The sequence below is a fragment of the Lepidochelys olivacea genome, assembly GCF_965140295.1.
Source record: "Lepidochelys olivacea isolate rLepOli2 genome assembly, chromosome: 1".
In the NCBI taxonomy this organism is placed as follows: domain Eukaryota; kingdom Metazoa; phylum Chordata; order Testudines; family Cheloniidae; genus Lepidochelys; species Lepidochelys olivacea.
In genome coordinates, this window is record NC_140411.1 from 308,554,231 (window position 1) to 308,626,319 (window position 72,089).

Below are 72,089 nucleotides of genomic sequence, written 5' to 3' on the forward strand. Positions count from 1 at the left end.
TGCAACCTTGTTAATGTTTGTTTGGGAAATTGACACTTGAAAACAAATTCTTTGTGGGAGTGGAGGACACTATTCCTTCAACATATGGGAGTTTTGGGGTTTCCTTGGTGTCTTTAGCTTCCACCTGACACATGTCATATACAGACCTGATTGCATTGGAGGACCCAAATAGGCACAATGTTTGTTCATCCATGTGGTTTTAATGAAAAATCGGTGGAAATAATTATGACATTGGACATCCTATGCACAATGGGAAATCTCCTATTGACTTCAATGGACTTTGGATCAAGCACATTCTTCCTCCCATTTTGTGAACTCAAATTGACATCAACAGGAGTGACAACTTTATATTTTGCCAAATGTATCTTTTTGCTGAGGTCAATGCTGATTAGAAAGGGAGGAACAAACACTGAAGGGAAACATAATCTCCGAACAATCATATATTTTGCTAAAATTATAACTGTCAATAGATGGGTAGAGATTATTGCAAAACATCGTAATTATGAGATCCTTAATGAGATACCTGTTAAGGGACAATTACTGCATTGAATACCTTGGAGAGGCTGCAATCAATAATCAATACTCTTGGAGAGGCTGCAATCAATAATCAATAACCAAACAATCAAAAATCCAAAACAGTGGCCATCTCTAAGGAAGTTAGACAAAGCAGGGAAGTCTACAGTACTGTTCTATGCAATGTACTGTATATCTAATCAGTATTCTAGATGGGGTCTGCAAACAGGCTTTGTAAAATGGGAGCACTACATATTTAACATACCATTATACCACACTGAAAATTACAAATTACAGAAAGAGGGGCACCACATCAATCTCTTGTGGATTTTTAATGTACTAATCAGGATGCTCTAAGTTTAAATAAAGAAATATACTGTAGTTTGCATAGATGTATGCCAATATTTCTGTATGTGGACATGTGAGCCAGGGAAAATATCTTTCTTCACAATATATGCACAAAGTCAGATATCTGATTTTATATATAAATTTGATTCACTTTGACTTATAGAAATTCTTTGTCTAGCCTACCATTCAGATTCTTATTACTTATAGGGTAAAATGTGAATGGCTAGTAGTCATTCCAGTAACATATAGCAGTATAACTCAAAAATTAGCATTTATCCTATTGCAAGGCATTTGCATCATGAAACCATACTGCAGGAGCATCAAACATCAATAAAGTACTTACTGCAATAAGATGAATGCCAAGGGTCCAGTTTTGCCCTCCTTTGCATGGGTGAAGCTCCTGTTTATTCATTATAATTTTATTTCTATTTATATTACAGCAGCAACTAATAGTTACAAATAGATCTATCCCTGCCCCAATGAGTTTACAATATAAGATTAAGAGCAGACACAGCAAATGGGTTTAACAAAGAAATGGAGATGGGTAAGGGAGGGAGGATGAGGTGACAGTAATACAAAGATTTAACATAGATGAGCTTTGCACATGATTTGTAGGCAGTGATGGTTTTTAGGTTATGTGATATATCAATGTACATTGGGGAAGAATGGAACCTAACTCTTTAGTTTAATCCCATGGTAGAGCATTTTGATTATATATCACCCTTTTGTCTGACAAAAAACATGACATCAGAACTATGACTCCTCATTTTCATGGAAACAGTTATAAGAATAGGGAAAAGCACAATATGATCTATTCTCTAGAGGATGAGAGAAAGTTTTCACTGTTACATTCCTATGATCAATGGCTTATGTATATTTTTGCACTTGGTGTTCATTGCTGTTTTCTCTTTTGGAATCACATTCTGCTCTCAGTGAATTCAAAGTCAGACTCCCCATTTACTTTTTTAGGATGGGATCAACTTCCTAATGACAAGCTGCCTCTTACTTCTGCCATGCTCTCCCTGAGATACTCAAAGCTACAGGGCTTTCTTCAAGCCTCCTCTTCATTATAGGAGTTAGTAATCTGATGTGGGAACTGAAAAAAATGTGACTTAAGTGACCATCCTGGCTAACTGACACACCTCTAATTTTGAATATTAAGCACTGAATCATAATGAACTGTTCATGAGAAATCCATAAAATAGTCTCAGAGTTCCATAAGTAAATTTGAATAACAAATTATTCAAGCAAATTGCGATCTGGTAGTGAGCATTTCGCCAGCAGATAAAGAGGCTAAATTATCAAGTAAATTATTCACTGAATTATTTGCTCCACTCTAATAGGAAAATACAAATGTGTGGAGCTGCATGAGGGTGAGCAGAAGCCAAAAATGTGATAGCCCAATTAATATTGCCTGATATATTTAATAACTATCTACAATGTACACACACACACACACACACTTCAGTCTGTCTCCTCTTTAGAATTTTCACAGACTAGAGAGAACCTAATGTCTAATGAAAATTTAGTAAAATCTCCATGAAGATCTTAACAAGTGAGAAGCTCATTTTGTTGTGTACTCTTGTTGCTTTAGTTATGTTAAAAAATAAAAAAAGAGGGAAGTTAATCACCAGACAGTCCTGGGGTTATACAGCATGTGTGAATGAAATAGGGGCATATTTAAAAGCAAGAGAAACATCTGAAAGCTAACATCACAGATGAAAACCAGAAAATGTTGTCTTACTGGCCATTTGCAGGTTTACTGTAGAAAGAAAAATGTTTGAAGCAGTGGAGGAGAACATAAAATCATAGAAGTTATGATGGGAATCACCAGATGGCAGTCTTACATATTATCTTTTCTTTGTTTTCTTCATGTTCTTCCTTTGGAGGAATGCTGTCTTGTTAGTTTTGTGATGCAAAATCTTTAGGGAAAGCAGTTGCAAACAGCAGCGGGAGAGTTCACTCTGTGCCTTCATCTCTCTAATAAGAGTCAATTCTTGGGGCAGGGTTGTTTCCTGGGAATGGATATTGGTATTTGGGCTGACGTTCCTGAAAGGTTTTGTGTGTGTGCGTGTGCACACTGGTTTTGACGACCTCTAGTCACAGATTGATCAATATAGTGGCAATACTTTACGTTAAGAAAATATCCAGTCTCCATATCACTGTTTTCTCTTTTAGGGGAAAGCCCCAAAATCTGCTATCACTCAGGAGACGGTGACAATATTATGGACTAATAGCACCCTGCTAATGATGCAGACATTGCTTGTTGAAGGTATTTCTTCTAGGTCTCCCTGTTATAATAAACGGACCCATGCTCCCTCCTTCTGTCTTCTAAAGTCAAAGCTAATTGTCACTACTGCTGCTCATGTAGGCATCGTACTCAAAATGACAGAGGTGTAATATGAAGTGAACTCCTGGGAGCGGTGTCATAGTTCAGGCAACTCTTGGTATTCCCCTTTCATGATCCCTTGAGGACACCCACTCTAGGCTCTTGGATCCTTAGCCATCACCTCTCTTTCGCATATCACTCTCTCCCTCCTGAACACCAGGATGCACCATTCCCTGCCTACACTGTGATATCCCCAGCAAGTCAGACTGACTAAATAGGCCAGCTCCTGCATTTTGTTCTCTCTTCAAAGGCTATAAATTCAACTGCTGGCAGTTATGCTAAGTACCACATAGCCCTTTCTAGGCAAGCAGATTTATTCTTGAGGTGAAAGCATTACAGAGAAAACACATAAATGAACCTGCATACATGCATGCTAATAAGGTAACCAGACATTGACCCCCAACTCCAGCAAGAGCTCTGGAAGGACTCATTCCTTCAAATCCCACAGATCTGTTTTTTGTACATCTTTGGCCTTTCCTAGTCTCTAGGCATGGGTAATCAGCAGACAATGGTCTTCACAGGGCATAGGTTAAAAGGCAAGATTTTTTGTGCATAACCAGAAGTGGGGAATTTGCATTAATCTCTCTGTAGGTATTTCCCAGGAAATTCACTTCACATGCATTGTCCAAAAAGTCCATTCTTATCTGTCACACTTTTCAATATAGTCCTTTGATCATCCCAGCCCACAATACATAAGCTTTGCATTTAATACAATGGACTCCAAAGAACCTTAAATTTAATTTAGTAAGGTTTTTCAAGGATATTTCAGGAAACAGCCATATCTCTCACAAGTAGTTCTATGCAGGAAGCAAGTGTAACAATATAGGGAACACTAAGTGATAGGATTGTTCCCCTTATGATGCTTCCCCTGAGAACTCTCAATATGAGAGCACTCGGGGTGTGGCAGGCAGAGATGCATGGGTACTATCTTGTACTTAGAGTAAGATAACTGTGGGTTTCATATAGTCAATTACAATTTGTATCATTTAAAACATTTACCAGTGGAAGGTGTTCTGAACTTGAGTCATTATGGCACTCACTGGTTCAGTTTTAAAAAATGCGCAGGAAGTATGTGGGAGCCAATGAAAGTACTTGCTGTATGCAGGTTTTTTTGTTTTTTGGGTTTTTTTTTTTTGGTAGGCGTTTTGGTCCCAAGATATTAGAGACAAAGTGGGTGAGGTAATATCTTTTATTGGACCAACTTCTGTTAGTTAGAGACAAGCTTTTGAGTTTGCACAGAGCTCTTCAGGACCTCCTTTTGATTGCCATTCAAAGGGTTGATTATTCACAAGATTGATTATAGCCATTTGCCCCAGGGATAAAAGCATAGGTACCCTTACTAAGAGTATATGGACCTGAAGAAGAGCTCTATGTAAAGCTCAAAAGCTTGTCATTTTCACCAACAGAAGTTGGTCCAATAAAATATCACTTCACCCATCTTCTCTCTCAAAAGTACTTGCTGTAATAAAAGATAGTGGACATAGCAGCAGGGCATAGGTTAATCCTTAATTATTAAGGAGCTAGAATAGACAATGTGGCCAGGGCCATCCAAAACATTGCCTTCCCTAGTTCTGCATTAGAGAACGTGATGAGGTAATGTAATGTGTATTCAGCTGTATTAACATAAATGGTTCCTCCTCTCTACATCCAGGCTAAAATCCTGGTCAGACTGAAGTCAAAGGGAAACTACATTACACCCACAGTTTTCACACTTGGTTGCCTCTCAGTGGAAGCTGTACATGCTCAGTATCTCCTGAGAATTAGCCCACTTATTTAGATGGATTTACTTTTTCAACCTTAGATACACACGTTGGACAGCTTCTAAATAAAATTTAGCATCAAAAGCTGATGGCTTTGGTAGACTGGATGGAAACACTAGGTTCTGCTTTTCAACATTTTCACTTTTATACACAGAGTTGCATTTTAGCTGAAATAGTAGACAAAGGGAAAGTCTTAACTGAGACACCAATTTCTTATAAATGGTCAAGTTATTGATAGTATCCCCTGGTGCTCTTTTGTTTCTGCTGGCTGTTGACTAAGACTGTGTGAAGGTGAATGATTAAAATGAAAAGCTTTGCTACTGTTTCTCCTCTTAAAAAGAGTTCTAGTGGGGAAACACCCATTTGCTTCAGTTAAGTATTTACTGAAGATAAATGCACACTCCACTGTACACAGATGATTCTTTAATGGCCCTTTGCTTAACTGATCTATAGAGAAAATTAGATACTTGAAAACCTATTGCATGGTGCTCTTTGTATTTCTAATAAATAAATAAATAAACAAATGGCCAGCTACCATGGTCAATGTTAACCATCTGGTAAGGCCTGAATCTCTGCAAAAAGGAAGCAAGACAAGAAAACGACTAGTTTCTCTTCAATCATTTATTTGTACAGCTAATCTTCTTTGTTTCTCATCTACATGGAAATAAGCCTGAACACCCCCCACCCCATCCTCCTCAGCCTTCTACACAGCTAACAACCATTCCGTAGATTTTATGCTCCCAGGGTACTGGCAGGCCCTAGTGCAACCCACTGGAGGAGCAGTTACTGTGTACGTGCCTTCAGGGTCAAGCAGAAGAACTGTCTCAAACTCACTTTCACTTGTTGTTCATCTTGGTCTTGACAACACAGGCAGCACTAGTTTCCTGTGGCCACTAACCAGCAGGCCCTCCTCCAACTCGAGAAAGAACACAGAGTGGGGGAGATGAGAGCGGTGGTGGTGAAGAGACGAGAATACTCAGTAAAGTGTGTGTGTGTGGGAGGGGGGAGAGGGGAAGCTAAGCAAAAAAGGGTGCAGAGAAAGGCGACAAAAGGGCTCACAGGGAGCAAATGGACAGCAAAAAGGATACTCACTGCAAATGAATACAAGTATAATGACAACATGGCTTCTGTGGGATTTGACATGGACAGAAAAGGGCAGGACCATTCGCTCGTACAACGGGGGAGCGTGTCTCCTCCGATCTTCTGGATAATAAGGTGAGAAGTAGTCTCTCAGCTTGAAGGACTCAAGGCCATTTAGGGCTGTAAATATAATCCCCAACCATTGAGTTGCATGCTGAAGTGAATAAGAAGCCAGCACAAAGACTTCAGAGCAGATGGGGTCCTTGCAGTAGGTTGTCCGAACTAGAAATTAGGCAGCTATATCCTGTGCTAGTTGGAGCTTCCAGATGGACTTCAACTGTAGCCTCAAGTAGAACATACTACAGTAGTGTATTCTGGGAGTAATAAAAGAAATGGATAACTGTTGGGAAACCTGCATTAGAGAAAATAGTCCATCCCCAGACACGTTAACAGACTTTTCCAGTAGCTGTACTGGCCGCAAATGCATCCCAAGTCTTCAGGGCAAATCAAACATTAAACACTATTGCTTTTAAACCCTGTGCTGTAGTTACAAATGTGCACTCACCAGAGCTGCCTTCTCCGTCTTCAGGGTCAGGGATCCCACCTTGGGAGGGTATTGGCTCCAGGGTGATGAAAAGGTCCTGGCTGCCGGGGAGAATGGATTCACTGCTTGACTGCTGTGCATTCTCCTCCGCCTCCTCCTCTTCCTTATCCGCAAAATCCTCCTCCCTGTTGCATGAGACTCCCCCCTTGCAGGTGTCCACGGGCAGTGGTGGGGTAGTGGTAGGGTCCACTCTCCCCTAAAATGCCATGCAGCTGATCATAGAAGCGGCATGTATGGGGCTCTGACCCAGAGAGACCATTTGCCTCCTTTGTCTTTTGGTAGGCTTGCCTGAGCTCCTTAACTTTCACATGGCGCTGCTGTGTGTCCCTGTTGTAGCCTCTCTCCACCATGCCCTGTGAGATTTTAGCATATGTATTAGCATTTCTTCTTTTTGATCAGAGTTTGGCCTGCACAGATTCTTCTCCCCATACAGCAATCAGATCCAGTGTCTCCCTTTCGGTCCATGCTGGAGCTTGTTTGCAATTCTGGGGAGACTGCATGGTCACCTGTGTTGCTGAGTGTGCCACGCTGACCAAACAGGGAATGAAATTCAAAATTTTCTGGGTCTTTTCCTGTGTACCTGGCTAGTGCATCGGAGTTCAAAGTGCTGTCCAGAGCAGTCACATTGGAGCACTCTGGGATAGCTCCCAGAAGCCAATACCATTGAATTGCGTCTGCACTACCCCAAATTCGACCCAGCAAGGTCGATTTTAGCGCTACTCCCGTCGCTGGGGAGTACAGAAGTCAATTTTAAGAGCCCTTTAGGTCAATGGAACGGGATTGGTTGTGTAGACGCATTCATTTTAAAATCAACCTAACGCAGCTAAATTCGATCTAACCCATTAGTGTAGACCAGGGCTAAGAAAGTAAAACTCTTATGAAAACAAGCAGTGTAGTTTTTGTAGCATTTCTAGAGCTGCCCTTCAGAACACACTGAATACTTACCAGCAATTAGCTTTGTATTGATTGCAGTAACATTTTCTACATATCTGGATTATACTGATTATAGAGTACTCTCTCCTGTAATCTTTGCTGTGAGAAAGGGCTATTGTGTCAGTGACGCTCCTCATTAGCTGTCCATCCCCACCACTGCACCTGCACGAGGACTCTCTCTTTTTTTTTATGTTATGTCTTCATTTCCTTTTGTGTAAAATGGTAACATCAACAAGTTGGATGCCTGGCTTGGTGTTTCACTTGATGTTACATGGCTCATTCTTTTTAGCATTAGATGCTACAGATCCTATCTTTAAATAAACCAGCTCCTTTCATTTCTCTGTCCTGGTGCACTTCTTGAACACTAATACATTGATTCAGTAGGGGCTCAGCTATCTCTTACCCTTTTGAAGCACTTCCATATGTGCAAAATGCTAATGTAATATGATTAAAAGGGTGGACACAGTTGTTTCCCCCTCTGCATTGTCTCATTATTGTCTCAACATGACACTCCTCTCCTGGACATATTTCATCTGTAAATGTCAACTCTCATCAACCCTCTTTCTTCTTGATTACTTAAGACAATTAGCATCTTCATTATTTATTCAGTTGCCCTCATTTCCCCTCACTTTAAATTCATCACTGCTTTGAACTTGGTTTGGCTAGCCTGGAGATTTTGGAGAATTTAAAGCTTATTTCTTCTTTTTAAATGGCAAGTTTGCTCAATAGGTGGATTTGTCTGAGTCCTCCCAGGTCCTAAATATGCTGGAATGTATAGTTTCCAGCCAATGGTAGCTTTAGCAAGGTCACATACTATGAAAGGTCATGTACTATTCTTCTACACACATCACCCCCCCCCCATTTAAATGAATGTTAAAGATGGGGATGTACATCTTTTAACAGACAGCTTGTGTTTGAGTGCCAAAAGTAAGGCCTCATAACTGAAAATAATAGAATCATAGAAATGTAGGGCTGGCAGGGACCTCAGGAGGGCACTGAGGCAGGACCAAGTAACCTAGGCTATCCCTGACAGGTGTTTGTCCAACCTGTTCTTAAAAAAACCTTCAATGATGGGGATTCCACAACCTCTCTTGGAAGCCAGTTCTAGTGTTTAACTATCCTTACAATGAGAGTTTTTTTCCTAATATATAACCAAAATCTCCCTAGCTGTAGATTAAGCCAATTACTAGTCCTGCCTTCAGTGGACCATAGAGAACAAGTGTCTTCTGGACTCTCACCAATTTATCCACATTTTTCCTCAAGTGCTACACTCAGAATTGGCACAGTAGTCCTGCTGAGGCCTCACCAGTGCTCAGTAGTGGGACAGTTACTATACCCCAGAATGCTCTTAGCCTTTTTCAGAGCTGCATCACACTGACTCATTCAATTTGTGATCCACTATAACCACCAGATTCTCTTTAGCTGTATTACCATGTAGCCAATTAGTCACCATTTGGTAGTGGTGCCTTTGATGTTTCCTTCCTAAGTGTAGTCTTTATTGACTTTCCTTTTGTTGATTTCAGAACAATGCTCTAACTTGTCAAGGTGGTTTTGTATTCTAATCCTGTCCTCCAAAATGCTTCTAACCCCTCCCAGTTTGGTGTCACTTGCAAATTTTATAAACATATTTTCCACATCATTAACCAAGTCATAAACAAAACTATTGAATAGTACCAAATCCAGGACTGACCTGCAGATACATTCCCCAGTGAACAATTGATAACTACACTTCGAGTAGGATCTTTCAATCAGTTATTCACCCACCCATTTTACTGTAATTTCATCTAGGCCACATTTTCCTAGTTTGCTTATGAGAATTTCATGTGGGACTGTCAAATTCCTTACTAAATATCAAGTTGTCACATCTACAGCTCCCTCCCGACCTCCATCCACTAGGCCAGTAAACCTGTCAAAGAAGGAAATTATGGTGGTCTGGCATGATTTATTCTTGACAAATCCTTGCTGGCTATTCCTTTAACAAATTATTTTCTGGGTGCTTACATACTGATTGATAATTTGTTCTACTCAATATCTTTCCAGGTATCAAAGTTAGGCTGACTGGTCTAAATCCCTGAGTCCTTTGTTCTCCTTTGTAAAGATAAGTACTATGTTTGCCTTTTTCCAGTCCTTCTGGTACCTCACCCATTCATGAATTCTCAATGATAATTGCTAATAGTTTCAACATACTGTAGGATGAATTTCATGAGTCTCTGCTGACCTGAATGTATCTAATATCTTTAACTTGTTCTTTGGCTTTGCATTCCTTCCCCTTGTTAATATTAATTGCATTTTAGAGACTAACCAATTTATTTGAGCATAAGCTTTCGTGAGCTACAGCTCACTTCATCGGATAAATTGGTTAGTCTCTAAGGTGCCACAAGTACTCCTTTTCTTTTTGCGAATACAGACTAACATGGCTGTTACTCTGAAACCTGTCATTAATTGTATTGAGTATCTGGTAACTATTTACCTTTTTATTGAAGACTGAAGCAAAATAGGCATTAAATACCTCAGCTTTCTTGATATCAATTATTAGTTCTCCTTCTCTGCTAAGTAGAGAATCAACACTTTCCTTTGTCTTTCTCATACTCCTAATGTATTTAAAGAACCTTTTTTTATTGCCTCTATATCGCTTTCTAGGTAACTCATTTTGACCCTATATGCTGGTGCTATTCTCTTGTACTCCTCTTTAGCAATTCATCCATGGTTTCCACTTTTTGTACGATTCCCTTTTGATTTTCAGGTCATTAAAGAACATCATTCAGCATCTGACCTATTTACTTTCAGTTTGACTGACACATGAACCAGTGTTAAATACTTATGCAATGTAGTTTTGTAGTGAAGGCATAATATTCAATTTAATAGGAAATCTTCTGTTCTCTTGCAGGAGTTGCGTTTGCTAAGTAACATGAATAAACTCCTATTTGACTTCAGTGGGGTGAGGATTACACCTATGAGACTTAATCCTGAGGTCCTTACTCAGAAAAACTCATGTTGAAATAAAGTGGACTTCTGACTGCATAAGGACTGATTGAAGGCTGATGTGTGACTCTAAGATTTGGCTCATGCTTACTGGATATGTGGGTATGAGAAATGTTTAAAATTTAGAACTAAATCCTGCTCCCATTGTAGTCAAGTTGAAAACTCCTATTGACCACAGTGGCGCAGAATGGGCCCTTATTCCAATTGTCCAAAGCCAGACAAGAACAATTTAAATACCACAAATTGAAGAAATTAACATTCATTCAGAATGTTAAAGGTCATTTAGTTTTAATTTCTGAGATCAAATTAACTTTTTTTTCATTTTGGTTTTGTTTATTCTGGTTTCTGAGACCTAAATCTCTTCACTAGAGACCTGAAATGTTATCATCCGAGAGGTCCTTATAGTCTTACGAAGTATCACCATGTTGCAGCAATACAAATTGTAGTAATTAAGATTGGAAAGGAATGTCTTAGAAAAGAATGACTCCCAGGATAAATGCTGCTCCAACCATAGGTGCTGACTCTATGGGTGCTCCGGGGCTGGAGCGCCCATGGGGAAAAATTGGCGGATGCTCTGCACCCACCGGCAGCTCTCTGCCTCACCCCTCTCCCCAGCTCACCTCCACCTCCTCCCCTGAGCGTGCTGCGTCCCCGCTTCTCCCCCTAGCTCCCAGTGCTTCCCACTGCGAAACAGCTGTTTTGTGACGGCAAGTGCTGGGAGGGAGGGGGGAAGAGGGGGAACGTGGCACACTCGGGGAAGAGGCGGGGTCGGGGTGGGGATTTGGAGAAGAAGTCCAATAAGGGCAGGGAGGGGGCGGAGTTGGGGCAGGAGGGGGCGGGGCAAGGGTGGAGTTGGGGTGGGGCCAGGGGGGTTAAGCACCCACCGGCCCTGGGAAAAGTTGGCTCCTATGGCTCCAACACACGTAGGACATGTCTACGTGTACTCATACTTCATGGCAAGTTGCAGTGTAAATCCGCTGTGCTCCACTGTGCTGTGCACTAAGTGTCTGTGAGGACCCTGCTGATGCACACTAGAGGTTCCTAGTTCACTTTGACATACAGCAGTTTGAATCAGCAGTACATCAGCACTGTAGATTTTGCCATGCAGTAAGTGTACATGTAGACATGCCCTTATTTGAATTCATGAACATGCAATGACAAAGATAGGGGTCATATGTACTATTGCTTCTGCTGCTGTAAAAATTAAAACACTGAATATTCAAGTTCAGTCTGACGCAATACTCCTAGTGGTTTCTTTTTATTTTATTTTTATGAAGTATTAGATAAATAAGGTGAATAATAACAAAAATCAGCTATTCCATTTCAGTAGGATAGCTTCACTAGGGCCCATCACAGTATGATTCACACAATTTTAATCCAGGGGATTCTTTTAAATGTGATGTGTATAGTACAGCAAACTGTGCTATTGTTTGTGAGATATATGTATAAATCTGGAATCTTGATTTTTTTTTAAAGCTGGGAATTTACTTATTTAAAAGGAAGCCTATTTTAAAAGGTTTAATTTTTTTGTTATGCTGACATTCTATAACAAGCAAACTACATTTTGCAGTCACAAATTATACTTACAATGAATCAGTGTACTAGAAATAACTGATTTTTATAAAAAGGAAAACTGTCCGGGGACCCATTCAGTGCTCAGAGGTCTTATTCCAGCTGACACTGCCAAGTGTTTTGTTAGACACAAACAGCCTGTCCTTCTGTATCAATGATTGCCAGAGGCACTGTTTGTACTTGAGTGTCTTGATTCCAAAGTAAGCTGTAAAACAAGTTGAGAAGTTCACTCCCATAAATTATCAGCAAGACTTTACCACCTGGTGGGTCTTATTTGGGTTGCCCCTGATGAATTCAAGAAACCTGCCTCAGATAGGTGGTGAGGGGAAGGCAGCATTTCTAAAATAATGTAATTCAAACTCAGGTCCACAGGTTATCCAACACTCTGAACACCTTTTCCTAATAGGATATAGGTTATCTTATACAGCAAACCCTGGCCTACTGTTGTCAGTTACTATTTTAATTTCACGGTGTGACACTTTGTATCTCAGGGGGATACCCTGCATCCCCTGTTCATCGTTATAATATGATTTTGTGATATCCAATGCAAAGTTTGTCATGTCGGGTGGGATCAAGATTCACTGAGCATTGTTGTTATAGTAATGTTATAGTAATGTTATAGGTTATAATTTCATGTATATAGTTATGAGGCTGAAAATGTGTCCTCCTGGGCTAAAACAAGCCCAGGCACTCTCCAGGAACAGAGAGGCAGTTCACACCTCATCAGGGTGTGTATGGGACAAACCCAACCCAGCCTCACAGGAACAAAGGACACTGGCTAGGCAGCAACAAAGGATCTGTTGGACTCTCGAGTGAGTCACCTGCCTTCCCTTGGTCAGTTTGCGACTATGATGAGGTAATGCTCACCTGACCTGAAGGTGCGGGGCGGGGAGGGCAAAGCCAAGAGGGAAGAAAGAACGTGATAAAAGGGAGAGACGTTCGCCATGTTCTCTCTCTCTTCTACCTCCATCTACAGACACCACCACCAAGTGACTGAAGGCTGATCAAAGTGGAGAGCCTGGCTGAAGGGCAACCAGCCAGCCTGTGGTGAGACGCATCTAAGTTTGTAAGGGCATTGAAAGTGTTAAGAGCAGCTCAGAATGTGTTTTGCTTTTATTTCATTAGACCAAATCCGACTTGCTGTGCTTTAAGTTATAATCACTTAAATTCTAGCTTTTGTAGTTAATAAATGTGTTTATTTATTCTACCTGAAGCAGTGTATTTGATTTGAAGTGTGTCAGAAACTCCCCTTGGGATAACAAGCCTGGTACATATCAATTTCTTTGTTAAATTGACGAACTCATATAAGCTTGCATAAGCAGTGGGCATAACTGGACAGTGCAAGATGGAGGTTCCTAGGGTTGTGACTGGGACCAGAGATATTGGCGAGTGTCATTCGGTTGCACAATCCAAGCAGCGGCCGGCCAAAAGTGCTCACTCATGGAGCTGGGAGCAACTTACATGCCAGAGGCTGTGTGTGAACATCCCAGGAGTGGGGGTTCTCAGAGCAGACCAGTGTAAGGCTGGCTCCCAGAGCCGAGGATGGGAGTCGCCTAGCAGATCACCGGTCCAGATAACATCAGGGGAATGTGACACATGGGTTCAATAATGCTTAGCTAGGGGTTGCCTGAAGTTTACCATCAGGTAACAGATAAAGTTCCATTTAATCTATTTGCTTGCTCATGAAACAGAGAAGCCCAATGCAGAATTCCTGTTGATTTCAATGGTTCCTAGTTAGGGACTCCACCACCATCTCCAAGAATTTTGGGAGAAGAGGATTCTGATATTAATCTAATGTGGAATTTCAGGCCACATGGAAATTTTTCCACCAGTCTCTGCTTTGGAGGTTAAGGATGTGAAACAGCTGTCAGAATGTTACAGTTCACAGTTATTAATGTGTGGAACATCACGTTTTCCTTTTGCCTGAGGTTGGAAATACAGGTTCTGTCTGTAAAATGTCTTCTGTGTTCATCTTCAAAGATTTGTAATTTATGTACAAAGTTTCTGCTTCTCAGAAACACTGAGGCAAATGCTTCACAAAAGCAGGTCAATTTCACCAGAATTTTGTTTAGGAGGAAAACTAGGGGAAAAAAGTTCCAGCAGCATTAAAATGTCCTGTTTCAACATTTTTTGGAACAGAAGTTCTTGATTTTTTTTGTTTTGAAATGACTCTTCTCACAGCTAGTGTTTCAGGCTGCCCACATGAATTTGCCGAATCACTGCATCACTCAGACATACACTTTTCACATATTGCAGCTCTTCACAGCCACATGGGACTTCCTGTTTTAAAAAGTGAAAGCTGAGATTCTGATGTAATTATGATGGGTTCGGTCACAGACACCCCCCTTGGGACTGTCACCTGATGTGCTGAAACTATCTCTGAGCCCATCTTCCCTACCAGCTTGGGACTCCAGAACCCTGTTTTGCTGAGCCAGACATGCAAACCTGCTGCAACACAGACCCAGGGTCTGAACCATGCCTCCAAAGCTTCAGACTTAACTGAAAACAGCTCAGCAAGTGCACCTGTCTCCAGCACCCAGTTCCCAATGGGATCCAAACCCCAGATAAATCCTTTTTACTCTGTATAAAGCTTATACAGGGTAAACTCATAAATTGTCCGCCCTCTATAACATTGATAGAGAGATATGCACAGATGTTTGCTCCCCCAGGTATTAATCACTTACTTTGGGTTTGTTAATAAACAAAAGTGATTATATTAAGTATAAAAAGTAGGATTTAAGTAGTTCCAAGTAATAACCAACTGAACAAGGTAAGTCACCAAGCAAAATAAAACAAAACCCGCAAGTCTAAGCCTAATACATTTAAGAAACTGAATACAGGTAAATCTCACCCTCAGAGATGTTCCAATAAGCTTCTTTCACAGACTAGACTCCTTCATAGTCTGAACCCAATCCTTTCCCCTGGTACAGTTCTTGTTAGTTCCAGCCTAGGTGGTAACTAGGGGATTTCTCATGACTGGCAGCCCCCTTTGTTCTGTTCCACCCCATTTTATATCTTTGGCACAAGTCAGGAATCCTTTGTCTCTCTCTGGGTTCCCACCCCTCCTTCTAAATGGAAAAGCACCTGGTTTAAGATGGATTCCAGAATCATGTGACATGTTCACATGTCCTGTGAGACTTCATTACCCACTGACTGGCACACACATATACAGTAAGGCTTAGAAGTAAACAGAGCCATTTGCCACCAATTTTCCTAGTTAATGGGAGCCATCAAGATTCCAAGCCACCATTAATGGCCCACAGTTTGCATGTTACAATAAGACTTCAGAGTAATACTTCATATTTCTAGCTTCAGATACAGGAATGATACATTCATACAAATAGGATTATAAACTTTGTAATGATACCTTACAAGAGACCTTTTGCATATAGCATATTCCAGTTACATTATATTCAAACTCATAAGCATATTTCTATAAACATATGGAGTGCAACGTCACAGTAATCGCCTGACTCCAGGAACTAGACACTATGCTGGAGCTACAGTGCCTCTGGCCTAATCCAGCTGTGCAGCCACTCAAGTCCCTTTGGATTTGGAAGGAACAGTGGCCCTGCCTAAGGGCACCTTGAAAACAGAAAATGTTGGAAGCAGCCCAGTTGTCACTCTTCAGGATGAATACCGAAAACAGTGAAAGGGGATAAGGCTCATCCATGAAAGATGGCAATAGGAAGTATATGGTCTGGATCTTGGTGAGTAGTGGTAGAGAGAGGAAAGAAGAGAGAGAATGGGACTTTGAAAAGAAAGGTGAGAGATGCTCCACTGGAGGTGTGTTTAAGAAACTCACACCACTGGAATAGCAGGGTTCAGCTTGTAAATGCTGCCAACAATCACACCCTGCAAAGTTCACACCACTCTACTCCTGAATCCCATAGGTTGTAGCTCTAACTGCTTAATACCACTTCTTCCTTGTCAAATTTATTGATAACTCCCATGGTAATGGTGCAATTATCACGATGGCTGTAGTGCTGTTAATTGTTGTTGATGAAAGCATGTAAATTAAAAAGCTTGGGTTCTACAGCTTGTATCAATAGCAATATGAATTAACATGACAGCTAATTAAACCACAGTACTTCAGCATGGTACTGAGTAGTGGATTCATTACCAGATTCTTAACTAAGACTTTGGATAATCCCCACTAAACACATGAGGAAACAAGCATAACTGCACTGCGATTTTTTTTGATTGCTACCACTCTGACATTAGCATCTATTGAAATTTATGGGGACAATTTTAATAGGCCACCAGATGTCAGTATGACCTTTTGTAATGTAAGGTAATGTAATTAACTCACTTTCCATCAGGCACAACTGGGGAGTTTGTACATACCACCCAGTGTTTTACGAAAAGTCTTATTTTCTGTAAATGAGAACAGCACATATCGTCCATTTTTAAATGCATCCTCCAGCTTCCAGCAAGACTTTCAGTTTATGCAGAAGGAAGGGCAAAGAATAAGGCTGTGTCTACACTTATGGCAGTGTGTAGAGTACAATGGAAATCAGGCTGCATCCCATACATGTCACGGAACTGTGTAGCAACACACTGCTGTGAAAGGCTTTGGCAGGGGGAAGGCAGTGGAGAAATTATGAAATTCTCATTCACTTGTTTCCAAAAGCTGGGATTTAAAGTAAAATATTTGCTATCTCAAGCTCTGCAATGAAGTCATGAGAGGAGGCCACACTGCTAGAGTTCCAGGATGTAGGAAGCTATGACATAAAGTGATTCTACAGATAACCTCAGTCTCTTTCTCCCAGTCAGGAAGTGGGAAGTAGCACACTTGTAACCATAATGCCTTGTGTTGAGATACTATAATCACTTACAAACTAAGCAGACTCTGGCCAACTAAGGAGACATAAAAACAAAATCTAGAATCAGCAAGAACGGATATTGGGGATTTAGTAGCTGGCACTCTTTTAGCGAAGTCATTATTCAACTGGTCACACTTTTTATATTAAGGTTCCATTTATATGTGGTTTATAAGTTAGAGATGTTATAAGCATGGTGTAGACATGAGTAGTGCATGTTTTAGATGGTAATAAGTACATCATTAGGAGTTTATAGGTGGCTATAAGCTGTGGTTAAAAGCAACCCATTGATCTGTTGGAATCTATAACAATTGATTAACCATTTATTAAAATATCTATTAATAATGTATTAACCCTCCAAAACACACTTATAAATGGAACCTTAATAAAGTATAACCATTAAACTACATTCCTTAGCCTGTAATTAGGGAGGCAATGTACTGCTGGAGGAGCCCTCATTTAGATGAGGGGTCAAATTTTCAAAAGATCTAAAGTGACTTAGGAGTGTTGGGAGCCTCAGTTATAACAAGTTACACTTGCTGACCAAGTGCGCCAGGAAGACTCAAAACCCAGAAGCAAATAAGAACTCCAAATGTATTATCTTTGGCTTAAAAATAAAAAAAATATTAATCTTATGATTTGGGGGGCACTGACCTATAACTTCTTGCTCTGTATCAACAAAATTGAAATGTTTCATTTTGAGTTTTGTATTATAATATATAATACAAATTTTGAAATGAAGAGTCATTTCAAAACAAAAGAACAAAAGTTGTGTTCGAACAGGACATTTCAACATCATTGGAACTCCTTTTCCCTTAATTTTCTTCCTAAACAAAATTCTGGCAAAATGGACCTGATTTCATGAAGCATTTCAATTTTCAGTGAACTGCATATTCCAATGGAGGATGGTTCCAACAAAGTTTCTCCAGCCAGTTCTATTCTCCACAGCAGAGGTTCCCAAACTTTTCTTATTGCGTACCACCTTCCAGATATACCAGCTGCCCATGTACTCCTATCAGAATACAGATTTTATATTTAACACCTTTAATGTCCAAGCATTGTACAAAATGTACAAATTTTAATATACAATCACAAAGACTTTAGCAAACTCAGGGAGTTGGTAGGTAAGGTCCCATGGGAAGCAAGTCTAAGGGGAAAAACAACTGAAGACAGTTTGCAGTTTTTCAAAGAGACATTATTAAGGGAACAAGAGCAAACTATCCTACTGCGTAGGAAAGATAGGAAGCAGGGCAAGAGACCACCCTGGTTTAACCTTCAATGATCTAAAAATCAAAAAAGAGTCCTACAAAAAGTAGAAAGTAGGTCAAATTACAAAGGATGAATATAAACAACTAACACAAGTATGTAGGGACAAAATTAGAAAGGCCAAGGCACAAAACGAGATCAAAGTAGCTAGAGACATAAAGGGTAACAAGAAACATTCTACAAATAGTCAGCAGTGTGCCCTTGTTGCCAAGAAGGCCAATGGCATTTTGGGATGTATAAGTAGGGGCATAGCGAGCAGATCGAGGGATGTGATCGTTCCCCTCTATTCGACATTGGTGAGGCCTCATCTGGAGTACTGTGTCCAGTTTTGGGCCCCACACTTCAAGAAGGATGTGGATAAATTGGAGAGAGTCCAGCGAAGGGCAACAAAAATGATTAGGGGTCTGGAACACATGACTTATGAGGAGAGGCTGAGGGAGCTGGGATTGTTTAGCCTGCAGAAGAGAAGAATGAGGGGGGATTTGATAGCTGCTTTCAACTACCTGGAAGGGGGTTCCAAAGAGGATGGCTCTAGACTGTTCTCAATGGTAGCAGATGACAGAACGAGGAGTAATGGTCTCAAGTTGCAGTGGGGGAGGTTTAGATTGGATATTAGGAAAAACTTTTTCACTAAGAGGGTGGTGAAACACTGGAATGCGTTACCTAGGGAGGTGGTAGAATCTTCTTCCTTAGAGGTTTTTAAGGTCAGGCTTGACAAAGCCCTGGCTGGGATGATTTAACTGGGAATTGGTCCTGCTTCGAGCAGGGGGTTGGACTAGATGACCTTCTGGGGTCCCTTCCAACCCTGATATTCTATGATTCTATGATTCTATGAAATACATAAGAAGCCAGAGGAAGACCAAGGACAGGGTAGGCCCATTACTCAATGAGGGGGGAAAAATAATAACAGAAAATGTGGAAATGGTAGAGGTGCTTAATGACTTCTTTGTTTTGGTTTTCATCGAGAAGGTTGGTGGTGATTGGACATCTAACACAGTTAATACCTGTGAAAATGAGGTAGGATCAGAAGAGGCTAAAATAGGGAAAGAACAAGTTAAAAATTACTTAGACAAATTAGATGTCTTCAAGTCACCAGGGCCTGACGAAAGGTGTCCTAGAATACTCAAGGAGCTGACTGAGGAGATATCTGAGCCATTAGCGATTAGCTTTGAAAAGTCATGGAAGACGGGAGAGATTCCAGAAGTCTGGAAAAGGGTAAATATAATGCCAATCTATAAAAAGCGAAATAAGGACAACCTGGGGAATTACAGACCAGACAGCTTAACTTCTGTACCCAGAAAGATAATGGAGCAAATAATAAAACTATCAATTTGTTAACATCTAGAACAGGGGTGGACAAACTTTTTGGCCCGAAGGACACATCTGGGTGGGGAAATTGCATGCAGAGTCATGAATGTAGGGCTGGGGCAGGGGATTGGAGTGCGTGAGGGAGTGTGGGGTGTGGGAGGGGGTGCGGTGTGCAGGAAGGGACTCAGGGCAAGGCGTTGGGGTGCAGGAGGTTGTGCAGAGTGCGGGAGGGGGCTCAGGGGCAGGGGGTTGGGGTGCAGGAAGGGTGCGGGGTGTGGCAGGGGGCTCAGGGCAGGGGGTTGGGGTGCAGGAGGGGGTGAGGAGTGCAGCAGTGGGTTAGGGTGTCTGCATGCCCTGGCCTCGCTCCGCTCCCGGAAGCGGCCGGCACCATGTCCCTGAGGCCCCTGGGGGAGGAGGGGCAGAGGGCTCTGTGCACTGCCCTCACCTGCAGGTACCTCCCCAAGGCTCCCATTGGCCGCGGTTCCCCATTTCCAGCCCAGGGGAGCTTCGGGGGAGATACCCACAGGTAAGGGCAGCGCGGAACCCTCTGCCCCGTCCCCTTCCACAGGGGCCGCAAGGACGTGGTGTCAGCTGCTTCCGGGAGTGGCTCAGGGCTGGCAATCCTGCGGGCCGGATCCAAAGCCCTGCTGGGCTGGATCCAGCCCACGGGCCGTAGTTTGCCTACCCCTGATCTAGAAGATAATAAGGTGATAAGTAACAGCATGTATTTGACAAGAACAAATTATGTCAAACCAACCTGATAGCTTTCTTTGACAGGATAACAAGCCTTGTGGATGGGGGGAAGTGGTAGATGTGGTATATCTTGACTTTAGTAAAACTTTTGATACTATCTCATTACATACAGCAAAAAGATTCTGGAATTCACAGAATGAGCTTTTACAAAGTTTGCCATCTTCACAGCATTGTTCAGCACCTCCAAGTTGATAGGCATGCTTTTGGCATCAAGTGCTTCCCTATGTGTACTGCAATGCACCCACATCGTATTGGGAGTGACTGCTCTGATACATATCAGGGGGTAACTGTGTTAGTCTCAGAGTAACAGCCATGTTAGTCTGTATTCGGAAAAAGAAAAGGAGTACTTGTGGCACCTTAGAGACTAACCAATTTATTTGAGCATAAGTTTTCGTGAGCATAAGCTTTCGTGAGCTTATGCTCAAATAAATTGGTTAGTCTCTAAGGTGCCACAAGTCCTCCTTTTCTTTTTGTGTTAGTCTGTATCCACAAAAACAACAAGGAGTCCGGTGTCCAGTGGCACCTTAAAGACTAACAGATTTATTTGGGCATATGCTTTCGTGGGTAAAAAACCACTTCTTCAGATGCAACTGATACATGCTCTGATACACGTCACTACTCCACTATGCCTACCAGTCATTGGCTCCATCAGTGCGGATGCCAATACATCGTGACCAGATGATATCATGTTGACTTATGAAACTGTCAAGCAACTGGAAAATCTCTTCAGCTGTTCTGGTAGGCAGCGACTGGCAAACAAAATATCCTCCTGTATTGCACCTTCATAAATGTACCACACGTACACCAGAAAGTGAGCTAAGCCTGCTACATCTGTGGATTCGTCCAGCTGCAGAGCAAAATACTGTCTGCTAGTGACATGGTTCACTAATAGAGTTAGGACATAATTGGCCATATCGTCAATTCAATGTGACACTGTTTTGATAATGGCACAATTGAATTAATTTTTGGGTCTTCTCTCCAAGCATAGTGCTGACCATGTCTGCAGCTGCAGGTAGTATTAGTTCCTCTGCTATTGTGTGAAATTTTCCTGACTTCAGAACTCTGTAACTCACTAAGTTTGATGTTTCAAGGGCCTTACTATTACCATCATCAGGAGAGCACAAAACTTTCTTGCTCGCCATTAGCTGCATCTGTGTCCACCTGAAAAACTCTGTCCTTGTGTTCATGTTTTGTTCATTAAGTGTCTGTATAGAATAGATATTTTTATGCTGTTATTTGACAAGACTTCACCACATAACACACACTGCGACTGAGGGTATTCACTGGTCCAGTCCAAGTGAACCCCATTTTGATATACTTTTTGTCATATTTAAGTCTTTTATATAGATTCTGTTTTGTCCCTGGTGTCAACATTTCACTTCTCAGGCTGAGATCCTCATGCTGAGTCAGTACAGTAGAACCTCAGAGTTACAAACCCCAGAGTTATGAACTGACCAGTCAATCACACACACCATTTGGAACCAGAAGTACACCATCAGGCAGCAACAGAGACCAAAATAATAATAATAATAATATAATTAATAATACAGTACAGTATTGTGTTAAACATAAATTACTAAAAAATAAAGGGAAAGCAGCATTTTTCTTCTGCATAGTAAAGTTTCAAAGCTGTATTAAGTCCATGTTCTGTTGTAAACTTTTGAAAAAACAACCATAATGTTTTGTTCAGAGTTATGAACAACCTCAATTCCCGAAGTGTTCATAACTCTGAGCTTCTACTGTAGATGTCTCACCAGTAATTTCAGCAAGTGCACTGGTACTGGCAAGACACACTTCATCACTTTGCTGCTCATCACTGATACTTTCTGTTCTTCTTAACACTACCTGTCTTTAGCCACCTGTCCACATTTCACTGCTGTGTACAGATATAGTTATAGTGCGACATATACAACTGAAAAACCACCTAAGTATTGAGTTACACTGGACAGTTGCAGGGTAACTGAACCCATGCTGTATGGTGAGTGGAGGTGAAGGCTCTGTATGTCACCATTTCTGTGTATCTGTGTTCTCACTGGCACATCTTGAAGTAAATTAACTACCATATTTTATATAATAAATTTGCACAGATTTTTAAAGCTTCATCTGAGCAGCATAGTATGAAAACGCAATAAATAAAATCCACCAATAAACAATTTCTCCTGTGTAACCCCCAGAGATGTCTCGTGTACCCCCTAGGATACGTATACCGCTGTTTGGGAACTCCTGCTCCACAGTTAAGGTTTAAAACCAATTTCCAGTGTAAAACCTTATTTTAGCCACCCTATAACTTTGGCTTGGAAAATTGACTTGATCTGAAAATTGCTAGGTTTACTCTTGAAGACAAAGGAGACTGTTTCTGCAAACTCATTTTGACTTAAAAGTAATTCAAAGTACTTTGAATTGCAATTTTGGCTTTTGTATATCATCTGTCTCCCTCTTGCTCAAAAACGGCATGTTATTACCCCTGCATACTTTCCATAGAGTCAAAACACCTTTAAGACTCGTGTGTCTATTATACTTAAGCAACTAGAATGTAATTAAACCAAGTTAATTTCATGATGGACAAGTTTGGACCCAATCCTGCTCCTATGAATGTCAACAGGAGTTTCTTGCCATGAGATATCAGTGTGAGCAGGATCAGATACTAATGATGAATTTTAAAAGCTGATTTTTTTAATGGGAGCAAAAGGCTGTTACGTGATCCACCTGGGGACAGATGCATGTTTAGGGATCAAGGCAAATTTCAAAAATAGTGCAAGATACTGAGTGCCCTGAATGCTGAGCACTTAAGGAAGGTCACTCCAACGCATATTCAAGGGACTGGCCTCTCATCAAGATTTTTCAAAAGTGTTCAGAGACCCTTACATGCTCAGTCGACTGCTTAGTGTACTCAGTTGTACAGGAGGCACAGACCACTCAGCTACTCAGCTCATGGGTTGCTCTGGATGTCTCACACCCTGATTTAAAAAAAGCCCAATGCAGAGGAGCGCGCATAAGAGAGAACCTAAGGGTGGCACAGAGAGCAAGCAATAGTTATGGGCCTTTGATCCGGGTGATCAAGGTGCCCCGCACCTGCCTCTGCTGTCCTGTTCCCTGCAATTTTCCTGCTAACCCTCTGGCTATATCTGATTCTCAATCAGTCCTTCAGCCCTCATATAGATTGCGCCGATCACAACACGTCTTCCATTATTCTCTTATCCTGGTCTTCCTTCTCCATGTGCGGCCATGCCTTTTCACGTTAAAATCTTCCCATCTCTTTGGAGGTTGGCTGAGTGGTCATTTCAGTTCTTGTGGGTACTACTTGGCAAAAGCTGCAGTCCATCGATTGTCAGTGAGACTAGCTATATGCCCAGCCCATCGCATTTTACTGTACCTGCTTTCAGCAATGACATCCTGCACTCCACTCTGCTGTCTGATCACTTCATTGGGGACTTGGTCATGGATTAAAATCCCCAAAATTCTTCTTTCCATCGCCCTCTCCATGACAGACAGTTGTTGCTCCTCTATCTTTGTCAGTGCCCATGTTTTGCTGCCATACAACATTGACGGCAGTACTGTTGAGCTGAAGAGATTGGTGCGTGTTGCCAGTACCCCTTGAACACAGACCCCCAACCCACTCCACTCCCAGCTGGTATCCATGTGGTGTCCCTCCCTGCCCCCCCCAGTCATATAAAGGAGGAGCCAGACATGGACTGAAGCTGGCAGAGCAGGTGCAGCAAGCATTTCTGAGTAGGGATTGAAGTATACAGACTGCTTTTTGCAGTTTTCACTGAGTATTCTCTCCCCTGTGCTGACTGGCTGTTTGATCAACCTCTTCTGCCCCCTAAACCCCAGTCTCCAAGCCCTTCTGCCCTCTCGTTCAGTCTTGTCTTCCCTCCTGCCTCCCTCTCTTTCTACCTAGCTCATCTGCTCCTAACTTGACTCTTCCAAAAGGATTTAAATAAAACAAAAGCAAAAAAAAAAACAAAAACCACACACACAAAAAAACCCCTGTGGCACAAACATGACATTTCCAGCTATGGTGATGTTCACTATGCACTGTCCTCCTATCCTTTGTCTAGCTTGTCTATTTCGATTGTTCGCTCCTTGGGGTGCATGGCCCTGTCCTTAGTTGGCACAGTACTGCAATAAATATGAGAAAATAATAATATTACCTAATATATTCATTCTTGTATCCACATGTATTTAATATCTGTCTATAAAGTAAAACTTAAACTTTGAATTGTTCATTAATGGTTTTGAATACTGAATCTGATACATTTGAATTGGTGAGTGCCTTAAGCTGGTGTAATATAACCCAGGATGTACTAAATAAAAGATTTTCTCAAGGGTACTGGTAACTGTGCAAGTATGGTAATGCCTGCAATGCACCAAATGGAGTTGTTAAGTCATTTTCTATGCTGAGAGAACCATTTTACAGTCAGGCAAATGTGAAAGACTAAGCAATATAGGTCCAAATCTTGGAGACCCATTCCCTCTTTCTTCCAGGCTCTCGTTAGTTCGCTGTGTTAGAGGCTTACCTGTCTTTGCTCCCCTGCCTTCCTTCCAAACAAAACTCAGAATGCTTTTATTTAAGCATTTAAAGGTAGCAGGAGAAAATATCATAGGTAACATTCCCATTAAGTATGTTTGTTTCCTATGTTCATATTTGTAGTTTCAGTGCAGCTCAATAGACAGGGGTCGTTCAAATTATTTTCATAATTTAAAAAGATCATCTCAAATAACATCACAAAATTTTACTTCTTGATACATGATTTCTGTCCATGTTGGATGGAAAAATGTTGGCAATGAGTGGAACTGGTCTTTCTCGCTATGTCCATTAAATTAAATGGGGTCCAATTAACTTTATGTAAATGTCCAAATTTCATGATTAGATTAAAAAATAGAGGAATAGATGTAGACTGCTTCTAACATATCACTATACCATCAAAATAAATGTTTATTTATACCACTATAAATGAGTAGAATTAAGCCCAATGTATATGTTCTTAAACTATGTTAGATTCAATTTTAGGAACAATGAAAATAATACTGAGAATCACTATGAAATTGATATCTTGTTAGTTTGTATTTTGTTGTTCTGACTTACTGATCATATTTATCCAATCCCACAGTGCTCTTAATATCCCTGGACAGGGTAAAGATTATTACAGTGGGACACTGAAGAGTCATTTGGTTAAGCAAAAATGCGGAATGGTGAAAGTCTCTGCATGGTCCTACCTGCATTAATTTTTGAAATTGTACTATTTGCCTATACAAAAAACCAAAACAAGAAAAATGTTATATTTTAACACTTAGGCTGTGTACTTGGTGGGAGTATGTGCTCTTTTTGAGGGTCGCACAGAGGTTTTTGGGGGCCCAGGGTAAAATCTGAAACTGAGGCCTCCCACCCTTCCAAAAAACAGGGGTGCAAAAAAGTCTGAGGTGAGGCCCTGGGGAGGCTGGAGAGTGAGCCTGCCCTAGAGTCACCCTACTGTAGTGACTCCTGTCCCACAAGTCTGGGCCTGGCTCCCCACTCCAGACATTGCGACCTGGCACATGGGGTCACAGCACCAGACCTGAATGGCTGTTGGTGCTGTCAGCATTTCTATCACATAGATATGGTAACAAAGACTGGGGCCTCATTATGGTAGGCAGTGCAGAAACACAGTAAGAGACAGTCCCTGCCCCCAAAAGATTCTGCACTCTAATTATCCAATAGATAAAGGATGAAAGGAAGGTAGCATTATGCCCATTATACAGGTGAAGAACTGAGGCACAGAGACCAAAGGCTAGATTGTTGAAGGCATTTAGATGCCTGCAGAGGGGTGTCGAGTGGGATTTTCAAGAGGGCCTAGGTGCCTAACTCCCATTAAAATCATTTGGAGTTAGGCTCCTAGATGCTTTTGAAAATCCCATTAGACACCCACTTGCATCTTTGGGCACCTAAATGCCTTCAACAATCCGGATCTGAGTGACTTTGCTAAAATCACATAGGAAACTTATGGCAGGGCCAGAAATTGACCCAAGGACTACTGAGTCCCAATTCAGTGCCTTTGTCACAAGACCATCCTTTTTAAAAATTCGTATGTGTTGATGTTTCCTCATATGTGGGCATACAAGGGACAGGAACTAGGAAAGTGCACAAACCTCTTATTCCTATTAGAACTATGTAGGGCTAGATTATGACTGGAGCCACAGCTCTGAGTAGCTAGTGGAGGGGAGCAGCACCTTCCAGGAAGATACTATCTCTCTGGTACTACTCCTTTACATGGGGCTGCACAGATGGAGAAGACCGTCTGCTACAGTGTGCCGACCCCACTCTGCAGACCAGCATGGAAGGTGGGCACTTTCCTGACCTAGTCTTCTGCCCTCACTTCCCTCTTCACCCACTCTTTGGCAGCTAGGAGGAGTAGGAACAAGCAACCTCTCAACATCCAAAAATGCAGGGACTGTAATTGTGGTAAACCTCTGAGCAGCCATCCAAAAGGGAGCTTCTAGTTCTCTCCCTCTGGGCAGTGACAACTGAGTCTGGCCTTAGAGTGCCATTAACCTGGACAACTTACTTACAAGAGATACACAAGCCGGTGTAAATCATACTGTAGATAAGCTCATACAAAGGCACAACAGTATGCATTACAGGTGAAAACTGAATCCAACTCCAAATTCCCATTTATTTGTTAAAATACTGCCTGGGCTCATTCTATTCTGCAGCCCTAACTTCATAACAACCTACCCCTAATGTGCTTTTCCAGACTATTTGTCCCTTCTTAACTCTTGGTTCCCCTCCCATTTACTGTTCAGGGTTAATAATCACTCTTGCACTTCATAAGTCCTATAGGGAATCTTCCCCATCCTGCTCCAAGAGTAACTTCCCTTCTTTAAATCACTCCTTAAAAGCTTTCTTTTCTCTTTAGCACAGGATTGACTATGTCTGTAAAAGCATTTTGTGATCCCATGTATGAAGGGAACTATATAGAAATACATTGTACTGTGTCTGAAATGATATTTATTACTTGACTAGTTTGCCACACAACTGAACAGTAGTGCAGGGCCTGAGTTGTGTGGAGGTGGCACATTACATAGATTAACAGCAAGGTATCAGGTTGAGTGTGCGTTTGAAACGCAAGAATACTACTAATAGGGTACTAAGTCAGTGCACAATTAGAAGGCTCGGCTTGGAAGCTGATATAGCCAACTGTATTAAAAATTGAACTCTCTTCTTCTATGCTTCATGAACACTTTGTCCCTTTGGATTTCTCCCACTGAATTTAATAAGGGCTAACTTTTCCATATTCTGTAACTTCAGTAGCAATGTAATGGACATATTTTGTCAGATAAGCCCATAATCAAACCAGGTTGGCATACTTTAATATTTTTGGATTTAAATAATATTTCCCAGCTTGACTCCAAATTATGTTTCTGCAGAATGGATATCTTGCAAAATTTCCAAGTAACATCATCATGTACATCAGAGGGAAAAGAGCAGAATCATGCAACCAGAAATAAAAAACACAAAGCAATTCAGTGTCCAGTAATGGAGTAAAATTCATGGGAAATTTTCTCCTACAAGAGAACTACAAGTAGTTCTCCAGTCCAATATTTTGCTCTTCCTACATCTACTAAATTTTTATTATTCCTCTGTGATGCAGTCTTATGTTGCAACATTCTAGCAAGAGTTCTTACATTAAAAACAAATTTTCTGTGTACATGCTGTGCACATAAATTAGACCAAAATGTGCAGCTTGCATCTGTCAGGTACCCATGTGTCATGGTGATGAATAATGGTATAAGACTCACTGAAATTAATAGGAGTCTTTCCACTGGCTTCAGTGGGTATTGGATCAGGTCCTAAATGCTGAAATAATTACACAGTTGTGAGCGGGAGACGTGGACATCAAGAGAGTACATGATATCAGAGCAGAGAGATTCCAGATGAGAGGTTCTCTCTTTAGCAATCCCTGTGACAGACAGGGCAATATCTTGGACAAACCTTATTGAATTAAGTTTATGTATCATTGTGGGCCAGGGATTGTATGTAATTTCATGGGAGAGCAGGACCATAGCCTTCTAGAAACTAAGAACAGTGAGAGGTGATTAGGCATATGCACTCAGGTTGTAACTCCACCAAAGAGCTACCACTGCCTGGAGAGAGGCTCACATATACTGGTCCAAACTGAATTCTCCAGGGACCAAGAGACAAAGAAAGGACTTTTGGTTAAATAGCTTGAGTTAACATTGACTCTGCCTTCGGTCTGATCCAACCTTCTGTCCCAAGGACCCCCCAGTCCTTCCTTGGAATGGTAAGAAGGACTTGGCCCAGGCTGTGGGCTGGTTCTGAGCCAAGGTGGTTTTGAACTGGTAAGCACAGAGAAAACCCTTGCTGTGATTTGAAGAACTGCTCACTAGTCAGAGCCACTGTTGGAGTTTCAATGATCTCTGGTAAGTTTATTAGCATGCATGTGTAACCTACACCAAGGAAAGTAAGTCAAGTCACTTAGCAACTCTGCGCTATAGAATTCCTCTGACAAAGTATTTGCAGAGACCAGTAATTCATATTCTTGCAAGAGACTACAGCTGTTATTTTCTATAGGAATCCTCTAAATACTAAAAGTAGAAAATTATAATAGGAGTTACTTTCTTGCTTTTTTCTTCTGGAATCCAGTGCCAGCCTCTTCCATAAGACACTCTCTCTCACTCTCACACACACTTAGCAATATCAAATCTTTTTACTGACTAACACTCCAAAGACAAACCATCACAGCACAGTATTTACAATGAACCCCAGCTAGACTAACATCACCAATTAGAGATTTGCTGTTTTTCATTTAAAATGAAACAAAACCTGCACAGAGCCTAAGCCTTAAATATATATATATTTAAACCTCACAAAATAAGTACAGGAATTGGGACTTCTGACAATTGGAGATCTTCTGATTTCACATAGGCTTACCCGGGTTTTATACTGGCAATTAGATAAAACATTTAGTTGTACCACATAACCAGTTGTTTCTGCATCCACAATATTGATCACAAACACAGCTTTAAATAAGAAAATCAGACAATTACTTTAGCTGCTAGGCTCACACACTCTGGTTCAATGATGTAATGCAGCTCACATTTGGCCTCCAGTCTTCGATTCCTCCTTATGTGTTTTCCAAGTCTCAAACCACTGACTTCTGTAAAATTACAGGAAACTGTATTGAAATCCAACCCACAGGTTCAGTCTGAGTTACCCCTGGCAGCTGTATCTTCTCCCTGCACAAATTTGCACAAATACAAGTGTCCTACTTACTAAATTCTAAGCTTTCTTCTTAGAACAACAGAGTAAGAAAGCAGACTTTTAGGCAAGTGGCAAACATCACTGTCCCCTTAACTATAACCCATGGTGTATGTGTATCTGCATGTATTCTCTTTATCTGTATCTATCTATATCTCTGTAAAATAAAATAAAATAATTTTTCTTCTTGAGAAGCAGGGCTTGACAGATACCTTAACACAGGGGTGGGCAAACTTTTTGGCCCAAGGGCCACATCTGGGTGAGGAAATTGTATGCAGGGCTGGGGTAGGGGGTGGGAGGGAGTGTGGGGTGTGGGAGGGGGTGCGATGTGCAGAAAGGGGCTCAGGGCAAGGGATTGGGGCAGAGGAGGGGTGTGGGGTGTATGAGGGGCTCAGGGAAGGGGGTTGAGGTGCAGGAGGGGTGCGGGGTGCAGCAGGGGGGCTCAGGACAGGGAGCTGGGGTGCAGAAGGGGTGCAAGGTGCAGGCAGGCGGCTTATGGCAGGGAGTTGGGGGACAGGGTGCAGGAGGAGTTTGGGCTCCAGCCCGGCGCCGCTTACCTAAAGCGGCTCTGGGGTGGCAGCGGCATGCACCGAGGCCAGGGCAGGCTCCCTGCCTCCCTGCCCTGGCCCACACACCGCGCCACTCCGGGAAGCGGCAGGCACCATGTCCCTGCGCGGCCCCTGGGGGAGGGGGGACACAGGGCTCTGAGAGCTGCCCTTGCCGCACCTCCAGGTACCTCCCCCAAAGCTCCCGTTGGCCACGGTTCTCCATTCCCGGCCAATGGGAGCTGTGGGGGGGCGGTGCCTGGAGGCAAGGGCAGCGCATAAGAGTGGCCCAGGGCCTGTGGCACCACAGGGGGCAATCCCACAGGCTGGATCCAAAGCCCTGAGGGGCCGGATCCGGCCCGGGGGCCGTAGTTTGCCCACTCCTGCCTTAACATATAACTGCTGCAGACCAATAAGGTCCAACTAACCTATACAATTATAGGAAACTGCATTGAGATCCAATGCATTGATTCAGTTTGGGATATTCCTGGTAGCTCTATCTTCTCCTTGCTGGGCTGGTCAGGATCTGACTGGTGCCCAGAACGGTTGCCAGTTTCGTATTACTCATCGGTCAGCAGCTGCCAGCTCCTAAAGAAGGGGGTATGTGTGTACATGCAGGAATGCCTGTCCTTAATGAAACCTTCAACTCTAGCTTCAGAACAACTACTGAGCATGTTTAACAGCTTCCTGCACTCCCTCTAGTGTGCTGAAAAAGCAAAGACTTGTTTGCAGTCATTCAAATCTGTATACTGCCACCTTGTCTTGGAATCATAGGACTGGAAGGCACCTCAAGAGGTCATCTAGTCCAGCCCCCTGCACTCATGGCAGGACTATGGAATAACTAGACCATTCCTGACAGATGTTTGTCTAACCTGTTCTTAAAAACCTCCAATGATGGGGATTCCACAAGCGCCCTAGGTAATTTGTTCCAAATGTTTCCATATCAACTCAGAGCACGTAGAAATAGCAGTTATAATTTCACCAGTGAAATTTTTGGCTGCATACCAAACAATAAGGGGGGGAAAAGAGAGAAAAGGGGATTACATGTATACGTTCTAGTTATTATTATTTCAATGTTTTTTCTGCATTGTTTTTACGATACAAATAAACAGACTTGCTTAGAAAGAGCTTTGTGGTAACATAACTGTGGTCATTACACTGTTTACCATCCCTGAGATGAAAAGTAAAGCAGGCCTGTTTAGGCAGTCTGACTTTGTCGGGGAATTCACAGTGTGTAGGCAGACTGAAAATACCTTAGTCAGCAGGGAGAGAGATGTGTGTCTCCACCTGATAGGTGACTGCTGGGTAGCAGGAAGCCTAACAGTGGGTGCCCTTGCTGGACCGTAGAGGGGGAATCCAGTTACAGTTGCCCTGAACTAGAACTGGCTGAAATGTTTTCATCAACACTTTTTTTTCTATGACTTTTTTCAGAAAATGGAAATTTTCACAATATTTGTTTTCATAGAAAGTTTTCAGGTTATTTAAAAAAATTCAAAAACCACAACTCAAAAATTTCAGTGAAAACCTGAAAGAGTCTATGAAAATTCTTCATTAAAATGTAAATTGAAGATTTTCCTCATTTTTTTTTGCAGACCATCTTTGTATACCTATTCTTTAAATCCTGTAAGTCCTGAAATTAAGACTGCAGCATCCTTACTTGTGACCAAAGTACTCATATTATGGTGATGAGGGGAATGTGAGTCACAAGATAGGGAAACTTTCTATTGTCCTATCTAAGTTTTATGTTCCTTAAGCACTGAAATGGGTGTTGCAATGTCAGACTTCTAACAAGTTTGGGATCTGGACTGTGTTGACAAATTCTAATTATGCTTCTTCCCGTGCCAGCTTCTCAAGCCCAGAACTTGCATTTGGGCTCTCTCTCTTTGACTCCCTGGTGGCTGTGACTCTTCAGCTGCTAATGCTTTCCACGGAATCGCTTTAACACACAGCAGCACTTGCTGCCTGTACATGACAGTGAATTGATAGGCCTCCTTTATGAGTTTCTCAGCCATCAGCTGTAATCTATCTTGAGGTTTTTTTGGCAGCTGTGAGTACCCCCCAAATGACCAAGTCATCTTTTATTTATTCCATCTGTTCTATAAGTGTTCACAACCAGGATCAAACACACACAGTGTGTAGCACCAGTGTGATATTGCTGTCAAAGAGGAATGAATTCTTGGAGATGAGCTGGTAGGTGTGCTGTTACATAGATGCCTGCCTGAGCCTCTCTCTAGCTGGCTCCTCTGCCCTTCTACAACTGGCATGCTATTTTGTGAAGGGGCACAATGCCATTCTAACAGATGGACATGAATGTACGTAGCTGAGAGAACATGTTTGGTTGTCAAATGTGTTTGTTGCAAGCAGCATTCCCAGCCAGAAATATTGTTTCAACCATTCATCCTGAGCTTCTGTACTTGTGGGAAGAGTGACAGGCCAATCAGAGCTGCATTAACTTCCAAAAGATTTTTTTAAAGTTTGCATTTCCTGCGAACGTGAGATTTTTGGCTCTGGAGAATTAACAGTTGTATTTCTTAGAGGGGAGGTATGGGGAAGGAGTAGTATAACTAAGGCTATGACTACACTACAGACCTCACAGCGCCCAGGTGTACTGCAGCAGCTACACTGCTGTAAGGTCTTCTCATGGGTGACTTTAATTTTCCTGATATCTGCTGGGAGATATTTGCTGGGAGCGGTGCATAGACAATCCAGGAAGTTTTTGGAAAGCGTAGGGGACAATTTCCTGGTGCAAGTGCTAGAGGAGCCAACTAGGCGGGGAGCTTTTCTTGACCTGCTGCTCACAAACTGGGAAGAATTAGTGGGGGAAGCAAAAGTGGATGGGAATCTGGGAGGCAGTGACCATGAGTTGGTTGAGTTCAGGATCCTGACACAGGGAAGAAAGGTAAGCAGCAGGATACGGACCCTGGACTTCAGGAAAGCAGACTTCACTCCCTCAGGGAACGGATGGGTAGGATCCCCTGCGGGACTAACATGAAGGGGAAAGGAGTCCAGGAGAGCTGGCTGTATTTCAAGGAATCCCTGTTGAGGTTACAGGGACAAACCATCCCGATGAGTCGAAAGAATAGTAAATACGGCAGGCAACCAGCTTGGCTTAACGGTGAAATCCTAGCGGATCTTAAACATAAAAAAGAAGCTTACAAGAAGTGGAAGATTGGACAAATGACCAGGGAAGAGTATAAAAATATTGCTCGGGCATGTAGGAATGAAATCAGGAGGGCCAAATCGCACCTGGAGCTGCAGCTAGCAAGAGATGTCAAGAGTAACAAGAAGGGTTTCTTCAGGTATGTTGGCAACAGGAAGAAAGCCAAGGAAAGCGTGGGCCCCTTACTGAATGAGGGAGGCAACCTAGTGACAGAGGATGTGGAAAAAGCTAATGTACTCAATGCTTTTTTTGCCTCTGTCTTCACTATACAAGGTCAGCTCCCAGACTGCTGCGCTGGCCATTACAACATGGGGAGTAGATGGCCAGCCCTCTGTGGAAAAAGAGGTGGTTAGGGACTATTTAGAAAAGCTGGACGTGCACAAGTCCATGGGGCCGGATGAGTTGCATCCGAGAGTGCTAAAGGAATTGGCGGCTGTGATTGCAGAGCCATTGGCCATTATCTTTGAAAACTCGTGGCGAATGGGGGAAGTCCCAGATGACTGGAAAAAGGCTAATGTAGTGCCAATCTTTAAAAAAGGGAAGAAGGAGGATCCTGGGAACTACAGGCCAGTCAGACTCACCTCAGTCCCAGGAGAAATCATGGAGCAGGTCCTCAAAGAATCAATCCTGAAGCACTTACATGAGAGGAAAGTGATCAGGAACAGTCAGCATGGATTCACCAAGGGAAGGTCATGCCTGACTAATCTAATCGCCTTCTGTGATGAGATAACTGGTTCTGTGGATGAAGGGAAAGCAGTGGATGTATTGTTTCTTGACTTTAGCAAAGCTTTTGACACAGTCTCCCACAGTATTCTTGTCAGGAAGTTAAAGAAGTATGGGCGGGATGAATGCACTATAAGGTGGGTAGAAAGTTGGCTAGATTGTCGGGCTCAACGGGTAGTGATCAATGGCTCCATGTCTAGTTGGCAGCTGTTGTCAAGTGGAGTGCCCCAGGGGTTGGTTCTGGGGCCGGTTTTGTTCAATATCTTCATAAATGATCTGGAGGATGGTGTGGATTGCACTCTCAGCAAATTTGCGGATGATACTAAACTGGGAGGAGTGGTAGATACGCTGGAGGGCAGGGATAGGATACAGAGGGACCTAGACAAATTGGAGGATTGGGCCAAAAGAAATCTGATGAGGTTCAATAAGGATAAGTGCAGGGTCCTGCACTTAGGACAGAAGAACCCAATGCACAGCTACAGACTAGGGACCGAATGGCTAGGCAGCAGTTCTGCAGAAAAGAACCTAGGGGTAACAGTGGACGAGAAGCTGGATATGAGTCAGCAGTGTGCCCTTGTTGCCAAGAAGGCCAATGGCATTTTGGGATGTATAAGTAGGGGCATAGCGAGCAGATCGAGGGACGTGATCGTCCCCCTCTATTCGACATTGGTGAAGCCTCATCTGGAGTACTGTGTCCAGTTTTGGGCCCCATACTACAAGAAGGATGTGGATAAATTGGAGAGAGTCCAGCGAAGGGCAACAAAAATGATTAGGGGTCTGGAACACATGACTTATGAGGAGAAACTGAGGGAACTGGGATTGTTTAGTCTGCAGAAGAGAAGAATGAGGGGGGATTTGATAGCTGCTTTCAACTACCTGAGAGGTGGTTCCAGAGAGGATGGTTCTAGATTATTCTCAGTGGTAGAAGAGGACAGGACAAGGAGTAATGGTCTCAAGTTGCAGTGGGGGAGGTTTAGGTTGGATATTAGGAAAAACTTTTTCACTAGGAGGGTGGTGAAACACTGGAATGCATTACCTAGGGAGGTGGTAGAATTTCCTTCCTTAGAAGTTTTTAAGGTCAGGCTTGACAAAGCCCTGGCTGGGATGATTTAATTGGGGATTGGTCCTGCTTTGAGCAGGGGGTTGGACTAGATGACCTCCTGAGGTCCCTTCCAACCCTGATATTCTATGATTCTATGATTCTATGTAGCCGCTCTATGCTGGCAGGAGAGAACTCTCCAGTAGGCATAATTAACCACACGCAATGAGCAGCGGTGGCTATGTCGGTGGGAGAGCATCTCCGGCCAACTTAGTGCTGTCCACACCAGCGCTTTTGTTGATTAAACTTATGTCAGGGGTGTGTTTTATTTTTCACACCCAGACTGATGAAAGTTTTACTGACAAAAGTGCTAGGGTAGACAAAGCCTTAGTCTTCAGCTACCTGGGTCTATTGCTAAAAGACTTCTGTGAAGCAGACTCTTAAAATGTCTCAGTGTAGGCACCAAGCTACATTGAACAGGTAAGAAGATGGTGAGGAAGCCTGTTCCATTGTAACATTTCACCTGAATAGAGACCATGGTCATTATAGAGAAAATCATAAAATTTTATTACATTTTTACTTTTGTATCTTGGACTCAATTAGCTGTATTTAGCGAAAGCTGGAATCTGGCTTATTTGGTGACATATCACAAGACATGCATTAATCAGTATTTTAAACTGTTTTTCCATCTCTGCTCCAGCAGAGAATGAGTCACAGAAATAAAACTTCTGTTTGCTCCTATTAGACTGCATATGCTGAATAATTAGCTCTAAATGTTACGATTCTCTTACATGAAATACTTAATCTGTGAATTTTGCTACAAAGTGTTGCCCTATGTGATATTAAACAAAATGGTTTGCTATATTGATTAGATGTGGGGTGAAAAGTTGCTCCTGCTAGGTGTTAATGTCTTGGATATTTCCTATAACTTATTTATTTCAGTTTGCTGACATATTTATTTCTGAGCTGTGGAAAATCTATTGGAAGTTTACAGCTAAACTGCATGTTAACCAACCTTGCGCATATCCTGTGATAATCTTCCCCCCCAATCAGAGTCTCTATCTCTCCTCCTCCTCCCGCTCCTTTTTCCCAGGATCTTTTTGAAGAAGGTTTTAAAATGAGGTAGTGATGTGTGGGACAGAAGATCATTGTCCCATAGTGAGTAATTTGTCCTTAGAATCAGATTCCAGAATAAGGCTAAATATAGTCCCTCTTACTCACAGATGATTGTTTTATTGCTTTCAACACTTCTTATCCAAAAGAAACAATGTTATGTTGTTCAATGGTCAGAGTATGTCCACTTTGCACAGAGTATTTTCCTGTGACAAATTAGCAGGCACATAATTAATGAGGGTGCCCATAATAAAATGTTGGTAACGATTTTTTAACCTAAGCATCTTTATTATGGAAAGAATACTTGTGTATTGCTGCAAATGTGTTTAAGTAAGAAGTTTCATTCCTTTCAACCTGTTAATAGCCTCTCCAACTGGTTACTCAGTTAAATATTGAAGTCCAAAAATATTTTGGCATCTGTTATAGAAAGACAATAGTCCATAGCTTTTACCTTTTAGATGACCCTAAAAGTAAATAAATACTAGGTTATTTTTGATCCTGGGTAAAACCTTAGGGTCCAGTACAGCAAGGTATTTGGCACATGCCTAATTTTGAGAATGTGAGTACTCCCATTGAAGCTACCAGAAGCTGGGAGTGGACAGTTTGATAATTGCCCTGTTCTGTTCATTCCCTTTGATGCATCTGGCATTGGCCACTGTTGGAAGACAGGATAGTGGGCCAGATGGACCATTGGTCTGACCCAGTATAACTGTTCTTATGTTCTTAAGTTAATGGGACTATTTTTACTTAAAATTAGGCACATGCTTCACCACCTTGATGAATCAAAGATATTGTCATAAATATGAATCTCAATATTTTTGACTGATATTATTGTTCTTGAATTCTGGAGTCATGAGGGCTAGTCAACATTTCTAGATCTTACTTTCCTGACTCAACCAATAGGCTGTAATGTTTTGAGTTATAGACAGGCCCATGAACCCTATTCTCCTAGCACAGTAGTTCTCAGACTGGGAGTCCTGACCCAAAATGGGGTCATGAGACTATTGTGGGGGGCGGGGTTGCTGTCTGGGTGCCCAGCTCTGAAAGCAGCACCGCCACCAGCAGCAGCGTAGAAGTAAGGGTGGCATGGTGTGGGGTGGCGGTGGGGGGGGGAAAGGGGTCATCACAGCCTGAAATATTTTCAAAGGGGGTCCCAGCAAACAAAGTTTGAGAACCCCTGTCCTAACATCTGGAGACCTGACTGAGAACTTCTCAGTGGCTTCCATCTCTCAACCTTTGAGGTGCTAGGGAAGCCAGACAGCTCTGATAAAAATGCCCCTGCCTCCTGTTCTCCATTTACATGCATCCTACCATAGGCTCTGAGCACTACTAATCTTAGCTGTTTTCTAGTTTAAAAGACTCATGGCCTTCTGTCTTCCTCCCTTACATGCCCTTTGAACTTTGACCTCCTTCCTCTTCCTTGCACTTAAAGTATGAGTTTTCCCCCAGTTTCATTCCAAAATCAAAATTACTTTTTTTAAAAAATAGTGCACATTTTCCACTCAAAAACAGTTCCTTTCAATGAAGAGCCCATGCTCAAGGGGAAAAAAAGGTGAAGTTTGAAAAGAAAGGGAGAAATTTGCAATGAAAGCATGTGAAAATTCATGCTACAGGTTTTTGATGCAAAAAGCCCAGTTCACAAAATGTCACAAATAAACTATATTTAGGAGGTGCTAAGAAATCACTAAACATTTCATCAAACCGCTCTCCTTGGAATGCCCTTTGCAGTCAGAAAAAAGGAACAGCCATGGACTCATTGTTATGAAGTGATTTCTTTCCATTGGAATAAATAGCCACTCATGCCACAGCTGGAAAAAAATAACAACCTAGTTGGTACTAGAAAAGGGGATCCTGCAAGCAGTTTCTTTTCACAGGCCTGCAGAAGCTAATGCAGTATTTAAAATTATACACAAAACTGTCTTTGAACATTATCACCCTGCAAAGTCTTGGGCTTGTGTCTGCCTTATCAGAAGCCAGTTGTCCTCTTGTTTTTATATCTTCTCCATTACATTTGCAGCAGTGAAAATAATCTCCTAAATTCAGGCATAAAACCAGCTTGAGTGCCTTTTGTGAATCACTCCAAGCCCCGTGCAAACACGGGCTCATCTAAATGAGTTTAGATATTAGATCTCTGTCTAGAAATTAGTGACATATTGGAAAATAAAAATGACTGTCTGTGTCCTTTTATTAGGGAATCAAATGATTCAGGACACCTAAGAAGAAAAGTCAATATTTGAGTCAATCCAACACTGATTTTAATTATTCTTGCCTTTGGTTTCAGTGGACCTGATTCTGTTCTGGTGTATGAGGAGTTACACCATTAAAATCAAAGAAGTTGCTCAGGTTTGAGGTTAAAATCAGGCCCCAAATCTGTAAAATCTGGGACCCTATTCTCCCCCCGTACAGGGACAGGAAACAGAAAGTCCTGGCAATTCTCCTAGTAGGGTGGGGTTTGCTTCTCTGTGGGAGAAGCCGAGGATACCCATAATCTGTGAATGACCCAAGTTCTGTGAGAATCTTCCTGCTCTGGTGCCCCAGCCAACAGCAACATACTCTCCAGCAGCCATAGTTTCAGCACTGCCATGACACTGACTACTCCTTGAATCCACTCTAAAGGGGTGTAGACACTGGAAGATCCTACTTGGCTTCCTTGTCCCATGCTCTGCTGCCTTTGGTCTGCAGAGCATGAAGCCCATGGGATTCCCCCAGGTCTTCTGTGGGGTTGGAGATGAAGGGCAGAACAACACCCCCTTATACAGGTGAGGGACCCTCATAAAGGGAGCTTCATAAAGCAGTGGCTCTTATTTGATGCTCTCACAAAGAGCCGGGTGGGATAGCTGTTATCTGGTGTCCCCTATGAACCCTGGGGAAGAGGTACTTGGCTCAAGGAGTGTGTGCATGTTTATATGAAGCAAGTCACTGCTCACCACACAGTTTTTAGGAGCAAATCCTGTAGGACCCAGATCTCAAGCAAACCCACAAGGGTTTGCCCAGCTAAAGCTTTAAATATTTTGTCCCAAAATTTATTTTCCTGGTACAAGAAAGTTTATATTGAAAGGAGAATAAAAGACCTCAGCCTTATTGTTTCTAAAATATGCCTTGTTAAATGTGTGTTTTCAATTTTCCATCTGATTAATTTCAGTAAGGGAGGCAAGTAGCAGGATGAAACCAAACCATAAAGCACCGTGTAACCAAAGGTCACTTTGCCCTCCTTGTGTCTCCTACAGTTCTGGAAAATGTTTCCCTATAGGCTACTTGGATGGCGTGCTTGGGCTTGCCTCAGGGTTTGTTTGGGCCTACAAAGTCAGAATATTTTATTTTGGGTTTGTCATGCATTTGGGAATACTACAATTGCCTCTGGTATTTAATCTGATCCAAGAACAGACTAAGAAGGTTTCCAGTAAACTGTTTGTGATTTTAAATACTCCACTGCTGAATGAATAAATGGAAGTTTTCAGCAACTTTTTTTTAATATTATAAAATTGGTTAGAAAATTTTTCCTGGACTTTCACTTATGCTACCACATGCAGTTACAGGATTGCCACTGTAGAAGGACGTTCACTTCAGCAGAGGACAGCTCTATTTATGTTTCTTCCCTGGAGTTGAGGAGGATACCTTTTCTGCTTTGGCACATTAGAATTGCCACACCAGCTCAGACCAGTGGTCCATCAAATTTACAACAAGTCTCTGATCCTAGCCAGGACCAGATGTTTTGAAGTAGTGATAAGAATTCCTGTGGCAATGAGTTCCCAGAGTTAATCGTGTGTTGTGTTTAAAAAACAACCTAAAACAAAAGCTTTCTTTTACCTGTTTGCCTTTTTATTCTTTGAATTTCATTGCTCCTCACTTTGTTATTGCGTTATATAAACATGTGTGTGCCTAATTTATATTCTCTATACTATTCATTATTATAGGAGGGCTGATAGTGCCACCAATTATGAAGGTTGGATTGCACGTCCCATAATAAGACCTCGTTTTAATTGCTTTATTACTTTGCCAAATTTTAACAGTTTGGGCAGAAATTCTACTTGGAGGTATCTGCCTCAGCCAGTGTTTTTGAAATTTCAGCCAAAACAATTTAGCTATTGCTGAGAACAAGGCTAGGAAAAAATACGTTGTTTTGCCCAATTTGAAAATTCTGGTGGTCTTTTCATTGAAATGCTCTAGCTCTTCTATGCTCTAGAGCAGGGACTTGATGTTTGGTGGAAGGAGGTGGTGGTTAAGAATGTGCCTTTTGTTGTCACTGAAAATCCATCCAAATTTGGCCAAGTTGTTAGCCTTTGAAAAACTGCAGTTTGCACATGCTCATTAGAGACTTCATAGAGTTTAACAGCTAAAATCTCAGAATCTTTTAACCTCACTAAGCATTTTTGAGCCTTGCACAGCCTATAGTGCTGACCAGATTGCACATACACCATTCCTGTGAAGTGTCTGAACACAATCCATCCCCTCAGAGCATCTGGGACTGTTTAACTTTTGTTTCTGCTTAAAATATTGTTTAATTTGAGTCTGGAAACTGAAAAAGTTTCATTTTCTATTTTTGGTTGTTGTATTCTCAAGTGTTGCCCCCGCACTCCCTTTTTTGCTTTTGGAGCTAAGTTTAAAAAGTGTGTAAAAGTGGGAAAAAAACTACTTTCACACAGTTTCCTGCTGTTTTTAATGTGAAAATAGTCACAATGTGAAAAATGGGTTTTTCCTCACTTTCACATATTTCTCACTATTTTTCCAATTTTTCCAGCTGACCTGCACTGACACACTTTTTTCATATTTTCCCTAACATACTATTTAAAAATCAGTTTAACAAGTGACAGATGTTAGTCACATTGCTTAATGCACTACTAGAAGGCAGTAAAAAGATGCTATGATGCAGTGTGTAGCATAAGAACCTATACAGAATAAAGTGGGACCAGAAACACTAAAATGCCTTAATGATACTCATATCATTATTGGATGGCATTGCTACAGAGCAGAGTTAAGGTTGTTTGGGTACCTTTACTGTTCATTTCTATAGCTTAACATAATTGGATTTCTTTTAAGTATAGCCATAACTCTGAATTTCCTGGTTTTGAAAAGCTTGGTTTGGGGATAATTGGGTAAATTCTTGGTTTTGTCTTTTTTTTTTTTTTGGCCCTTAAATTATTGATATGTACTTCCTCTGCCCACCGATGCAGTGAAAAATAAACTCAAAATGGCCACTCTTACAATTCTGTTGTGAAATATCAATTCCAAATTTTGACATTTTCTTCATTCCAAATGAAATATTTTGACTTTTTTAGAAGAGTTTTCAAAGTAAAACTGACCAAATTTTCCATTTTGCAGGAAATTTCAACATTGCATTCTGGTGAGGTCTTCTCTCTAGAAATGCATTAAAGATTGTGAGGTGCTCAAATACTAAGGTGATGGAGCCATATAAGTACCTTAGATAGAAAGATATTTAATTAATTTTGAATGTAACAAACAGAGCTCTGCCTATGACGTCTTGGTTATTTGAATAATGGATTTTTCAGTTTGCTGGCAATTCTGAAAAAAATGTAAAAATTTGCTTTGGGTTAAACCAAAATTGAAGTTTTTTGAAATTTTCAGCAGATGAAAAGTAAAAAAGAAAAAAGTTCTTTCAGACTGAACAAAATGTTTTGTTTTAAAAAATCAATACATTTTGTTTCAATTTTGATCATTTTAAAATAGTTTTGTTTTGTTCTTTAAAATTCCTGTAATTTTTGAAATGGTAAGTTGTTCTGAATAAAAAGAAATTGAAGCATTTTGTTTCAAAAATGTTGAAACAAAACATATTGGATTTTCTCAGAAATTTTAAAATCCCTTCTCCCCCTGCCCCACCCACACCTTTCTTTTTCCCCTCCCTTGAGGGTCCCCTTGTCCACTGCCCTCGTCTCTTTGCCTCTCATGGGGCAATGAGGTGTGAGCGGTCGGCTAGGGGTCGGAGTAAGAGCAGGACACAAGAGTGGGGCCTTGTGGTAGAGTGTGGGTGGGGCCACGTCCAGGGTGCCCTTTCGGCAATGGCACTCCAAAGACAGCAGGCTGATGGCGCACTTCCAAAGAGAGGTGCGCCGCAGCCTGGTAGCCTCCTCTGGCCTATTGTACCCGCTGCCATGACTGGCTTTATAGACTGTGGTTGACTGAACCCGCATCTCCTCCCAGTCAGAGATGCTGAAGGGGAGGCCTGTTTGTGTGATGTTCTGCTTTTGGGGTTGAATAAACTGGATCCCTGATGGGATGCTGTTCAATATATAAGCTTCAGGGGATATATTTTAGACACAAAAAATCCTGCATCTTGTGGTCCCGTCGATCTCTATGGTTCTATGATTCTATTAAAACCCTGATTTGGGGAAACTCAGGCAGGGATGCAATGGTAGTGCTACACTGGGATGCTGGGGGCACTTCAAGGATGAGGGCCCCTATTATAGGAAACCGACACAGATTTGTGAAATGTTTGTGAGGCCAAATCTGTTTTTCTGTGAAAGAAAGTTTGGGCCAAAATTTTTCACCCCCCTCTAGTCGCAAGTGATCTTTGGCTCACTAAAAACAAAGAGAATGACATGGAAGTTTTTGAGAAAACTCATGTTTTTTTACTGCATTATATATAGAATTATTATGAGTTCAAATCTCGCTTATGGGTATTTAACGTTCCCTATCAGGGTCCACTTCTGCATTTCTTGCATACCCAACCTCCCACTGATGCCATAGAAATGGTGCTCATGTTAGTCTGGCAGACAAGGAATAAACTAAACTAACTAACTAAATAAATACCTTGGACTAACTTAAAAGAAGCTGTTGAGAATCTCTCACTCATCAGGCAATGGGAATAAATACTCCTTGTTTACCTCATGCCAGTTTCTGTTCAAGTTTCAGTTGCTGATAATTGAGATTATGTTACAGACTGTGTGACTATGTAGTCATTCTTCTTTCTTTAGTGCTGGTTTGGTATGTTCCCCTAATAGTTTTCTGAAGCTCTTCAAGCAAGGAGTTCTATATCATGCCTAGGATCATTGCATATTTTTAGCCTTTCACGTCAGAGGAGATATAACAAAATAAAAAAAAAGGAGGACTTGTGGCACCTTAGAGACTAACCAATTTATTTGAGCATGAGCTTTCGTGAGCTACAGCTCACTTCATCGGATGCTCACGAAAGCTCATGCTCAAATAAATTGGTTAGTCTCTAAGGTGCCACAAGTCCTGCTTTTCTTTTTGCGAATACAGACTAACACGGCTGCTACTCTGAAACCTATAACAAAATAGTTTTTGGAAGAAGGAAGAGTGTTCTTCCCATTCTCCCTATATTTGATCCCAAACACATTATTTCTTTCACATCCAAAATTGCTGATGTAAATGGTTTAGTTCATAGTACATGGTGTATTAAATCTTGTGGTGGAAGTAATATGGGATTTTATGTAAATCACTAGTAGGTGGCAACGTTAACTGCATTCTCTGCAGTCCCCTTGAACAGCAGTTATGCACAAGTATATTGCCTTGTATGCACAGTTTTCTACCACTTTTCTACCAAAATTTATCCAGAGAAAATATAGCTGCATTAATTATTTCATGTCATGTATTTCCAGGGATAAGTTTTTGACCACTTCTGATATTGCTGCCATCTGAGACAAGTGCTCACAAATCATTATTTCTTATTAGGCACCTCTGAATATTCACTCTTTTCAAGATCTCTGAGATTTTTTTATGCTGTCTGCATCTTTCAAGCTGTTGCATTTATATATTGATATAGCACGGATCTGACTGTCATGCTGGTGTAAATCAACAATAATTCTGTTTAAATCAATTGTTCTACCTGAGTATAACACTTATGTAAGGGATGGAAGAATCAACCCCATATTTATCTGATTTACTCTTTAGGAGGGAAATGGAAGACGAGCAGGCTTATTGTAAATTAAATTTTGTATTCATTGTTTACATGTGATGTTTACATGTTTACTAATGATGAGAACAGGCTTTCTGCCTACTTCACATTGCGGACCACACTGTGAAAGCAAAGGGGCTGTATTGTAATTAGTATCTTGCTGCAGAAATATGTGTTATATCCAAACCTTGCCTCTCCCTATGGAAATATATCTAATTGGTGGAGCATCACTAATGAACATTGCACTTATGCAGCCCTCAGCCACTAGATGCTGCTGTTGCTCACAAGCCAGCTTCCCTAAAACTCAGTATTTGTCCTTACTGGTCACATACTGTTGTCATGATGGAATCAGTCCGCAATCATTCCCTGCAGCAATAGAAATGGGATGGTAGAAAAAAACCCTACATTTGAAAATGAAATTATTTTAACCCCTAGGGAAAATTATACCTATGGTGGTGCACCAAAACATGTAAGGATGGAAGCAAACTAAAACTGAACATTCAGAATGCTCCTCTACTTAGTGCTGAAAACATTATATTGGCAGGGAAAAGGCAACCACAACATTTTAGTCGATCAGAGTGGCTACAAGATACTAATGCAAAGGCTCATTGATGGCACTGGGCTAATCCAGGTGAGATGGCAGAATTTTTAGGAGATTTACTATTTTCAGAAAAGGTTACCAAATAATTATAAAAACATTATATGGTCCCAGGGCCAGACACTATAATAAAGGGGTGATGTGGAAGTAATTGACAGTAAAAGAAATATAGTGGGGTTGTAATTTTGCCTTAAAACGGTTATGAAATTGTACAGTGTCCTTTACATTGCAGTTCAGAGCTGTGCAATTGCTTTCAGCACACCATACCGCTAGAGTTCCTTAAAGTTGATGAAGTTCAGGGAGCAGTAGGGGAAGGCCATTTAATTTGTCACCTGTGTCATTCTCAGACTAGAGAAGCACTAATTTCCCAGGCCAGTGGTGAGAAGATTAAAAAGCAGAAGTAATGTAGGAGGAAATATACAGACTTGGCAAGAGAAAGCACTAAAGTAAGTGTGGGGGGCGGCAACTCTGTCACTTCAGCTACTGTGGAGAGACAGAGAATTTCTCTCCTTAGCCCAGTGGGCAGAAGAGTGCAGACTTGGCTGGAGAATGCATCAACAATATAAATGAGCATGGCTGCAGTGCTGAGAGGTGCAATAACTGTGCTGGTTCTCAAAATGAGCTGGTAGACGTTTTATATATATTTTTTAATTTTAATGGCACTAGGTACACATTGCAGAAGGATTCTAAATAAAACAGAAAACTACAGAGGCAATAAAGGAATAAAATGAAAATGAGGAAAAAAACGTAGTAAATTTGTCAGCATTATTGTAGTTAAGGATTCTTGCATAAATAGTATTCACATGACCCAATCCTGCAAACACTTACTACTGGATTAGGGGTTAATCCTGCAAAAATCTGCACATGTGAACTCATGTATGAAGTTAAGTATGTATGTCTTTGCAGGATTGGGGTTTTTAACACTTATTGTCATGAGTATTCCCACCGAAGTTAATACGGCTAATCTCACTACAAGGCATTACCCTCCACCAGCAAATGTTCAAAGGACTGGATTCATACTGTAAGTAAATGATGTATCAACCAATCAATGATGGGTAGGTTGTGTGGACATCAGAGGCAGCTGATTTAATTAATTAATTAAAAAACTTAAAATCATCAAGAAACATTAAGTTATACAATAGCTACATTGGTAACCATCTTCCCTTAACCCCTTTTCTCTTTTTAATTGTTATATTCACTTGGGTCATGCTTCAGATAAGTTCTTTGGGGCAGGGACTGTGTCTGTCTATGTGTTTGTACAACACAAAGCATAATGGGGCCCTGATCCTGATCAGGTCCTATAGATTATCCTACTGTATTACAAATAATTGATTATAATTGCCAATAATACCCCCAACATTACAGCATATCCCATAAAAGTTTGTGTGCTCTCTGCACCGTAATGCTCAGTGGCTCTTAGCCATGATCTCTTTACAGATGTTTGGTTGTATGGCCATTGGATCCATCATGGTAGGCCAGGTGCAGGCTCCAAAAATGAATATCCATAGGGTGAAATCCTGGCCCCATTTAAGTCATTGGCAAAACTCCCATTAACTTTAGAGGGGTCAGGATGCCAAGAAACCCAAGCAACAGCATCATAAGCCTGTTCTCCAACATTACTCTTCCAACTTTGTTCCCCCCGCCCCACCACAAGGTACAGCTGGGCAAAGTGACTAGTGATTTGGGGTGCCTCAATTTTGAAGTGCAAAACCTGACCTTCTTCGAAGGGGCTGATTTTCAGAAACTGGTGAGTCCCTTACCCCCGTCACTGAAAACTAGGCTCCTTTAAGGTGTCTCAAAACCGAGGCACTCAAGACCACCAGTCACTACTGAAAATTTAAATTGATGAATGACTCATGTTGTGGCGTCTCTGCTCTTCTGGTGTTTAGCAGTTTGCTACAGAACAGTAGCTAGCTTGCTTTCACTCACAGGGATGAAGGGATACTCAAGGATTTACTAGAAAAGGTTTATAGATGGATCCTGGGAGCATATGTCAATATGATCAAACTTCTATGAAGAGAATGTGCTACTAATTCAGTGTCTCCTATCCAGAGCACTCTTCTTTTCCCTTGGGTTCCTGTATGGGAAAATGTTTGTTCTCACATGAAACAAAGGTGAAACTAGTGGGAGGGTGGCATTAAAGGGTAGCCCATGAGTTGTCTTCTCAACCTGTCCCATGGCTGGTTGTAGATGTGCTGCAGCATCATCATTATCCACTGCTCTAAATGCTTAGTGCTATAACATGGCACTCCAACATAGCAAGATATGAATACCCTTCAGACTTGTCAGAACAACAGACACCTAAGAGCCATGTTTAAAACTGGTTTTTAGAGTTACGGCTTTCCTTAGTACAGGACATGGGTGTTAGACTGCTGTCATGATCAACAGACTCATTCAGTCCTCACATAAATGTAAGATTCAGCACTGCCAGCAGCAGCTGATGTAGCATTCCAGAGCTGTGCACCCTGAGCCTTTTGCTAAAGGAAATGGACTAGGATTATGTGATCTGAGTTTTTCTCTTTTCATCCAAGAGGGAAACCGGCTAGGATTAGCTTCTTTGTAGACAGGGAAAGAGAAACTAACTGGGATTGTGCAAAGATTCATGGTCTGACAGAGAGCTGGAGAAAAGTACTTCCACTGTCTGGTAGGGGCCAAAGAAGTAGGTGGAGGAGGCCCAAAAGTTAAAATAGGTATGAAAATAGAAGAGAAAAAAAGGGAGGGAAAGTGCTCAAAAGCCAGAGGGCAGAAGAGTGATAAAATAAAGAGAGAGAGAGAGAGAGAGAGAGAGAGAGAGAGAGAGAGAGAGAGAGAAATGATGGGAAGGGAGAGAAGGAAAAAAGACCCACAGAAAAAATAAAAAAAGGATGTGGAGATGGAAAAAGAGAAACGCAAAGAGAAGGAAGGAGGAGAAATGCACAAACCAAGGTGGGGAAGGCAGAGGGAAAAAGGATAGGAGAAACACAGAGCAGAAACAGCTGTGACCTTGAAGCTGCTAAGCATTAGGTGTTGTATTACCCCATTTATTTTACAATCAGTAAGGGCAGTGCCTTGCTGGTCTCAGCACTGAATGAGGGGAAGGAGGACACAAGAAACACCCCCATCCTTCCCCTGTGCTGAAGTGCAATCCCTGTGTTCTTTACACCAAACAGGGGGACAAGGAGGTAGGTCAATGGCCCCACCACACTTCAACACTGTCCGTGCAGGGAGCAGCATGCAGTACCCCCTGAAATGGTGAAGCAGTATTCTGGCAGTATGCTTGGGAAGTGAGATCAGGGTGGAATCCTGTCTCTAGGAGAATTCCTCCTGGAGCTTGCCAGTGGAGGTGCAGAGAGACACTACTCCCAGCATAGTGCCATGCCTTACAGTTGAGCCCTAAGGGCTTGATTCTCAATTGTTTTGCCCCTTGTGTGGTCACTTGTGCAGAGTGGGTGTAAAATGCTGCCATTCCGATTACACTCCCCACACAAGAGCAAAAGTAAAAGGTGCAAGGCTTTGGGGACTAAACTGTTAAGAGCTCTTTACTGTTAAGAGCTCTTTGGGGACTAAACTGTCACTAAACTGTTAAGAGCTCTTTACTGAGAGATGCTGATTACTGACAATTTCTATTGCAGATGAATCCTTTGTTCTAGAAAGTTAGAACTTGATAATCATTTCTGATCTTGTGACTTCCCCTAGGCAGTGTCACACTGACCCCATCTCAGACTGGGGGTTTCCTTTGATCTCCATATTGGCCTTTTCCAATTGGCCTTTGTTCCAGATATAAGAGCTTGGAAAGCGGATTGATCCTTTGATCAAATCCAGTCTTTGGACTTTAGTAATTATCTTTGATCTAGCAACCATTGGCAGAGACAATCTTGCCTTCTTGGCTTTGGCAGTGATCCTCTCTACATTCCAATCGTGGTTTGCTGGCAGACAATTTTCAGTTCTGGTTCCATTCCCTGTGGCTAGGCTTTTGTGTGAAACTGGTATTTTCTTGTGAGTATTTCCAGGTTAAGGAGAATGGAGCCAGACAAAAGGCAGAGAAAACTTCATGGTGAGACACTAAAGAAAGACAGAGCTTTAATGGTACCTTTGGCACCATCTCAGTGTACTGGGAAATATTAGCTGGGTAATTTTGCAAGCCTGTTCAGGCAGAGTGCTGCAAAGAGTTTATACAGAGCCCACAAAAAATAGATCATGATTTAAAATTGCTTGTTTATGGTTCTAGCTGTTGCTTATTTTTATTTTCCTGTGATTTATCAAGAAGATAGCATAGAAATGTGAGGAAATTGCTTTTGAGATAAATAACATCTGGACAGAAAAAGAGGTGGATGATTTCAGAGTCAAGCATAAGCCCACTAGTGGAAAGAATCTCACCTGAAAGATGGCACCTGCAGTGGAAAAGTGGCTCAAAATATAATGCTGGGACAGTGTTCCAGCACGGACTCAGAGGGAACCATGCTGCCGGCTCAATCATGAGCAACATTTTGGTCAGCACCTGTTCACGGATGAGTTTTTCTCCTTGTACTATAAGTGAATGGAGCCCTGGTTTCCAAGAAGGAAAAGATAGCTACTCATCTAACTGAAACACCGCTTGTGATCTGTATTTCAAAGGGCATGTGTATCTTGGGGGATTTATTTCTTAGATGAACCAATAATAATTTCTGAAGTTACAGTCCTGAAGTCCAATTTACGCCATCAAACTAGGTCTTTATCCAGTATGAACTTCTGAGAGTATAACTGCCGAACATTGGCCTGTACCTGTAAAATAGCATAATACATGAATTACTTAAAATGCAGTATACATTTTACTATTCAGTTTTCCATGAATATCATAATCTTTGACTTTTTCTAGTTATGTAATATTTAGCCAGTGGGACCTTCTTGTCTTTGCTACTGTTTTGCCTGTAGTAACAGTCTTTTGCTTTGTTTTATTAGTAATTGCATTTGCCGTATTTAATCTTCATGATTAGCTCTACTTCATGATCGCGTGACTGTTTCTCCCCACTTTTTGACCAATGTGTACTACTTTTGAGGTGCTGGAGGAAGGAATGAGCTGGATAAAACTCCCTCTTCTTGAATACTATACAGGCTAAGCTTTTCAAAACTGATGGGGGATTTTCAGTTCCCTAATTATTGCGTGTCCAACTTGACGTTTGTCTGACTTGTGTGATTTTCTGAAAGTGCTGAGCACCCATTCACTGAAAATTAGGCTCGTTTGCAGTGTTTCAAAATTGGGCTCCCTAAAATTAGAGCAGGCAAATTAGGCCACAGGACATGTGAAAATTAACTCATGGCAGCTTTGATTCTGACCTCAGTCGCACCACTGTAAATCAGGACTAGCTATTGAAGCAATGGCAGGGGTGTTAGCCATGATGTCCTGAGCCTAATAAGGCAATTACATTCTACCTAGATAACCCCTCCCTCTATTTGCAGCGGATTGAGCTATTTTCAATTTTCTTCCCTGTATTATTGGGCAATGTTGCAAAGAGCTTTTTAAAAGCTATCACCATCCACCCAGGAGACAACTGCATTTCATTAACAGGCCAGTTGAAGTAAAGCTGCCTCCCTTTGAGAAGTCATTCAGAGGTGGTGGAAGCAATAACCTCCCAATAGGAGTTATGGGGGCAAACAACTTAATCAGTTTTAAGAGACAGTTGGACAAGTTTATGAGTGCAATAGTGTGATGGGGTTACTTGCGATGGTAGGTGGAGGGCTCAACAGTCCTGGGGCTCACTTCTGGTTTATGTCTTTATGTTTCTAAAAGCTCATGCTTCAAGCCTTCAGCCAGCCACCTACAGGGGTCAGGAGGTGATCCCCCTCCCAATATATTGTGTTTTTTTTTCTCCTTCCTCTGATGCATCAGGGATGGGCACAGCTGGAGACTGGACACTGTACAGGGTGAGCTGATGCTCTGAGATGGCACCAAGCATTATCTCTCAGAGGTGTTTAGCTGTCTGGTTCTTGTTCACATGCTCAGGGTCTAACTGATTGCCACATGAGGGGGCAGAATGGAATTTTCCACTAGGTCAGACTGGCAGTGACCTAGGGAGTTTTTCACTTGCCTCTGCAATGTGTGGGTGTGGATCATTTGATAGGATTATCTCACTTAATCATTTCCCTGCCATTGTGCCAGGCAGGGGACTGGGGGGAGAACTTGGGCACTGGTGTACCTCATTCCTTTCTGTTCTCTCCCTGGCACTGTAACAGGGTGGCTTGCCTGTAGGCTGGAGGAACCACAGTATGGGGAGGAGGTGAGCAGCCCTCAGTGGTGAAAGAACAGGTTAAGGACTATTTAGAAAAGCTCGACATGCACAAATCCATGGGTCCAGATCTAATGCATCCGAGGGTGCTGAGGGAATTGGCTGATGTGATTGCAGAGCCATTGGCCATTATCTTTGAAAACTCATGGCAATCAGGGGAGGTCCCAGGCGATTGGAAAAAGGCAAATATAGTGCCCATCTTTAAAAAAGGGAAGAAGGAGAACCTGGGGAACTACAGACTGGTCAGCCTCATCTCAGTCCCTGGAAAAAGCATGGAGCAGGTCCTCAAGAAAACCATTTTGAAGCACTTGGAAAAAAGGAAGGTGAGCAGGAACAGTCAACATGGATTCACCAAGGGCAAGTCATGCCTGACCAACCTGATTGCCTTCCATGATGAGATAAGTGGCTCTGTGGATATGGGGAAAGCAGTGGACTGGATATATCTTGACTTTAGTAAAGCTTATGATACGGTCTCCCACAGTATTCTTGCCAGCAAGTTAAAAAAATATGGACTGAATGAATGGACTATAAGGTGGATAGAAAGCTAGCTAGATTGTCAGGTTCAGTGGGTAGTGATCAATGGCTCAATGTCTAGTTGGCAACCAGTATCAAGCGGTGTACTCCAAGGATTGGTCCTGGGGATGGTTTTGTTCAGCATCTTTATTAATGATCTAGATGTTGGGATGGATAGTACTCTCAGCAAGTTCGCAGATGACACTAAACTGGGGGGAGAGGTAGATATGCTGGAGGGTAGGGATAGGGTCCTGAGTGACCTAGACAAATTAGAGGATAGGGCCAAAAGAAAGCTGATGAGGTTCAACAAGGACAAGCACAGAGTCCTGCATTTAGGACGGAAGAATCCCATGCACCACTAGAGGCTGGGGACCGACTGGCTAAGCAGCAGTTCTGCAGAAAAGGACCTAGGGGTTACAGTGGACGAGAAGCTGGATATGAGTCAGCAGCGTGCCCTTGTTGCCAAGAAGGCTAACGGCATATTGGGCAGCATTAGTAGAAGCCTGGCCACCATATTGAGGGAAGTGATTATTCCTCTCTATTCGGCACTGGTGAGGCCACATCTGGAGTATTGCATCCAGTTTTGGGCCCCCCACTACAGAAAGGATATGGAAAAATTGGAGAGAGTTCAGTGGAGGGCAACGAAAATGATCAGGGGGTTGGGGCACATGACTTACGAGGAGAGGCTGAGGGAACTGGGCTTGTTTAGTCTGCAGAAGGGTGAGGGGGAATTTGATAGCAGGCCTCTACTACCAAAAGGGGATGGAGCTTGGCTGTTCTCAGTGGTGGCACATGACAGAACAAGGAGGAATGGTCTCAAGTTGCAGTGGGGGAGGTCTAAGTTGGATATTAGGAAACACTATTTCACTAGGAGGGTGGTGAAGAACTGGAATGAGTTACCGGGGGGTGGTGGAATCTCCTTCCTTAGAGGTTTTTAAGGCCTGGCTTGACAAAGCCGTGGCTGCAATGATTTAGTTGGTGTTGGTCCTGCTTTGAGCAGGGAGTTGGACTAGATGACCTCCTGAGATCTCTTCCAACCCTAATATTCTATGATTCTATGTTTCTATGTTGAGGTGCACAGTATTGTCTGAAGTGACTAAACTGCTCTCTGCACTGTATGTTTAGCTTTTGTTTGTTGGGTAACTTCAGATCCCGAGATGATGATGATGATTAGCCATTGTGCTAGGGACCATACAAACACAACAAATAGATGTTACCTGCCCTAAATATAAGATATGACTTTGACTGCAAAAACTGGGAAAGATTATGCAATTCTTAATCGGGCAGTCCCCGTTTTGGGATTAATACTTCAGGGTTTTTTGCCACCAGATGTGGGCCAGAAATGAGGAGTTCAGGGTGCAGGAGGATGCTCTGGGCTGGGAGGAGGGATTCGGAGGGCCGGATGGGGATCAGGGCTGGGGCAGGGGCACGGGAGGGGATTGGAGTTGCAGGCTGTGGATGGCACTTACCTCTGGCAGCTCCCAGAAGCAGCGGCATATCCCTCTCTGGTTCCTACATGAAGGCACAGCCAGGCAGCTCTGCGTGTTGCCGAATCCACAGGCGCTGCCCCCACAGCTCACACTGGAAGCGGTTCCTGGCCAATGGGAGATGCGGAACTGGCACTTGGGGTGGGGGCAATGCATGGAGCCCCCTGGCTGCCCCTTCGCCTACGAGCTAGAGTGGGGACATGATGCTGCTCCCTGCCTTAGCCCTGCTGCGCTGCCGACCGGACTTTTAATGGCCCCGTCAGCAGTGCTGACCGGAGGCACCAGGGTCCCTTTTCGACCAGGTATTCCAATCGAAAACCAGACACCTGGCAGTTCTAGCCCTACTCCACGCGGATTAGGCCTCAACTGGAGTTTTGTGTCCACTTCTGGGTACAACGTTTCAGGAAAGATGTGGACAAATTGGAGAAAGTCCAGAGAAGAACAATAAAAATGATTAAAGGTCTAGAAAACATGATTTACGAGGGAAGACTGAAAAATTGAGTTTGTTTAGTCTGGAGAAGAGAAGACTGAGAGGGGATATAACATTTTCAAGTAGATAAAAGGTTGTTACAAGGAAGAGGGAGAAAAATTGTTCTCCTTAACCTCTGAGTTAAGGAAGGGCGGTTTAGGTTGGACATTAGGAAAAATTTCCTAACTGTCAGGGTGGTTAAGCACTGGAATAAATTGCCCAGGGAGGTCGTGAAATCTCCATCATTGGAGATTTTTAAGATCAGGTTAGACAAACACCTGTCAGGGATGGTCTAGATAATATCTAGTCCTACCATGGGTGTAGGGGACTGGACTAGATGACCCCTCAAGGTCCCTTCCAGTCCTACAATTCTATGAGTTCAAAATGCTTACTTGTCTATCGACTCTGCTGGGAGCAGTATCCCCCTTCCCTTCCACAAAGGGGAAAGAATGGTTCGAACTCAGGCACCCGGCACAATGGAGTCCCAATCTGATCGGGGCATTTGTGCGTCACTGCAATGTAAATGTTTACCAGCAGGACTTTGTACAGCATTGGCACTTAACTAGTTGACTCCTGTAGTAATCAAGGATTTAGCCCATACTATTTTTTCTTTATCATAATGGACATACAAATTCTTGTTCTGGCACTGCAAAGTAAAATTCAGGTTTGATAACAAAACCTACTGGAGCAGAACATTCCGTGTTTCCGTGAAGTCTTCATTCACTTTTGAACAACTGACATTTTGGCTTCTGATTTGACACATGCAATTTTGCTTTCAGTGTTCACATATTGTCTGTACTTTTGACAAGTAACAGTGTATATTAAACTGTTGTTACGTTATAAAACAATGACAACATCTTTAAAAGGAACAGAAAACTCTGCATTAATTAGGTAGTATTTTTCTGTTCCTGGCAGCTTTCTGGGAATGGAAATGTAAGTATCTGAGGGGATCATTGCAATGGAAATTGAAATGATGGCATTTTGCTATTCTCCAAGCTGGGACAGCTGGGGCAGAATAAGTCATTGCGACAAGTTTGTGACGGAGCCAGTACTAGAACTGTCTGTATTGTCTCTTTAAAGGGCAGCTCTACAATGAAAATCAACTGTGAAAATGGCTTTGTGGGGATCTATGTTTGGTTCACAATGATTCCAGATCAAATGTGTTCAGTTCATAAAAGTAAACATTTTTCTGTCAGCCCTGCAAACTAACCACAGGTACTTTACTTCTTGCTCATCATCAGCTGTAACAAACTTTCTGCTGGGCAAGTTATGCCTTTAGGTACAACCCCATTCTCTTTAAGTTCTGCTGTCAGTGACCAATATGAAAACCACTGCTTTCAACAGGCTTGCACATCTGTAACTGACTGGCCCTTAGTAAACAACTGTTTTGATGATTCACAATAAGGAATAGGATGCAGCTCCGTCTCTCTCTCTCAGATATGTTTGATCTGCAAGGCTAAAGGAGCAAAAGCAGTAAAAATATAGTTTGCCACTACAATGGGCAGATGTGACCATGAGTACCAGCAGGGAACAGAAGTGAATAATAAGAAGGTGCCATTTTCAAACAGTCACTTTTCTGAGCAGACTGCCCATTGATGTAACTGGTATGTGAATGGCTGTTTGATTTCTGGATGCTCTTCAGACACTATCACTTTCAAAGGGAAATCTCTCCTTACAGTTTAAATGGGATCTCCTTATCATAGGATTAGTCAACTTGGACTCATTAATGGAGCGTGAATTTTAGTGACTAACAAAATCTTTGTAACCTTCAAGCTGCTCTCCCTCCATCCTTTACATTTCCTGCGCCCCATCTCATACACTGCTGTGTCTACACTTGCAGCTGAGGATGTGATTCCCAGCACACACACTCACATACTCGCACAAGCTTTCACCAAGCTAGCATGCTGAAAGTAGGAGTGTAACTGAGGTAGGACAGGCAGCAGTGAGCAGAGGCACAGGCTATCTGTGCCCAGGACAAAGGTGCCTGAATGTCATGTCTATATACTTGGCACAGCGGCCTGTGCTGCCATTCCTGCTGCCCACGCTACCCTGGCTGCTCTACGAGCTAGCAAAAGAGAGCTAGCTACATGGGATGGAAATGACAACTTCTAGTTCCCATTGTAGACATAGTCAGAGATATTAGTCTCACATAACTCCTACTGCAAACACCCCTGCCTCCTGATGACAGATGGGTTCTAACCCGAGACTGAGCACTTCATAAAGTTACTACAGAAGTTACATGTCTCCCTCTGTTTAGTAAAATATTAGTGAAAATATAGGGATGAAATGTAAGAAATGGGTCACACCAGATGCTGGAAGGCAGAGGAAGAGGGAAAGCACTAGGGAAAGGAAGGCTGGAAAAAGGAGGGGAAGGATCAGGAGGAGCAAGGGATTAAGAGATTGAGATGGAGGAGAGAGACACAATTTCCTTTCCTGATTTTCCCTAAGAGCCTGATGAGAAGGATAGAGAGAAATGAAGAATGAAAAAAGTAATGAATGTTGTTAGAAAGAGACTGAGCAAAATCACACCTGAAGCAGCAAGATGAAAGTGAAAGGAAAGAACAAGGTGGAGCGAAGGAAGCTGGGGTGCGAGCGGGGGGGGGGGGGAAGGAAGAATAAAAATGAGTCTGCTCTAATAAGTTGCCTGTGTTGCAGTGCAGTGAGCTAATTCACAGCTCTATGCTGGAGATTTTGGTCCCCTCAGCCAAAGCCCACAGCCACTTCAGGAAGTACCTTTAGTGGGATCAGGCTGTGGAACGGGCTTCTGAGTATTCTAGATAGTGTTTAGCTTGTTGTGGGAAAAGAATAAAACAATCCTAGAGGGCATCACAATGGGGAAGGGCAGAGAGAGCCACACAAGGGAGCAGTGAGGGTGATACAAAGTAGTAAGAATTGGAAACAGAAAGGGAAGGCTCGACAAGGCAAAGAAGGGGAGAGGGAGTCTATTCCATTGCTTGTTCTTTAAAAATGTGAGTGTGAAAAAGTTATCAAAAAAAAGATGCATTGTGTTTGACTTTTATGCAGACACATGGGACTTCTGCTGTGAGGAACACATGTGGAGCTTCTACTTCCTTTGAAGAGAAAGTGTGCTCTTCTTCTGCACCAGGCTCTGCTTAGCTAGGGTACTCTGTCCTATCATTGCTGGGTATTTGGCCAATGGGGGTCAATCAATGACTTATCTCAGTTTTGAGGGAATGAAAAAATAGTGATTATAGTGATTCGTCCCATGCTGTTATATACTTGGAAGTTAGCACATATATTATTTTCCCTCACAGCTCAGGGAAGCTAAGATTCCATCCAACCCTGCCGTAAATATTTTAGAATAACAAGTGTATGCATATCTTCCTTCATCTTCTTTATAGTTTTTTCCCTTATGGAAGGACATTTATCATAATGTAATAATAAAAGGTTTCTATGGTAAGAAGTATTGAAGTTTATGCTAAGTAGGTTTTATTTTTTTACATTAGGTTTTGGAAATGAAAACAAACACATCAGTGATTTTATGTCGCTCTCTGCAAGACAGGAAAGAAATGTGCAATTAACACTGCCAGTAGTTTTAAAAGCTTCTTTTCTAACAAGAAAAACAAGTAATAAAACCCAACTGCTCAATTTCTTATGAACTAATGCATATCCAGTTTTAAGGTTTTCTGGCATAATTTTTAATCATTAAAAGAATTCAGACCCTGGAGCAATGAACAGCTCCAACACCTTTATGATACCAGGACTCAGCTGCACTCAACATCCTTCATGTAGCAGCAATATGAAATGTGTTCAAGTTTTTTCCCCCCTCAGTATTGTTTTAATTTCTTTCTATCTCATCTCCCTCCAAATTATTTTCAGGCTAAAAATAACAGTATTTACTACAACTGTATATTAACAGGCTAGAGTTGCCATAGATCAAGTTTTCTGCTATTGCTATTTTAATGTGCTCTTTGACCAAGAAGGATTTTAAAATGTTAGCAAAATGTATTTAATGAAGACTAGTATAGGTATAAAATAAGTGCTATGTATGGTGAAAATTGCAACCTCATATACAAATAAACAAACAACCCCTTCCCCCCAGCAACCCACCAAAAATAAAACCATCCGCAAACAGGATTTTGTTTAAGTGTCTCAAATACTGTATTGTAAAAATGCAACTTTTGAAAATGAACATTAGAGTTCTACTTATTAAAAAGGCATGCTCCATTTGCAGAGGTCTCCCTCACGCTTTCATGAAATGAGAAAGAGAACATACCAGAAAAATGAAAGGTCCCCCTTTTTCATTAAACTCTTAAAATGTTTTCATTAAACATTAAACTCTCCTCAGCAATAATATAAATCTCTCTGAAGTACTATGGCTGCTTGAGGTAGACAGTTGACATAGGGAAACAGTTTATTGAAAAAGGAAGATGTTTTTCTTAGAAGAGGAAAAATAAAAATATCTGTAATACAAAGCTACAAGGCAGTGAACCCCAAATGAACACAAATGGCAGCCAGTTGCCTTCTACAGACTCCTAGACATGTAATGCTGCAGCAGTCAGAAAACAAAATCCCAGCAATCACAAATAATTGTATGCAACACACTGGGACCAAGGATGAGAATGAAGGGTCAGATGGAAGGGGAGGCTGGTGGACCTAAAGAAAGAGGATAGCAAGGTGGGAATGCTAAACATTCTGGTTGAGGAAATGGCTGAGTGGAAGATCAGGTGTCAGTATTGAGTGGCTTTGGCAAGGGTATGTCAGGTCAGGCCATGCTCTATACATCCTAGGACATCCAGATGACAATAGATACCTTCCAAAGTGGAAAGGAAGAAGATTGGTGCTATGTGAATGAGCTTCCCATAAGATATTATGAGACCTGGGAAGTCAAATTACTGTAATGAAGATATCTGGGAGAGGGGACCCATGCTAAATTCTTCCTTTTGGGTTAGACATCCTTAATGCTTCTCTTACATGATAACAATTATCGACTGGAAAGACCAATATGCTATATATGGTTGTTAATCATTTGTGTATTATATCAATGACTTTTCTAGTCAAAGTAATGACATACAAACTGCTTATTATAGTGGATTCATTGTTTGTGTGCCAAGACTTCATTATATGTTTCTCTGTATTTGGAAGAGCCTTCATACTGCCCCTTTTTTTCATGTTCATCAGCCAGGGGAACATTGGCAGCCATCTCCTCTTCAGTTCCTTAGCTGGAGCAACAGCTGTTGCTGAAGTGTTTATGAACACAGAGATTTCAGCCACAGAACTCTGCAGCAAAACTTCCCTATAAAAACGGTAAAGCTCCATTCTGAGTTGCATGAAAGTCCATGGAAATGCATAGGAGCAATTTGGGACTTCTACTCTTCTTTGCTTCGGAGTAAAATCTTCTCCCCTTTCCATATAGGCAGAGGTCCCCAGATGTAGTGAAATGTGGTTCTGCTGTGTGTGGCTTGTGCCACAGGAAAGGGGCAGAAGTAGAGTCATGCTGTGGAGCACAGGTTTTTAGGGGTTCCCTGTACATTATCACACAGGGAGTATTGGGACATGTGTGAAGGACAGGAGAGGACTGGGGATGAGGTTGATGTGGAGTTCCATGAGGCATTACAGCAGCTCAGCCAGGGAGGAGACCATGGTGCATCACAGGAAATGTAGTCTGTCCAGGAAGCTCATCCCCCAGAGGAGAAATGGGGCATAAATAACCCACACTACAACTAGCATGAAGCTTTACCTATTTCAAATAATCGGTTCTCAGCTGAAAATTTTTGAGTTTTTTTTTGCTGAAACATCTAAATTTTCCATGGACTAGCCCTCCCCCTCCACAATTCCACAGTTTCCCCACCAGCTGTAATCCATTCATATAGCAGAGAAGATTTGCACGGCACAACCAAGCTGATCAGTCGCTTGCTGGTTCCCAGGAGTTGGGACCTTTGCCAGAACATCGCTATGACAGAGCTCTCAGTGATTGAGATCCCCTCTCTAGTACCCCATGTACTAACCTGAACATAGAATTATAGAATATCAGGGTTGGAAGGGACCTCAGGAGGTCATCTAGTCCAACCCCCCGCTCAAAGCAGGACCAATCCCCAATTAAATCATCCCAGCCAGGGCTTTGTCAAGCCTGACCTTAAAAACTTCTAAGGAAGGAGATTCTACCACCTCCCTACGTAACGCATTCCAGTGTTTCACCACCCTCTTAGTGAAAAAGTTTTTCCTAATATCCAACCTAAACGTCCCCCACTGCAACTTGAGACCATTATTCCTTGTTCTGTCATCTGCTACCACTGAGAACAGTCTAGAGCCATCCTCTTTGGAACCCCCTTTAAAACATCAAAGAGATGGTGATGTCACATTGTCATACAATCTGGCTGTGGCACAGATCTGCACCCAGGCCTGTCCAGTCCCCTGTTGAGATTGGAAGAGCCTGTGTTTACTTGCTCTCTGAATTTCTCCTTCCTAGTCCCTTAAATCTGCTGATGTAGAGAACTGAGGAGATGCTGTAGGCTGCATTTGTATGTGTAGGATTGCTCTGTGCAGGATCCTTGTCAGTAGACAACTCTAACCATAGAGAAATAGCTTAGAGCTTAGTCCCCAAACCCACCCAATGGGCATAGATTTGGAGCTGTGGCTAGAATGGCTGTCATTCTAGCCATCTAACCCGAGCCATGGGGACGTGGAGTAGTAACCAACCAGGGAGTCAAGGAGCAGGGTGCAGTGAAAGCTAGGCATTCAGGAAGGGTCAGCAGCACACCCAGATTATCCCTTGGCTACTGTTTGGAAGCTGTCAGGTCCCTTTCCCAGTGCAGGGCCAGCAATCCAACCACAGCCCTCATCCAGCCCAGGGCTAGGAGCAGCTTCAAGAAGCCACCAGAGTTACATAGATGGTAGTTCAGGGGTTAATTCAAGAGCTAATCAAGAACACAGCAATTCTTCTGTTCACGAAGCTCATTCTGTTCTGCAGCCTTGTCGGATTGGTTATCAGGATATCTGCAGCCATTTGTGTAAATAAAGTGATATGTATGATCTGAGGAATGAGAAAAGGAGTACTTGTGGCACCTTAGAGGCTAACCAATTTATTTGAGCATAAGCTTTCGTGAGCTACAGCTCACTTCATCGGATGCATACTGTGGAAAGTATAGAAGATCTTTTTATACACACAAAGCATGAAAAAATGGGTGTTTACCACTACAAAAGGTTTTCTCTCCCCCCACCCCACTCTCCTGCTGGTAATAGCTTATCTAAAGTGATCACTCTCCTTACAAAGTGTATGATAATCAAGTTGGGCCATTTCCAGCACAAATCCAGGTTTTCTTCCCCCCCCCACACAAACCCACTCTCCTGTTGGTAATAGCTTATCTAAAGTGATCACAACCTATTTCCCCTTGTTTTTTTCCTCCCCCCCCCCAGACGTTCTTGTTAACCCTGGATTTGTGCTGGAAATGGCCCACCTTGATTATCATACACATTGTAAGGAGAATGATCACTTTAGATAAGCTATTACCAGAAGAAGAGTGGGGTGTGGGGAGAGAAAACCTTTTGTAGTGGTAAACACCCATTTTTTCATGCTTTGTGTGTATAAAAAGATTTTCTATACTTTCCACAGTATGCATCCGATGAAGTGAGCTGTAGCTCACGAAAGCTTATGCTCAAATAAATTGGTTAGTCTCTAAGGTGCTACAAGTACTCCTTTTCTTTTTGCGAATACAGACTAACACGGCTGTTACTCTGAAACCAATCTGAGGAATGGAAAACCTGTCTTATGAAAGGAGACTCAAAGAGCTTGGCTTCTTTAGCCTAACCAAAAGAAGGCTGAGGGGAGATACGAGTGCTCTCTATAAATATATCAGAGGGATACATACCAGGGAGGGAGAGGAATTATTTAAGCTCAGTACCAATGTGGAAACAAGAATAAATGGATATGAACTGGCCATCAGGAAGTTTAGACTTGAAATTAGATGAAGGTTTCTAACAACCAGAGGAGTGAAGTTCTGGAACAGCCTTCCAAGGGGAACAGTGGGGCAAAAGACATATCTGGCTTCAAGACTAAGCTTGATAAGTTTATGGAGGGGATGGTATGATGGGATAGCCTAATTCTGGCAATTAATTGATCTTTGACTATTAGCAGTAAATATGCCCAGTGGCCTATGATGGGATGTTAGATGGAATGGGATCTGAGTTACTACAAAGAATTCTTTCCTGGGTGTCTGACTGGTGAGTCTTGCCCACATGCTCAGGGTTTAGCTGATTGCCCAATTTGGGGTCGGGAAGGAATTTTCCTCCAGGGCAGATTGGCAGAGGCCCTGGGGGTTTTTCGCCTTCTTCTGCAGTGTAGGGCATGGGTCACTTGCTGGAGGATTCTCTGCACCTTGAAGTCTTTAAACCACGATTTGAGGACTTCAATAGCTCAGACATAGGTTAGGGTTTTATTACAGGAGTGGGTGGGTGAGATTCTGTGGCTTGTGTTGTGCAGGAGGTCAGACTAGATTATCATAATGGTTCCTTCTGACCTTAAAGTCTATGAATCTATGAGTATTAATCAAATATGTAGATGAGGACAGCAAGATGTATGCATAAAATCTCCAGATTTCTAAATTATCAGCCTTGGTGAACATATTTTAATGTTAACCACAGATAATCACATATCTGCATAAAAAGCATATGCAATCCTAATTATTGTAACTTCCAGTCTCCATTGTATATCATGAACAAACTCGTCCAGAAGTGAATTCCAGTTTCTTCTATTACTTTAATTCTCTCAAAGATAGCTCTCAAAAAGTCCTCACAAATATAAACTATAAAAATAACAGATCATACCAAACTTTCCCAACATGTTTTATGCACATCTCTAGTTCCGGTCATTGTAAGTCACCAAGAGTATCGTAGCATTACAAAATAGCAGGGAAATTGTTTGAGAAAGCTCTTCCCAGAATATTATATTTTTAAACATAGCACAATTATTGCAGATTGCCACACACTAAAGTATGCCCAGAACAGACAAAACACATTTTTATTTTATGGAGATTAGAATAATCTACTAAATTGATATTTCATTGAACCAAATGGTCTATTAGTTTAAACCTTCTGCCTATGTGGACTGTCAAGATTCCTTCCCCATTCTGAACTCTAGGGTACAGAGGTGGGGACCTGCATGAAAGACGCCATAAGCTTATTCTTACCAGCTTAGGTTAAAACTTCCCCAAGGTACAAACTTTTACCTTTTGTCCTTGGACCTTATGCTGCCACCACCAAAGTGTTACACAAAGAACAGGGAAAGAGCCCACTTGGAAACGTCTTTCCCCGCAAAATCCCCCCAAGCCCTACACCCCCTTTCCTGGGGAAGGCTTGATAAAAATCCTCACCAATTTGCATAGGTGAACACAGACCCAAACCCTTGGATCTTAAGAACAATGAAAAAGCAATCAGGTTCTTAAAAGAAGAATTTTAATTAAAGAAAAAGTAAAAGAATCACCTCTGTAAAATCAGGATGGTAAATACCTTACAGGGTAATCAGATTCAAAACATAGAGAATCCCTCTAGGCAAAAAATTAAGTTATAAAAAGACACAAAAACAGGAATATACATTCCATTCAGCACAACCTATTTTACCAGCAATTTTAACAAAACAGAAATCTAACGCTTATCTAGCTAGATTACTTACTAAGTTCTAAGACTCCATTCCTTTTCTGTTCCCAGCAAAAGCATCACACAGCCAGACCCTTTGTCCCCTCCACCCCCCTCCAGCTTTGAAAGTATCTTGTCTCCTCATTGGTCATTTTGGGTCAGGTGCCAGCGAGGTTACCGTAGTTTCTTAACCCTTTACAGATGAAAGGGTGTTGCCTCTGGCCAGGAGGGATTTTATAGCACTGTATGCAGAAAGGTGGTTACCTTTCCCTTTATATTTATGACATGGACAGATGTTCATTCTCTTTCTCTCTCACATGCTTGCGCACACAGTGGTTTCTGTATAATATGCACTACCCTACCTGGTAGTTACTGCTGCACACTGACCATTGTGCTAGAGCACAGCCTCTATCCAGTTAGATCACTCTTACCCTTCACATAATGCTATGCTATAGCAGAGAAGATTTTCTTCGCAAATAATTTGAGTTCTTTTAGCGATTAGAGCAAGTACAATGGATTTTAATTGTCCTTAAAGCGGGTTGTCATTAGGCTTGAAGTGCAGTTTATTTCTCCTAAAGTACAATACAGTTGTGATACAGTTGGATAGATCCTATAAAATACCAAACTGCTATAAAGCCTTCTCTGTGCCAAAATGAAGACCATGCCATTCTCCTATTCTTCTTGTGCAATAAATGGCACTGATTTTTAATGTACAGTAGCAAATATCTCTTAAAAGGGAGTTGAGTTAAAGGAATTATATGGATATTTTGTATAGAGGAAAGAATAATAGCTTGAAGGAATAACTCCAGTGACGGGTAGTTTTTTATGAAGTTGGTTGTCATCCACAAGCAGGCTGATAGACTTTTGAATAGCTAACTTGTAACTATATAAGTTAGACTTTTGAACATAGAATGAAACTGAAGGCATCCCTTTGTGATAAACACAGTTGGGTGGAAACATACTCCATGTGTAGCTATTTTATTACTGAAACTACTAACCATGCTTTGTGTATTCATCAGTCTTTCTCATCCTGTTAACTCTGATTCCTGGGTTGATAAGATGAGGTTTTGACTTCAGAGGGACTTAAGCACATATTTTAAGTATGTGCTTAAGTGCTGTCCTGAATAGGAGTGCTCAGCTGCAATGGAACATATTCTTGACATCTGAACACGAAGCCTAACTTCTTTGAAACATGCAGAGAGACAAGGTAGGTAAGGTAGTATCTTTTATTGGACCAATTTAAACATGCATGAAGTTGACAGACAACACAGGCAAGTTAGTATAGAATCATAGAATCATAGAATATCAGGGTTGGAAGGGACCCCAGAAGGTCATCTAGTCCAACCCCCTGCTCAAAGCAGGACCAATTCCCAGTTAAATCATCCCAGCCAGGGCTTTGTCAAGCCTGACCTTAAAAACCTCTAAGGAAGGAGATTCTACCACCTCCCTAGGTAACGCATTCCAGTGTTTCACCACCCTCTTAGTGAAAAAGTTTTTCCTAATATCCAATCTAAACCTCCCCCACTGCAACTTGAGACCATTACTCCTCGTTCTGTCATCTGCTACCATTGAGAACAGTCTAGAGCCATCCTCTTTGGAACCCCCTTTCAGGTAGTTGAAAGCAGCTATCAAATCCCCCCTCATTCTTCTCTTCTGCAGGCTAAACAATCCCAGCTCCCTCAGCCTCTCCTCATAACTCATGTGTTCCAATCCCCTAATCATTTTTGTTGCCCTAGTAGTCTGATTAAGATGGAAATTATAGTTCATGTTGGGCAAGAATTCAGAAATTCAAATTTTTAAAAGATGTAATCAGGGAAAGATTTGTGTTGAGTTTCACATTGATCACCACCTTGTTGCTCATTCAGCTAGAGGTTCTCTACTGTGTTCTAATATGCCATATGTAAACAACTTCTGACAGCTGCTATTTCCTTTACATTCAGCCAAACAATGGTTTTGGTAGTCAAGAACCAAATTACAACTATATTAGGGAAAAGTTTGTTTTTAAAGGCATTTTTAAAGATGTTAGTTATATTTTGCCACCATCATATCTCTGAAATGATTGTTCCTCCAAAAAGTATTCAAAACTAATCATTTGCCAGTATCCTCTGTTAGCATGGAATACTCTGATATATGATTTTGTTTGGGAGAATTTCTATTATTCTATATTGTTTTAATCTCTCAATCATTTTTGATAATTTGATCGGTTTTGAGTTTGTATGTATTTTTGTTAATATTAATGTGGGATTTTTGTGGATGACTGTTGAAAACAAAGGAAATTAAAAAACATTTTAAATCTGTTCACAATCACACAGACATCTCTCAGTTGTTTAGTTTATGCAAATTCAAGAGCAAAGTGCTACAGAGAGTGTTTTCCAGTAACTCATTATAAAACCACTTTGCATTTACATAGTTCCTTCCATCAAAGGATCTCAAACTACTTAACAAATATTAATTAAACCTTACAACCCCTCATGAGTCTACCTCTTAAAAGAGTATCACCACATTTTGTAGAACACCATAAGTTGTATGAACAATGGCTGTAATGGAGGGACAAGAAGGATAAAGTGGGGATATTTATAGCCTAGGGAAGTTGTGGATGCTCCTTCATTGCAGGCTTTCAAAAGGAGACTGAATAGCCATCTGCCGTGCATGGATTAGACCCAACAAATTCTGAAACTTGGCATGGGGTTAGACTAGATGACCCTTCCGGTCCCTTCTAACTCTATGATTTAGTGGGCAATGGAGAATATAATGATGGGAAAGTAATGTTCCTGAATGTATCCCTTATTTCAGAGGAGGTCACTGTCCCTTACTGTCCTTTATTTTAAGGTCTGTATCTCCGTATTGTGATATTGGTATCATATCCATTTTACAGATAGGTAAATGGGGTTATAGTGGATCACAAATGAAATATGAGTTAACAGTTTAACACTGTTGCAAAAAAAGCAAACAGTGTTCTAAGTAAGACACAAGAAGTAATTCTTCTGCTCTACTTCACGCTGATTAGGCCTCACCTGGATATTGTGTCCAATTCTGGGCACCACATTTCAGGAAAGATGTAGACAAATTGGAGAAAATCCAGAGGAGAGCAATAGAAATGATTAAAGGTCTAGAAAAAAATGACACTCTTCAGTTGACACATTGACTCAGTAGCAGAGCTAGGAATGGACCCTGGCATCCGGCATCCCACTGTCACATCCTTTAACCATTACACACCATCCCCTGCCTTTCTTAAATATTCAAAGACCTGGCTTAAGTTTTGGTGCATAATTTGAACTATAAACTAAGCATATGTAAAAAATAGATTCAGACTTGTAAACTTGTTTTTTCACTCTCCTGTATATGTACAGTGGGCGTTGTGCTTTTGGGGCCAAATTCGGACTGCTTCTACTTAAGAGCATTGGGGAGAGGGTATAGGGAAACCTTTGCCTCCTACTGCACCTGAACAAGTGTCAGCCACATTATTGAAGCAAATGCTGCCTGCGCACAAAAGGGAGCTAACATGACAGGTGGTGTGATACATCCCAAAGGCATCATGAACGGGAGTGTAAGCAGGTGGGGCTCATCCGTTAGCTGGGGAAGGTGAAATCATGCTCCTAACAGTGGCATAAAATAGTCTCAATGCTCATCAGGCTCTTGTCTCCAAAGCTTCTAGCTGAAGCCCCTCACCCTCAAACTGTTTCTTCCTCCCTACAGGTATCCTCCTCTCAGGCCTGTCATCTGAGAAGTGTAGAGCAATTTCCCCTCTCTGGTCCTTACTTGACCCTGGATCTCTCCTGTCTCCCCTCTCCTAAGAGGTCAGAAGCCCTGCATGTGATTTCTTGTGGGGCACATGCCTAGTAGCAAATATGTGGCTTAAAACTATGGCTCCCAGTTTTAAAGGGTTCAAGGACTGTAATAGGTGCATTAAAGGGCAGGCAGCCACCTTAAAGCCCAGAGCCCTGTTAAACGAGTGTTTGGGACTATGGTAATAGTGCCACCATCCTTGTGAACTGTCAGTGCCCGGAGGCTGGCCCTGTTGAGGTAAAGACAGTGTAGTTTTCTAAAGGTGTAGTAAGTGCTTGGAGACATTGCACCTGCTTCTGCCCTGTGCAGGCATAATGCCTCCAGCCATTCTTGGCTCCTACCCTTCCATAATCCTGCATTATGAAAGTGTCTGTTTACACAAGCCATAACTGAGCCCTGAGATGCCAAAACATGGAAATGCCAAACTGTATACTCAACTGTGCCCTTTATGTATACACAACTCAGGGCATCATTTGGAAGTAGGGCAGTCAACTAATTGCAGTTAACTCATGCAATTAATGCAAAACAAATAAACTAGATGAAAAAATCAGTTGTGATTATTTGCAATTTTAATTGCACCATTAAACAATAATAGAATACCAATCGACATTTATTATAAATATTTTCGGATGTTTTTCTACATTTTAGAATGTATTGATTTTAATTACAACACAGAATACAAAGTGTATAGTGCTCACTTTATATTATAATTTTTAATACAAATACTTGCACTGTAAAAAAGATAAATAGTATTTTTCAATTCACCTCATTCAAGTACTGTAGTGCAATCCCTTTATTGTGAAAGTGAAACTTACAAATGTAGAATTATCTTTTGTTACATACCTGCACTCAAAAACAAACCAATGTAAAACTTTAGAGTCTACAAGTCCACTCAGTCCTCCTTCTTGTTCAGTCAATTGCTTAGACAAACACATTTGTTTGCATTTACGGGAGATAATGCTGCCCACTTCTTATTTACAGTGTCACCTGTAAGTGAGAACAGGCATTCACATGGCACTGCTGTAGCTGGTGTTGCAAGATATTTATATGCCAGATATGCTAAATATTCGTATGCCCCTTCATGCTTTGACTTGTACCGTGAAAATATTTGTCATCAAAAATAAAAATTAGAGCTGTTAATTAATCGCAGTTAACACATACGATTAACTCAAAACAAATTAAGGCTTTTTAAAAAACGAGCATTAATCGCACACCAGAGGGCTGTGCTCAGGGGGGAGCCGGTGCCTGCCTCTGGAAGGGGTGCCACTTTTCCCGCTGCCCTGCTCCAGTTTCCTCCCCCAACCATGGAACTGCCCCAGCCAAGCTGCTCCGGTCCCGGAGACTGCATCCTGTCTGCTGTGCAGAGCGGGGGCCAGGGGTTTATGTCAATGTGGCCCCCTTCTGCATACTCGGCTGCTGCTGAGCTGGGGTTGGGGAACATGGGGGAGCCTCTCAGCGGTTGCTGCTGCTAGCTCAGGAGTGAGTGCTGCCGACAGCAGCTGTCGCTGGCTGAAAAAGCATTCCGGCTCCTGAGTGCTCTGCTCAAAGAGACAGTGCTCCCCCAACACACACACACACACACACACACACACACACACACACATTCTTCCCCCAACACACACACATGCACACACACTTCTCCCTAATACCACACTCTTCCCCCAAAACACACTCATTTTGCCCAACACACACACTCTTCCCCCAACACACACACACACATTCTTACTCCCAACACACACACACTTCCTCCCCAGCACCAAAACTATTTAAATAAATGGTATTCTATTATTGTTTACCAATGTGATTAAAACTGAAGTTAATCATGACTATTTTTTGTAATCTCACAATTAATCGTGATTAACTTTTTTAATTCGCTTGTCAGCACTATTTAGCCTTTTTCATTGATCACCTTTTAAAGAACTCAGACATTCATTAGATATTGCAAATTAATGTATTGTTTACAACTATCCAAAGCAGCAGCATTTTCATGTTTATTTTACATTGCTCCTTCTTCAATGAATGCCAGCGACAAACAGTAGAACTATACAAATAAGCAGCCATTAGCTTGTTTTCAAGTATGAATATGAAAATAATTACTTCTGCCATAAATCTTGCAGTCCATATGGATAAGGTACAATACTGGCACTGATATGTACAGGTCCATCTGGCCAGAGCCTCATTTTACTGCATAAGGTAAAGCTTTCTTAATTCAACCATCTGTCTGAAGGACTGTTTATTGCCCAAAAAGTGTAATTAGAACAAGGCAATATGTATAGCACACACATATCTCATGCAATTCCAGGACAATGGTGTAAAGAGGTTCAAAATACTGCATTAGAGTATTTATTTTTATATTTGTTTTTCCCCTTATATTCTCATAGCCAATGAATGTGTCATTTTACCTGTGGACTATTGTGAGTTACACAATTGTTACAGCAAAAGGTCCAAAGAATACATACATATTGAACAGTAGAGATACAGGCAAGAGGCCTGATTTGCATTTTATCCTGCACAGTTCAGGAGTAACTCTGCCAAAGTCAACAGAGTAACAGCAGTGTCGAATCAGGCCCTTAATGTGCAGTTGTCATGGATTGTCTGTTCATACTTATAGAGAGGGGGATTGGAAGCTTCTGGTACTGGCTGTACTAAGATTTCCTGTATGTCCTTGGAACAAATCATTTGAGGCCAAATTTTCAAATGGATTGCTAATTTTGGCAACCCCAATTAATGGACAGTTTGAAAATTTGGCCGTTAGCCCCTCATTTGAGTGAGATGCAGGGCTGTGAGGTATATTTTCTCATATCTGTACATCGGCTTGAGGTCCTCTGATGATAAATGTCATATAAGCGCAAATTATTTTTAAAATATCCATCACGTTGGATAATATGTAGAGATACAGTTGAGCTAATAATAATAATAATTATTGTAGAGATACAGTTGAACAAATAAGTAATAATAATAATAATAATAATTAATAATAAACTCCAAGGCCTGGAAATACAGGTTTGACACTTAGCGGGGGATAGCTGCCAACCAGACTGAATATGGAGGACACAGATAAACTGAAAATTATTATGAATGGTATAAAGAAGGCCTCAGAAGAGCTTAGCTGGACGGCACACAGTTTGCCTGGGAGGGTATGCTGTATGGTGACGGGCCAGCCCAGGTTTATATCATGTAACTGTCCAAACAACCCAAGAAAACTGGAGATCATTGTCGACAAAAAGTGAAATGGATTTGTAGTGCATATCAAGAAGTAATCCAACGTTGGATTTTGGCAAAACTGGAAGAGAGAGGTGGAGGAAATGAATACTCCAACACTGGATGGAGAGAAACAGCAAGAACACAGAGAAAGAAGAAGTTATAAAGACGTCAAAGAAGAAGTGAAGAAATAATAGGATAGGCAAATAAGAGCAACCCGAAGGACAAAACTCAACTAGAAAAAGTTGATTTGAGCCATTAATATGTGGCTGATACCAGCAGTATGGTATGCTACTGGAGTGGTCAAATGGAATCAAGAGGAAAAGAAAAAAATTGATATCCAAACAGGAAAGTTTCTGGTGATGTATAAAGTAATGAATATCAATGAAGAAGTGGACAGGATGTACATCTGGTGATATGATCGAGGAGAAGGCCTGCTATCTGTGGAGGAAGCAATTGACAATGGATAATTTCACATCAGAATATATGAGGAGTCAGCCAGAGTAAAAGATCATCTGGTCACAACAACAAGCAATGGGTATGCATGCATTCCAACCCAAGAAAGGACAAAACAAGTCACCAAAGAAAGACTTGAAAAATTAACATAGAAATCAATGCATGGGCAGCAGTGGAGAGAGATCAAACTCGTTTAGTGATCAAAGATTAAGAGACTCATGGCTTGTAGAAGGATACCTCAAAAAGGAGATAGAGAGCCTCATTATGAGAGCACAAGAGAAGTCTTTAAGGCTTAACCTCGTTTAAAACAAAATTTACCAACAGAATCCTCCCCAAACTGCAGAAAGTGTTCCAAAATGGAGGAGCACATGTTTAGCGCCTGCAGGAGCCTGGCTGGGAAAGAATATCTGAACAGACATAATGAGGTCACCAAGTATCTGCATTGGAGCCTATGTGGCAAATACAGATTTAAGCAAACTATGCGATATTACAACCACCGAACTGAAAGCTCCTTAGAGAATGAACAGCCTAAAATTTTACGGGATCTGGCAATTGTCACAGACTGAACAATGTAGGCAAACAGGATGGACATAGTTAAAGAAAAGAAGACAAGACCATGTTAACTGATATTGCCATACCAGTAGACAGAAACTTAAAAAAGGAACAAAAAGAGAAGATTGCAAACTATGAAGAACTCTGCCACAAAGTGGAATGATTGTGTAAAACTAGAACAAAGATAATCCCAATGATTATTGGAGCACTTGGAATGATCCCTAAGGGTATGAATGAGCAGCTCAAGAACACTTGAGGAGTACAAGATATCATGATCCTTTAGAACAGTGTTTCTCAATGAGTGATCCATGAACCGGCGCCGGTCGCTGAGATCTTCCTGTTACCTGTCAGATCTGTGTTCTTGGGGAACCAGGGCACAGTACCCAGCCTGTCTGATTCACGAATGGAGAACAGAGATTCCAAGGCAAGAACCGCACTGAACTCAGGGACCAGAAAAGCAGGAAAGCACTGCATGATGGATGATCTCTGCTCCAGATAGTAATAAATCCTTCATTGGTATCGAAAATAGTGAAGCTCCCTAATTACATTGTGAGCTCCCTCCAAGGAACACGGCCCAAAGCCAGGAATGATCAGCTCCCATGACTAGCCTGAACAAAACAACTTTGGTATACTCCCTTGTTTACACATAAACAAATCTAGTGTTCTCCCTTGAACCATTGTTGTTTCTCTACAGAAACCCCTACCCATGCTCAAGTAAGTGTTCTGATGCCTGGATCCAAAATCTGCATCAGTTCCATTGGGACGTCATCTTCTCCTGACTGATCATGCTGGGGGCTCTGCCTGTCTCCAGCACTCCGGACCCTCAGCTACCACCACCCTCAGCTACCACAACCCACTCCGGACCCTCAGATCCCCCAATCGATTCAAGCTTCACGAAGTGGTGAGAACCCATCTCTGTCTCTCTCTAAGTATAGCCTTCTGACCCTGACTTTTGTGATCCGTTATAGTTTTCTAAACCTGACTTTTATAATCAAGTTTAAGTTAGAGTTAATATTATAACTGTTTTGTTTGTTTGGCTCCCCTATGGTTATTACCAGGCAATAAATAACTTTCATGATTAAGCTGGTTGCTTTTCTCGCTCTCTCTCCCCCTCGTGGGTGTTTTTTAGTTTCTTCATTCGCTCTATAGCAAAG